The sequence below is a fragment of the Dinoponera quadriceps genome, unplaced genomic scaffold (assembly GCF_001313825.1).
Source record: "Dinoponera quadriceps isolate SergipeBrazil2010 unplaced genomic scaffold, ASM131382v1 scaffold717, whole genome shotgun sequence".
Lineage (NCBI taxonomy): Eukaryota > Metazoa > Arthropoda > Insecta > Hymenoptera > Formicidae > Dinoponera > Dinoponera quadriceps.
The window spans coordinates 2,618,708-2,690,251 of record NW_014555639.1 but is presented as its reverse complement, the minus strand read 5'-3'; the positions used below and the strand labels follow the sequence as shown (position 1 = coordinate 2,690,251).

The 71,544-nt window shown below is 46.2% G+C and overlaps 5 protein-coding genes across 7 annotated transcripts in view; 3 read left to right on the top strand and 2 right to left on the bottom strand.

The window, feature by feature from the left end:
• Positions 1 to 220, bottom strand: part of LOC106745063 (tyrosine-protein phosphatase non-receptor type 14) — a 2,101-nt gene extending 1,881 nt beyond the window's left edge. Inside the window, exon 1 of one of the 2 annotated variants that reach the window (XM_014620324.1) lies at positions 129 to 220. Coding sequence is in view for 1 of the 2 variants with exons in the window: in XM_014620322.1 (XP_014475808.1) it covers positions 59 to 85 (27 nt within the window). In the remaining variant the exon portion in view is untranslated. Of the gene's footprint in view, positions 1 to 58 lie in introns of both variants that reach the window. The other variant, XM_014620322.1, reaches the window with a different exon arrangement.
• A 345-nt stretch (positions 221 to 565) lies between these two features.
• Positions 566 to 3,914, top strand: LOC106745064 (TBC1 domain family member 13). 2 transcript variants are annotated; one of them, XM_014620325.1, is made up of 11 exons: positions 566 to 650; positions 723 to 796; positions 925 to 1,050; positions 1,142 to 1,298; positions 1,363 to 1,519; positions 1,622 to 1,624; positions 1,818 to 2,016; positions 2,089 to 2,290; positions 2,744 to 2,866; positions 2,941 to 2,998; positions 3,126 to 3,914. In XM_014620325.1, exons 1-11 carry the CDS (start codon positions 631 to 633, stop codon positions 3,192 to 3,194), a joined length of 1,188 nt encoding a protein of 395 aa, XP_014475811.1. In that variant the 5' UTR covers positions 566 to 630; the 3' UTR covers positions 3,195 to 3,914. The 2 variants fall into 2 exon arrangements, with proteins under 2 accessions (XP_014475811.1, XP_014475812.1); XM_014620326.1 differs by lacking the exon at positions 1,622 to 1,624.
• A 20,421-nt stretch (positions 3,915 to 24,335) lies between these two features.
• On the top strand, positions 24,336 to 37,908 carry LOC106744972 (LIM/homeobox protein Awh-like). Its single transcript, XM_014620162.1, has 4 exons — positions 24,336 to 24,422; positions 30,702 to 31,027; positions 36,078 to 36,532; positions 37,079 to 37,908. The coding sequence occupies exons 1-4, from the start codon at positions 24,417 to 24,419 to the stop codon at positions 37,282 to 37,284; spliced, it is 993 nt and encodes a 330-aa protein (XP_014475648.1). The 5' UTR covers positions 24,336 to 24,416; the 3' UTR covers positions 37,285 to 37,908.
• Positions 37,909 to 38,160: 252 nt separating this feature from the next.
• On the bottom strand, positions 38,161 to 49,856 carry LOC106744970 (LIM/homeobox protein Awh). Its single transcript, XM_014620160.1, has 6 exons — positions 49,594 to 49,856; positions 43,173 to 43,450; positions 39,841 to 40,058; positions 39,477 to 39,725; positions 39,074 to 39,238; positions 38,161 to 38,916 (listed from the first exon to the last, which is right to left on the bottom strand). Exons 1-6 carry the CDS (start codon positions 49,597 to 49,599, stop codon positions 38,849 to 38,851), a joined length of 984 nt encoding a protein of 327 aa, XP_014475646.1. The 5' UTR covers positions 49,600 to 49,856; the 3' UTR covers positions 38,161 to 38,848.
• Positions 49,857 to 66,245: 16,389 nt separating this feature from the next.
• On the top strand, positions 66,246 to 69,259 carry LOC106744960 (F-box/LRR-repeat protein 7-like). Its single transcript, XM_014620142.1, has 8 exons — positions 66,246 to 66,294; positions 66,704 to 66,913; positions 66,994 to 67,064; positions 67,350 to 67,477; positions 67,540 to 67,790; positions 67,875 to 68,383; positions 68,481 to 68,757; positions 68,841 to 69,259. The coding sequence occupies exons 1-8, from the start codon at positions 66,246 to 66,248 to the stop codon at positions 69,239 to 69,241; spliced, it is 1,896 nt and encodes a 631-aa protein (XP_014475628.1). The 3' UTR covers positions 69,242 to 69,259.
• The last annotated feature ends 2,285 nt before the right edge of the window (positions 69,260 to 71,544 follow it).

Genomic DNA, 71,544 nt, shown 5'->3' with positions numbered 1-71,544 from the left:
GAAATATCATTCTGTGTAATATATATATATATATATATACAAATTAAAATAACAATACCCCTCGTATTTCTCGCCACTCGTACATGCAAATTCAACGCAATGTCTGAAAATATCGAGCAACCACTCACCAGTTTCTCGTGTGCGCATCACTCGATTACAGACAGGCGTACCGAGCGAATGCATGTATTTTCACAGCTATTGTTTGACAGATAGTCAACACCTGTATCAGTCAATAATATCGCGAGTATTCGAGCCTGTCCGACTGACTTGTTCCCCGCGACGTACGCCGCCGTGAAGAAGCGTCTCTTGCATCGCTCGACGGAGTATCGATGCCGAAATATCGAGAGGCACCGAAAGGAAAGTATCGAGAATTCTTAGTGTCGGGTGGACAACCCTGTGCTACAGCTGGTTTACGGCAAACGGTTCGAACGCGATGACGGCCGCTACGCCTGCCGATCTGACAGGTCACTGTCAATAATGAAAAAAGGAATATCGTTTGACGTTCGTACGTACGCCCGCGCCTGCCCGCTCACGCCTACCGAATGCTGATAAGGGGCTACAGTAAATCCGAATAGATCCCCGGCCGTGCTGGATCCCCGCTCTGTGTCACATGTTCCACGCGCGAAGAAAATGAGCATTCTGCGAAAGAGGTAAGACGACCGAATTCGCGACAAGCCGAGACCGTCTTATTCACGTCTTTTCATAATACGGAATATTTGCAGATTGAACGAGTTCGATGATGTTCTCAATACGGATGAGATAGACATGGTCAGCCTTGGTAAAATATGTTTTCATGGTGTGTGTATCCGCCATATGATTCACTCCTCACTTTGTCTCCTTATCAGCCGATTACGACAATTCTAATGATTTTCACTCGTGATTTCGTCTCGGCTCCTTTTGACAATCGATATCCTTCTCTCCCAGGCATACCGGATGAAGGTGGTCTCAGGCCTTTGTGCTGGAAGTTGTTGCTCAATTACTTACCGCCGACCAGATCCAGTTGGTCGGAGACTCTGAACCGCAAGAGAGAGTTGTACAATACATTTATCGGTGAGAGAATGGAATTACATGTGGTCTTTGTGATGACACAAGGATCATTCGGGCGCTAGTAATGTATATATTGCGTGCCTGTCCATTGCAGAAGATCTCATTGTCATGCCTGGGGAATCCAATGCGGATGACAAAGAAAGAGTTGACGTGACATTGCATGATCATCCTCTCAATTTAAATCCAGATAGTAAGTGGCAAACATACTTTAAGGATAACGAAGTTCTGCTACAAATTGATAAAGATGTCAGGTGAGTATCTAATTGTGTCGACTGTTATTCTGTAAAGAACAAGAAATAAACTTGATGTATACAGGCGACTGTGTCCAGACATATCATTTTTCCAACAAGGCACTGACTATCCTTGTCAGAAGATAGTGAGCGCTAATGGTCAGCAACGTTTGCATCACAGAGTTCAACATACAGTGCTGAAAAGCGCGAATGTTGAGAGGAAGGGATTAGGAGTGACCAAGGTAATATGGACTATAAGCAATCAGAGACCTCTCATCAATTTCCTGTTAAATCTATTAACTAGACTTTGTTTACCTCTGTCCTTGTGTTGACGCGGAAAGCAGCAGGTATTATAAACGATGCAAGTGGAGTAATATGTTCTACTAAGCTAGTGTGTTCTCTCTGTGAATAGTCGTTTCCATTCTATTTCTATATCTTGCACGTTGTAAACAGAGTGTGTGTACATGAAAGGTAGTTTCATGTCATCTTGCGGATACGTTCTGTTACGTCGTCGTGTTACGTCTGCTCTTCATCTTTTAGATAGCGGTCTCCGTCAGAAAGGCCACGGAGGATTACGCGCCATTAGCCGAAGGTGGCGAGGCGCATTGGGAGGTCTTAGAGAGAATACTCTTTTTATACGCCAAGTTAAATCCCGGCCAAGGTTACGTACAGGGTATGAACGAAATAGTAGGACCTATATATCACGCGTTCGCCTGCGATCCGGATCAGGCATGGAGAGGTACGTGTTACGATGATGTGGAAATAACAATGTTTCGATGGTGTGACCTGTCGTATTCTCTTGACTTTTCAGAACACGCCGAGGCTGACACTTTCTTCTGTTTTACCAATCTAATGGGCGAGATACGCGATTTCTTCATAAAAACGTTGGACGAGGCTGAATTTGGCATCAATTCGATGATGAGTAAATTAACCAATCAAGTCAAGACCAATGATCCCGAGGTTTGGATGCGGCTGCATCAGCAGGAGCTGTGTCCACAATATTATAGCTTCAGGTATCGCATGTCGATGATTAATCGTCGTTGAGGACTGCACTGAGAGAAATTATAGTTACTTTCGGTCTCTACACTTTTTTTATGGTGGCTTTATATGTGGTTTCAATTATAAAAATAGTAATTAATCAAATAATGACAAAAAATCGCGTAGTAGGAATATGCATGTAAGGTTATTGTCGCTGACAATATAGTAGTAGAAAAACGGTCCTCCTAACTATAATTTCTTCGCTATGGTGATTATAGTTACAAGTACCAAATATTTTTCTCTCAGTGTGCGTTCGTGCTTTGGACGCTTTCGCGTTGAAAGCATCACTCTATCTCCTTTCGGACGTGTGACGAGCGAAATAAAGACCGGAGGAGATTATCACTATGAAAATGTTCAAAGCGAACGCAGCTCGCTCATTGATTTCTTGTTATCACCACCATCGTTATGATTTTTTCGCTTGTAACAAGATGGCTGACGCTCCTTCTCTCACAAGAATTCCCGTTGCCGGATGTCATGAGAATATGGGATTCTCTGTTCGCTGACGAGGATAGATTCAGCTTCCTCATACATATCTGCTGTGCCATGATCTTGTGAGTAGAGACATCTCCCATCGATCAGTGATGTCTTTTTTGTCATTCTCTCAGCACATGTGCTCCATTTTCAGGCTACTGAGGGACCAGTTGCTGGCCGGCGATTTTGCTACGAACGTCAAACTTTTGCAGGTGAGGCAATACGTATAATTACGTATAATTTGCAAATGCAACAACGTGTGTGCGCGCACGTACGTCGAGCTGATTTTTCCTTTCTTAAGCGAAAACGACTAAGAGGTGTCGCAATGGTGCATTCCAGAATTTCCCATCGATGGATATCCAAATCGTGCTCTCTAAGGCTGCTGCTCTGGCGGGCAAGATTTTATAGTCTTCTTGTAACAGTCGCCAGTGATTCTCCGAGGTGTCGAAATTGTGACTTCTCGAGCTATCGAGATCACGATTTTCTTCCTACACTGGCACGCGATATATCACGAAGTCATCGTATGAAAATAAGTATCTCGATGAGATATGTATTGTAACATAATGTCAATCGTATAGATACCGGCGGCTCAATAGAAGATAAACAATTTGCGTTGTATCAAGCATCCAACAGTTGTATATGCGGTACGCACCAAGCTACACACATACAATCAGCTCAGACTCGTTGACTCGTCACGTAGCTTCGTGGCAGGACGAGCGTGAACATTGGGTATACAGCATTTTTTTGCCATGTGTCAAACTTTTTGATACATTTAAAACGTGGTATTTGTATATACATAACTTTTAAATCGGAAAGTACACACACACGCACGGGGCTGAAGATTTTGGAAACGTGAATTTACAAGAGGCGCATGAGCGAATTCACCTGCGGTTTCTCCAATGGTAGATAATAACGATAGGGCTAGAACATTCGGGCCGAAAGCAGGAAAAACGATTTATTAAACTTTCCCGATCGTCCCGCCATGACGACACGGAATTACGCAATAATCGCATCGCAATAAGATCTAATATCATTTGTATACGCGCTACAATTAACAACGCATATAGAAATACAAATCTATTACATTTTGTAATCTTATTTTTATAATAAAAACGCGCCCGTTCGTGATCCACATTTATAAAATAAAGGGAGGAATGTTATCAGTTCCGTCACATGCATACATACACACATACGGTACGCTGTTTTGTTCTTTTTTTTTTTTTTTTATTGTGTCGCCTACCTACCTTGCCTCATCGTTTGTGCGATTAGATTAACGCGCGAACGATCGGCAGCGACGGAGACCACGACGACGACGGGCTCGACGAGTAGAAGAACGTGAAATCAACCAGGCGCTCTTCATTCTGCTCGCGAAGAACGCTCTGGCGCGACGATCATTATTGGATTAATAAAGCTGCCGCGTTCCCGAGCAGAATAAACCGAATTTCTGGATTTTATTTCATCCCGTCTCTCACTCAGCAGAGAGTAGAATGATTGACCCGAACGACGGCGGGAATATTAATCAGGATACCGTTTCAGTTATTCGCGACGAATGTCTCTGTCGGTATACGTGATGCGACGAATGCGCACTGGAAATGATTATCAAAGACCGACGGGCCGAAAAAAGAAAATTACGCGCGTCCATCGGAATTGGGAAATATCACGTTACCCACTTGTTTCGCCGTTACCATTGTAACTTATTTTTCTCAACGAGGATATCATTGTTTTCCGTTCTTAACGCGCGGCATATCGACACTGAGAGGAAAAAACATCTAAGAGATGAAAAATGTTTAAATAAAAGAATTGAGATTTAGTAAGTGTGATGTCAGTAGTATAAATATTTTTGGATATTTTTTCTCTCTCAGCGGATGCAAAGGTATCGCATTTTTTGTGTGAATAACGATGACGAATATAATTGTTACCTTTATTTTTACTTTTTCGTATGTGAAAGATCTGTGCACTGAGAGAAATCCCACTGAAATTAAAGCCATCATCGACCATATCTTCTTCTGGTTTTAATTTGAAAATTAAAATAGCAATATGCATGTAAAATTATTGGCACCGACACTAAGATAATACTTGTTAAAAAAATAATTTTCCTGTAATTTTTTTCACTCGTGTCATTGTAGTCACAAATGTCGAAAATCTCTTTCACAGTGTACGTTGCGTGCGTTGTCAAGCCGTGAAAAAAAAAAAAGAAATTCGTACAACAATGTTCTCGTGTCGAAAAGACCACGCGTACTCTCCGTTTCGCGGCGCGAGACTAGGGAGGGAGAGAGAGAGAGCTGCGATAAAAATAATAATGCATCCCTGCGAATAAATGGAGCAGAAATAGAATATTATGTGGGTCCGCAACGACGGGCTCGCCACGACCTCGGCGATCTCCTTTATCACCGACGGCCACCGACGTGTTTTGTCGGGAGTGAGGGGCCCTGCCGCCGTGTCCCCGGGCCCCGGTGTGGCGAATCGCTATCGTATCTCGAGATTTTGAGGATAGGCGCGCGCACCGCCCCGAATACCGGGTATAAAAATCGTGCAAGGTTCCGCAGAAAGAAAAAGAGAGAGAGAGACATGCGTGGGTGGACTTTTATGGCGGTTGATTACCTGATTTATAATCTCAGTTCGCGGGCTCGTCCTCGGCGACGGCAGCCAGACCTGATCGCGAGGACCGCGGAAGATCGTCGCGTTCGTTGTGAAAACGAAGCGGTGAATGCGAATCCGACATTTTTCACTCGATCCGGAGGCTCGCTGTACTGCAAGCCTATTCGGTTAAAATCGTGAGGCGAAACGTAATCGATTACGAAGAGCGGAGTACTGCCTCTTCGATATTATCGGATACTTTATTACGCCGAGCACGAAGGGGTCCCTGTACACTGCAAGAAATCCCACTAAAATTATAGTGTTTTTCGGCCTCAACTATATTTTTTCTAATTTTAACCACAACACAATTTATCAAAAAAAGGTCCTCCTGATTATAATTCTTTCACTCAAGCGGTTATGGTTACAAAATCTTTTTTCCAACGTGCTTATTTTATTTGGCGCGTTATTTTCCTCTCCATTTCATATACTTTTACTTTCTTATTTTAATTCTCTCTATGGTTATATTTTCGTTTCGTTTTTTTTTTCTATATCATGAAATGTACCTATTCGTATATGTCGTCTTCTTTTTTCTCGCACGGTTTTCCTAACATTTTTATTTCACTTTTCTGTATATTTCTTTATATTCATCTCGATGCCATATGCTTCTTTATTTAAGTAATAGTAGCGCAATACATGGAACAAGGTTACCATCGCCAACATTACAGCGGCGCTTGCTGCAAAATGATTTATCCGTCTATAATTATTTCGCTATGCAATGTTATAGTCACAAGTATCCTTTTCTCAGGATGTTTATCGGATATGTACCTGCTTATCTACCTGCGCGATACAAGTGCGGATGACAAGTAGCACGACCGTAAAATAACGATCTGGCGGCAATCAGAGTTTAATGAGGGGGCAAGGGTATCGCGCCGGCGGGCTCTAAAACTGTACAAAAACTAGGCGACAGTAGTTACCTACCGTAAACACGCCCCCGTCATTAGGGACGAGGGATTCGAGATTTACTTCCTCGTATCATCCCTCTCGTCACTGGTGCGCCGCGGCATCGCTTTTTCGGCTAATCAGAGATCGCGGATTTTATGATCGGTGCGATGCGATCGTTAAGGGATCATCACCGGTACGCACGCTCGGAAAGAGCGGCTGCCGTCTACTTCTGGTAGTTGAGACTCCAGACGCCGGACTCATCAGGCCGACCGCCCGGGGACACAGCTCGATCCTTTTATTGAACCCTCGTGGGATCGGCTTTCTTCTCGAAAACATCGGTGGGTATAATTAATTGTTAGCGAGCCGCACAAAACTCGGGTCAACATGTTTAGAACCATGTCATATTTGGATGACGTGTTAGTTTCCGCAAAAAAACTTGTCACTCATTTGTGGATGACGATGTTTCGCTTGCCTGCATTGAGAAGATGTTTGATATTTGTATTTATAATCGCATGGTGGAAAAATTATAGTCAAGAGAAGAGCATTTTTGTAGCACTCATTACGTTACCACAGTATTAATGATAATAATCTTATACATGTATTGCTACTACTGTGAAACAATATACACCGCCGTTTTAACCTAAGATCCGCCACATTCTCCGCACACATTGTTTCATAAAAAACGATATCGACAAAAAAATACAATCGTTTCATTTTACCTGAAAAATCCGAAATTATTTTATTACTACTATTGCATATCCCATAACCATAACATTTCGCAATATTGGTTTTAACAAAAATAATGATAGGAATATGCATGTAAGATTATTATCAGTCACACTGTAGTAATGCTTACTAGAAAAATGATTCTCCTAACTATAATTCTTTTATTATGATATATAGCTATAGTATTATAATTATAACATATTTTTCTCTCAGTGTAGTAAGCATTTATGTTCCGAAACATCGCATCCGCGAAGGGTTAACACAACACCCTGAGAATTCGGGCCTAGTGAGAGACTCATACGTGAATCACTCAACTTCGTTGGCGGTCAACGCGTTAAAGACCCGCGAGAATATTTCACTTAACGCCACCGTCGTTATAAGATTTGCAGGCCCTCGAGAGGATCGAATTCACAGGTCGCCAAACTTCCCACGTCAGTCCCAGCGAGGAAGTGACACACTCGCAGCTACGAAGTTGACGAATGTGCCAGGATCCGCCGAGGATGACTGGCGGATCGTACACTAGCATTCCCAGCGGTGGTCCCGGTGCGCCCGAGCACGGCTTGGATTGATGGATCCTGACCTCTCAAAGGAGGCTGCTTCGGCACGCCTTTCGGAATATGATAGATTTGTGCGTGACCTAATACGGACTTGGGAATCGCGAGAGAATACCGATCGCTCCATCGTGGCACGTTTGTGCTGGCGAAACGCCTGGGATGTTTAAAAAATCTTCGATATTCTCCTCCGTTCCCGTTAAACGTCGAGTTCACAACCGTAATAAACACGGTAAACGGTAACGTCATCTATGTTATAATTTCCCGCTCGATAATGTTCGTAAGTGCAATACAACATATGTTATATATAAGGATCGCTTTCTAATTTCTTGGAGCGGAACCTCATTCGAAAAGGTAGAGTGGTCACTTTGAATCACGCAAATTTGAGTAATTTTTCACTTATATATAAAGCAAAAAATCATGATGGATAATCGCGAATTTGCTCATTAATTTCGAGTAAAAATATTTATTCGAAGATTCAGAGTGCGTGGATTTATTTTATATAAGTGAATTACTTTGTACCAAGCGAATCCGATATACTTCAATGTCATAGGAACATATGCACTCTAGGATCTGTTGAAATATTCGCTCATATGAAGTCAAAATCCACTCTAAGCTTGAGTGAAGTATATACTCTTGCGATTTCAAGCGGCGCTATTTTCACTTCGGCTGAAAATATTGCCACTTTTCACTCATTCTGAATGAAATTCCATCCCGAGAAGTTTAACCCCGCTGGAGTGGTCGCGTAGCTGACAAGAGTCTTCCATTTTAAATTGACATTTTCAATAAAAAGATCAGTTTAGAAAGTAATAATATTGATTTATATAGAAATATGTCATAAACGATTTTATTAAGAACAAAGGAGAGTAGTCCCCAATTGAAAGAAGATGGTTGTTCATATTTTCCGGAAAATGCACTTTAGACATAAGTAACATCGGTCACCCATGCGACCACCGTTGGGTTAAAGCGCTCTTTAGCATCGTTAAATGAGAAATTGCATTGATAAAATGTCACTGTCAGTTGATGCCTCGCTGTCGACGTTTATCCGCGCATCCTCGCGAGATAATACCGCGAGATAAATCTGCATTCGCCAATGAGGCTTCTACGATTTTCCTTTGTCTCCGTCGTTTCTCCGTCCCTTTTCACTTTTTTAAATCTACCGACGCCTTCGCGACATAATAAAGACTCTGTCGTGGGCGCGACATCGCGCTAGTGTTTACAGTTAATTTATCGTATGCCGCGCGGTGGTGTACCATATCTCTCTCCTATTCGTTGGTGGTCCGACGCATCAAAGATCTCAATCATTTATTTGTGTCGGTGGATACACTCAGCGTTCGCGTCTACCTGTCGTTTCGTGTATTGTACGTGATTTTACCTCTCTCATGCCGGAGACGCGTCACGACGTTACAAGTCGATTTTATATTGCCATACGTCGTCCCATTACATAATAACTCGATGCCGTCCGCCGAGCCGATCCCGTAGATTATCGGCATTCGATCGATAGACGTCTACACCGACAACCGTCGCCGCGATCGCCGCGCGATCGATCTCCGGGGAGGATCCCCTTTGGTCTCGCCGCCATTCATCCCTCCTCTCGTGGATGCGGGCCTCGTTTCCGCTCGCGACGTCCGGTTATGCGACGCGAAATACAGGCGAAGCTGAAGCAAAAGAAGAGAGAGCCTAGGAGGAAGGAAGAAGAAACACACACGCGCGTGCGCACGAATGGCTCATCCATCGGAATCGGAACTGCCCCCTTCTAACGATCGCAAAACGGACGCTCCTCCCGATTCTGTACATACTTACGTATACACCCCCCCCCGCACACATAGGCGAGTAGCACGGAATTCAAAGGGAACTCGCCGGTGAAAATTTCGCGCGAGTCCGTCCTTCCTCGCCTCCTCGTTCGGACGAAACGCATATCGCGTGATAACGAAATCCTCACATCGTGCCGGTCCCGTGGCGCGTTACGGTGGGCACCCTAGTGGAGTTTAGCGATCTCTAATGAACTGCTAGCCCGTTAGTTAGTTTGGTTCTCTCCCTCTCTCTCTGTATGCCCCACCCCGTCGCATCAGTCAATGTACGCGGTCGTATACAGCGGGATGTATATATAGTACCTAGTGTGTACGTACGTATACACCGTCGATCCACCCCTCCCGACAGGCTTTGAAATGCGAAACGCGGTACGTACACGTAGATACAAATAAATCCTGTTAGCTAGTGCCGGCACGAGTGCTGCAAAGCCGAATTTTCGTTGCTCGGCTCACATCTGCGAATATTTGCCTGTGGGTAGCACATTACACCAACCCGCTGCAACCCGCGTACCGACTACACCCTCCTTTCGCTCGCTTCATTCTTTCTCTCTCTCTCTCCTTCTCGCCCGCTCTCAACCCCTCTCAGCCCGCGATGCGGTGCAGCGAGACCGGCTAAATCCGACCGCACACACACGCACGCGCGATTCGAATTCACACATACGTCGTCGCTCCTTGTTGCTCGCGCGCGCCAGAGACGCTGCTGCAAATTTACATCTTTACGGGATTACAACCGGCGAGGGGGGCATGACCGAGCGATCGGAAGCGGATTAAGTTCGATGCTTACAACTGTAATAATAGACTGCCGGCTGGGTCGGCGACGGAGCCGCGTGATGACCACTTCGTTTAGAAATCTTTCTCTCTTCCTCCGTCCTTTCTTTTCCTCATTTTTCCCATCGTATCACGCGACGATGATTTTCCTACGAACGGTCGAATCAACGGCGCAACCCTGCGCGACGAGCACTTCGCTTAGGAAATTTGTCCTCGTCTCTCGTTTTTTTCCATTCTTCCTCCATCGTATAATGCAGCGAACGTATTTCTACGCGACAAGTATACGCGACAAGTACAGGAGATCGCCTGTCGAGGACGATTAGCTAACCGTCGATGCTCGCGCGCGAATCCTTTGATGCGGACAATCGATCATTCATCAGACTGCCGCTTCACTCGACTTTATTTTTTCCGCGTCGCTCGCGTTTCTTAATCAGGCATCAGGACTTCAAAGCTGTCGCGCGCGCTCGTGCGTCCGCGCGGCTGACCTTTTGCTCCTACGCGCAATTAACACGTACTTTGATCGTCGGCGATAACAGAGGATGAAGATGGACGTTGCAAGGGTTCCGCGTGTATAACGTCGTGTTTTGTACAGATTAGACGGAGCGGTGGATCGCAGACTCACGACGAAATCGGCGCTCGATGTGTCGCGTTGAGACAATGCGCCGAACGTCATCCTGAGAATTGAAGCGACGGCTCTCGATCGGCTGACGAAAAATTCTCGCAGATTTCAACCGACGCTGCAATTACGAGACAATGCTGACGGGATGGGATCAAACGGCGGGATGGGAAATCGGCGGATGGTGAAATTTCGCGAGGAAGAAGCGACTCTCCTCTCCTCCGGAGATGCTAAAAACAAGGGAGAACGAACGAAGGGAGGCGAAGGGGTAACTGAGAGGCGGGGATCCTCTTTTAATTTTCTTTTAGCCGAGCGGCTAATTTGCGGCTGCGAGCTCGGTTTGACAGGAAGGAAGGAAGGAAGGAAGGAAGGAGGGAGGGAGGGAGCAGAGAGAGAAAGAGAGAGACAGAGGGGGAAAGAAGCGACTGAGAAGCGGAGGGATCACGCGGGAATATAAAGGAAGAGATAAATTCCTTTCCTTGTGATTTGCATGCAATGAATTTCCAATTCGATCGGACGCTCTTTGATGCGCCTCGCACCGATCGTGGCTTGATTAACGCACGCGCGCGTATCTCCTCCTCGAGTATCTCTTTCCTTCGTGTCGCGTGATGGTCGACGCTACCGCGAACTTGGATCCATCGCGATCGATTTCCTTTTTCCGCGATTAACAAGATGTTCGCCCCGAGGAAAGACGACGGGTTTGAAACAACTGATTTTACTTTCAGCCTCCGAATCGGTCTTCGATCCTCCGTCGTCGTCCTCGTCGACCTCGCCGCTTCATGAATACACATCCCGTTCGCAAAGGCGAGCTGTTTTTTGACGCGCGAGGGAGCAGGGACACTCGCGTGGGTGCGCGGGTGCGTAGGTGCGTGGAGGCCGGTAACAGGATTACGAGGGGTGGCCGCGCGGAGAAGCTCGCATAGGGGCCACGAGGGGTGCCGACAAGTGGACCGAATAATATTGCATGGTGAGAGGGAATCGCGCAAAAGGAGAATCGTGGTGGAGTCCCGAGGTCATCGCCGATATCCGCCTAACTCGATCATCGATAGTTCATTTAACATCGCGCGGATACTCCGCTGGATCGGGGAATTTTCGGGGCAATGCAGGATCGCGCGGGACGACGATTCGGAGGACGATGATGGTACGCTGATCGGAGAGGCCGGGTGGGAGGTGCAGTTCTCTAAATTTCTCGGAGTGATGTTACGACTTCTCACTCAAAACGAATTCACTGGAACGCTGAGAGAAATCCCTACGAAATTACAGTAATTTTCGACCTCACCTTTCTTTGTTGAGTGAGATCCCGCGTCAAGAAATTTCAAGAGTGAAAATATTATCACGTGGATATTGCGAGATTGAACGTTTCGCTAAAAGTTCGCAGTGGATTCTTAATTCGTACGAACGAATATTTCGATCGATTCGAATGAATTTCTGTTTTCTTCGTGCGTCCCTGACGTTCGAGCAGATTCGCTCTTCAATTTCAACGTTACCCTCGACGATAAAACACACCCCCGTCGCGGCCCTTAAAGCCGAGAAATATTCCGCTCGCGTATCGCGACGAGTCGAGGTAGAGAATGTTTGGGTCTCGGGATTTGGAATTCTCGATTCCGCGAAAGAGGACGAGAGCGGCTGCGAGGGAGCTCCCGCGCGAGTCCTCGGCCCCCGCGGATTTGCTATATACGTGCGTCGCCTACGTGTATTCGCGACAGAGAGCATCGCGAACTGTCGTAACACGACGGAAAGGCTCACGGAGGGAGAAAGGCAGAAGAATGAAATGATCGAGTTATGCCTGATTGCCGCTTGTTGTTCCAGCTCGATAAACCGGACCGAATTCACCCCTGCTCTTCCCAATTTCGCGTATCCAGCCTACTACTACTGCCCTTTCGCAGTAATCGTCCTCGAGGCGGAGGTGCCTCGTCCTCGAAGACGACGAATGCGCGATCACGCTGCTCGATTGCCGGAGAACGATTTCGTCACTAACTCGCCACGATCGCTTCCCTCGATCGGCGATCGGCTGGTCTTTCACTCGCATAAGAATAATTCTTTATTATCAGCCAAATCGCAGTGAAAGAAGAAAATGCTGCATTCTAGTGGATATTTGCTAAGGAGTATTGGAATAATTATTTTATTTGAATCAAATAAGTATGACTTGAAAAGAAGCACTACATTCAAATAATACTTACTTAATCCAAGTAAAATAATTACTCTAATACTTCTTAGCAAATATTTACTTGAATGTAGCACTTTTTTTCTCAGTATATATTCACTGCGATACAAAATTTATAAGCTGAATTAAAAGCGCGCGCGCACATTACAAGCAGCTAAGAAAGTGGCAGCTATTTCTAAGTATCTTGTATCCGTGTACTGAAATGTCACTTGTTTCTGGCAGCGACTACTTCTCGCTCAAAGCGATAGCGCATAAATTCAAATGGAATAATAAATTGAACTTCGATGACGACGATATATTACCTGTTCCAATTTCAAATGGAACATCTTAATCGTCTCAGCGACATCTTACTCTCTATTGATGGTTGTTACTTGAAACTCGTCATCACGAATAGACATGCGTGATCCTGAAAAATAAAAATCCCGAAATTTGAAAAGTAGGACATCCTAAAAAATCACAATCCCGAAAACTGAATATAAGGATTGTGACTTTTCGAGATGTTATTTTACTTTTTGAATTTCGATACTTTTTTGTAGGAATATGCATGCCCACCGTTTCACGTGACATATTCAGATTTGAATTTTTAATTAGATCTGAACTTTAGTTGAATTTTATAATGTATTGATATTATATTCGTAATCGTGATTGTCTTCACCGAAAAGCTCGCGTCTAACTCTAAATGCGGATCTGAATATCTCACGTGAGACAAATTGAGTGAAATCTCATTCAAAACGAACTGAAACTCCATTCGAAACGACAGTGAAAATATCGCCGACCGAAATTGCAAGAGCGAATGTTTAAACCAGACTTGTCCGTACGAGCGAATATGAATTAGAGCAAATTTGGTCTTGTAACAAAGTAGAATACACCAGATTTAGTCCTCAATTTCGATTGAAAATATTCACTCGACGATTCAGAGAGACGAATTCATTCTATATGAATGAAAAGTCCCCCGAATTCGATTGATTCGACTGTCACTTCATTTTCATATTCCACTCGAAGAAATTCAAAGAGCAGTTGATTCCGCTAATCCTTTTTCCGTGTGCGCTAACGGAGTTCGGATTAGTCGCAATCGGATGCGATTGAACTCGTGGATCCGAAATTGTTTGGATTTTGATGAACTTGGTCTCCACTGATTCTCGCGACATATATCACGCTCGATGACGCTCGATTCGCACACGACGCTTCAGATTTCGATGAACTTTTGACGCGACGAGCATCGACAAGGTACGCCACTTGTTGGCACACGTTGTCGTCAAAGCCCGGCGAGGATATTTTTGAGCCATCGGCCGGCAAGCTCACGGTTGTCAACGACAGTTAATTCAGCGTGTAACCGTACGCGGGATCGAGTTAACGTTAAGATCAAATTGGATTTGGCGCCAGCGCTGGCCCGGCTAAAACTTAGTCATCCGGCAGGACCCTCTTAATCCGTTTACGCTCCTTCGTTCTGGATCCTGCCGTCTGCGTCTCCGCGACTACGTTGACAGAGAAATAAAGAGAACGGGGGCAGCGGAGAGCAGAGGTGAGCGGAAGAAAAAAGAGAAAGAGAGAGAGAGAGAGAGAAAGAAAAAAAGGATCGCTTCATTGAGACGGGGATAACGTCTACGAATATCGGTTCGATGAAGGCCGAATTAAATGCGGGCGAAGGAGGAATAATATCCGTTTTCCGGAAACTGCCGACGCCGTGGAATCCATCGCGCGGAAGGACGACTGTGAGCGCAAAGGGATGACAGACTTCTCGTCATCGTTTCTCGGCAGCGAAATATGTCAGTCACACCGAGGGAAAAGTGTTTGCTGTTTGTCTCGATCGGTGCCATTCGCGTGTTCTCGCAGTTTACGAACTTCGTTCTCGCGACGATACGAACGTGCAAATTAATTGCGACGGGACGCGATGAGACGCGTCGAAACGTCAGTGCGTAATATCGCTTCGAGAATCGTTCAAAGGGTGTCTCTTAAGCCGCCGTGCGAGGAAGCGCAGCTTTTTGTTGGCAACACAGGATCTGACTCTCTTTTAGCCGCGGCCACTTATCCGGAAAATTTCCGGGGAGAGAAATTTCCCGTGACGATTCGCCGGGCGTTGCGGAGGCGGCTTGGAACGACGGACACGCCCAGCGTCGCGACGCTTTTATCGATCAACAAGAGCACGGCCGATGTACGCCAACGGCCATTTTACTTTTCCGTCGCAGCTGATACGCGGGTGAGGATGCGAGAGGACGGAATTGCACGCGCGATTCCGCACGATTTTTCACTGGGATCTCTTCGCGAAATATATATTAATTACTAGAACAACACGGGCGTAAGGCGCGCCATTTGATCGATCGCTGTGAAACAAAATCTCGTGCAACTGAACAGACACGAAAATAAATTCGGCGACGGGAAATGATATCTCTGTCGATTCTCTTGACGTACAAACTGTCGAAACGTGTAAACCCTGCGATAACAGGGTGATTGCGAGTCGAAGTAAGCAACAACTCGTATCGAGATCGGGATAGCCGATTAGTATCTGAAGGAAAGAGACAAGAATGGAATTTGCATGCCTTTTTTAGAAATAGACCAACACAGACGCACGCGCTATTTAGTAATTTACTCTGTTACACGGAAAAATTTGCAATTCTTATAATAGGTATTAGACTTAAAAAACCCTTATTCTTCTCTTCTTCATTAATGATTTTAATTTTTATCTACCTTGACACACAAATTGATAAACTGTCAGCATTCGCGTAACGATTAGACAGTCGCAAACGACAACGGCGAAACAAGCCGACCAACATCGCGGAAAAGAGGCAATGGATTTCGATAATTTCGAATATCGATTTAATGCTTTTTTTAAAAGGGGAGAGGGAGAAGGAAAAAACGCGAACAAGAAATATCTCGGAACGAAGTTATTTCGCGGGACACCTGATAATCGACGAAACATAATCCTTGCAGCTTGCGTTTCGTTGAACTTTTTGCCGCTCGAGTTTGCCCGCAAATCGATTTAATGAGTCTTTAACGCGCTCGAACCATCGCGTTCCTTTCATGAGTGAGGAGTGGCGCATCTCCTCTCCTCTCCTCTCACGGTATCGTTACCGTACACCGTCTTCGGGCACAATCGTATTAGACCCTTAAGTAAGACTACTAAGAATTATAGATCCGCGCGGTATCTCGCCGTATGCGGCGTTATCATATTTATGGGAGGCGTCGTGAGCGCGCGACACGAAAACTGCATCTATCGGCGCGCATATTTTTAAATACTAATTCGGTGCACGCTTCTTTCTACCGACGGTGGCCGAGCGTCGTGTGAGCCTCGTTCAGATACGCGCGAACCGGCTACTCCGCCACCTTATCCCGCAAAAGACACGGGGACAACGTCAGGGCGGGTGCGCGCCCGGATCAAAGCAATCTCGCCGCGATCCTCGATCCATGCAAATGGCTCAATAAGGAGCTTCGTCCCCAGCACACTCCATCAAATTTTCATTTCCTCTCTCCCTCTCTCTCTCTCTCTCGTGTAAGGATTTCCACTCACAAATTGCTGTGAACGTAGTCGTAAAACTTCAACTGAAAAACCAATCAGGATATTGCTTCCGGTTTGTGCACAGAAGAAGGTAGAATTACAGTAAGCAATATCCTGATTGATTATTCGGCCTAAGTTTACGTTTCACGATTAGGTTTCTCTGTGCGCCACGGTACGTCTTATAGTGCCAACAACGACCGATGTCGACGCGACGAAGGAAGTGCCACGCGCCCGCCGATTCGAAAGGAATAATCGGATTAAGGCTCAGTACCGCCGTGTTGCGGGGTGCATTGTGACTGTTGACTCGAGAGGGATGAAACCCACGCAGCGCTATGTGTAGTATCTCGAGCCCTTCTTTTCGGCACGCGCGCGCGCGCGCGCCGCAGCCGACAATCGAGAGATTCGCGAGGGCGCGCGCTGTGGGGTGTTCTAAATGAATTTCATTCCGGGGCTCCGAACGCGCCGACACGTGGCGACTCCGCGCGCTATTACATAATATAATATCGGGCCTGCACGCTCCCATGTATCCTCGGGTATTCTCTCCGCGACCTCCGTCGCGTTTCAGCCACCGCCCGAAGCTGATTTCGTTTCGCGGCCCGGCCGGTCCCACGCGAGCATGTCGACCGTAATCTTATCGATGATCGTTCGCGGTCGAAAAGGGAACGATCATCCGCGATGCGCGTGTGTTTTAAAATCGAGCCGTGAGCCGAGATCGAATCGGCGAATTAATCGTTTCCGTAAATTTCACCCTTTCATAATGGCTGAGCTTAATATAGACATCCATCGTCATACAATGTGAGCTTCGATAAAGCCTTAATATTTACTGAGCACACCGGTTTCTTTAATTATTCATCTCGGATATTTCTGTACGTTACGACTGTTAAAATAATTCGGTCAATCTGTCATTTCAACTTGACGTATCATATTATACCATATCATATTATAATATAGACATGATGAGAACGATTGGAAGGACGTTTTGACCCGGTAAATGTGAATTTTTCCTTCATTGAAGCTTAGCGTACATAGCTATGTCACTGAAGACGCGTAATGGACAATAGCGACGTGTGTCATTTGACATTATGATTCATTGCATCTGCGTTAATAGAAGGTAATAACTGATAAATTGATAAAATTTATATTAATTGTATAGAAAAAAGCAATGAGATACGATACGTAAAAAATATTCATCTGTTCGCATTACAGATTATATAAGAGACACTACAGTAATGTTTCATTTTCTCGTTTAGCGGGAAACCAATATATCGACGGGCAACAACGAAAAGATTAATAACGACGTTTGCCGATCCGTGATTGTGAAAAAAAAACTTGTTTTACGTGCATCTCCTCTCTTTTTCTCTTCCTCTCTCAATCTGTTGTCGCACGTTGAGATGATTTTCGTGCGTTCGCAGAGCGTGACTCGATTTCCAGAACTGGCGGTCGCGCGCACGCCATGGAAACTGACAATCGACAATCGACGAAAGACGATTTTATCGGCGTCGCATCTCGCGTCGCTAATTATCGCGAATATTATCGGCGTGCGCGAGCCGATGCGCCATGCCGCGCCGACGCGCATCACGCTGAATCATCGCGGAGCGGCTTTATTAAACTCCGATGCACCTGCGATCGAGGCGGAAGCGATGTATTCCCATGAAATCCTGCCACCCGCAGGAAACGATGTCCTCATGCGTGTAAGGACGTATCACAGTTTATATACAAGAAAAAAAACCGACAAGAAGAAACGCTAAGACGGAGGAGATGCGTGTACTTTTTGAATTTCTTTGAGTAAAGTCCCATTCAAGAAATGAAGCCGAGTCACTCGAATTCGAGTGTGACTTTTTACTCATATAGATTGCATTCTTTCACCCTGAACCGTCGAGCGAATATTTTCATTCGAAATTGAAGAATAAATCTGATGTGCTCCACCATCACTGGAACAAATTCACTCTACTGATTGAAACACTTATTTGTATGGATTAAGAAAATCTACTTCAAGTTCGAATTAAACGTTTACTCTTGTGATTTCGAGTGGAGCTTTTTCATAATCGCTTCGGGTGAATTTTCATTCGTTCTTAATAATATTTTATTCCAAAAAAATTACGGAACATGTATGTGTAATCAATCATAAAAAGGTCGCAACACTTTTTTTCGATGAATTTCGCAACACATCTCATATCCAATAAGAAAATGTATTTCCTGAGAATTACTAAAAAACAAATTCTCTTACAAGATACGAGATACGTTGCGAAACTCACTGAAAAGAAAATGTTGCGACCTTTTCGTAATTGACTCTGCATATATTTCATAATGAAGCGCATCGATCTTCATCTACGTTTATCGTTACTATTTTCTGTGGATGTCGTAAAAGTGGATTAACAAAGTGTCCGACGTAATCATATGGAATTTGGGTCAATCGTCTTTTGGGGAAGAGGGATAAAAGAACTAGTGTACAAAGTATAAAAGCGCGCTGCTCAAGTCGAACCCACCGGCATTCTCGTTCGATGACGAGACGACCTGTGCTATTACAGGTGAGCGGGCATCGTCGGCATGCGCTACCAAAACTCCACGTTATTGTACCGTAACCTTTGTTATCGGCTATCCTCGTATATCTATAATCGTAGTGACCCGCGTAACTCGTGTTTGATCTCGACATTCTGTTTCAGAATCACGTGAAACGCACGGAAAAATTTCACGTCGCATAAACTCACGCACATATAAGCGTACCTAACGCGATATTCTGAATTTGTCACCAAGAAACGTCGCGTGTCCGAGCAAATACTAATACACCGCGGTATTTCCGATACAGAGTTACGTTTATTTTGCCGATATGACGCTTAAAGGAGAGATAATTTCATGGGTACATCGAGTTTGGGTAGATCGATCTTCTCGCACCTGTGCAATCATCGGCTGTGTTTTCCCTAATATTTGATCGTCCCCGTTGACAGAAATGTGTTTCGATCCGCACCCCACACACGCTTTTTACGTCCATATGTGAATATATACACTGTTTATTAGTTATCGCAATTTTTAACTCGGTCGAACACGTAAAATGCACCAGGGTGCTTTGAAATCGAGCGTCACTCATCCGCGACGAAATACTTAAGAAATATTTCGCCACGTGGATTCAGTTTATTTTTATTACTCTATGATAAATATTGATATATTAGACTTTAACAAGAATATTAAAATTCTGTTGAAGTATTTTATTACATGTTACATGGTATAGTATATATATATCTATTTTATTTTTTATATCATACTGTATTATATTTTTCATTTGCATTGCGTTAAAACTTAGATGAAAATAAAAATGATTGAGTTTTAGCCCAGTCTTTTAGCTTCCTTTATTTATGCTATTTTTTCTGACATTCTCCTGATACCGAAATATGAAAATCGGAAAACAAGAAAAAGTTCTTTAATTTCGTAAATTCGTTCAGAAGAATATAATGAACGAGGAAGTAGTATGAATTTCCGGCGGAAAACTTAGATGCCTTTGCGAATTTTATTTTCGGAAAGTTAGCACAAATAAAAAGAAATTAGGCTAGAATTCAAGTATTTTTCTTTTTATTATAGCATCGTATAAAGTATACTATAATATATAATATACACACAAAGTGTTCGAACATTTTTGACATTGTGTCGCTTGTATACAGGCGACGATGTATATTGCGAGAGTCGAAGAGAGACAAGTTGAGAGAGGGAGGGAAAGAGAGAGATAGGAGAGTACGCGGAGTATGCGAGGAAGTTCGTAGGGCGAGGGCTGGTTTCGGTAAGGTCGAGTACAGTTTTGACGATAACGAGCGGATTTGCAATCACGGCTATATTGTGCAGGATCCTGCTGTTAGCTAACTTCAAGAGGGATGAAACACAGGAGCCCTGAGATCACAGAGCAGAAAGCTGAATATAGGATGCGGACGGAGGATGAGAGAGTGTCGGCTCTTCGTTGCCGTCGCAATCGCGCTCGCGTCTGTCCTCGGAGTGTGCAAACCTGAAATATCAAACTTGCGCAAAATTTACACGTAAACATTCGTTTCTTTTGTCACGTGTTTTCACATCTCTCAGGCTTGACGCGTTCGTTACCAACGTCACGCATACGTGATGCTTCGATCTCTCACCAGAGATTGGTGTTACAGGTATATTATATGTCATTTAATACATTTCACGTGCGCGTAAATGCAAACGTGTATATTGAGTACAAGTGCTACAAATATATAGCGTGGGTTATGGCGAGCGACTTTCTATTTAAGCGCGATGGTAAACGTGTTAATTAGCAAAGAATACCCGATTTCGGATTGTCCACAGTTCGAAAATTGTTCGCGACCAGACGATTTCACCGAAGAAAAAGTCGACTCCGACGAAGATTGATCAAAGGGTGTGAAGATGAAAGGAGAGAGAGAGACGCGATGAGTCCGGGATCTTGTGCATATCGCGGCGTAAAGTCCTTCCTCAAGTCTCCCCGGCTGCTTTTTCCGGGAAGCAATGTTCTGGGAAAAAGCGTGAAAAAGGCCGTGCGCTCGCCGTCGGAGGGTTAAAGACCCAGCTAGAGATCCGCGTACACAGAGAAGAGTGCGGCAATATATCGAGAAACGACAATTCAAGGCGACCAAGGTTGCCGTTACATCTCTTATCGCAGCCGACCGACCGGTGCGACTGTTTCGCGTGGTCCATGTAAACGGGAGGCGAGAAGGACAGCGCGTGGTTAAACACGCGCCTCCGGGCGAGAGGCAGCGAACCGGATTTTTTACAATGTTCCTGTTGTTTGCACAGCAGGTGGTTAGGTGCGAGGTGACACGCTAGGCTGCTTTCTCGAATTTGTATTCTTTTACGGGAGCCCGGGCCCCGGGCGACAATGGGACCTACGGTTCTCCTCGGTTTCACGTGGCGCATCCCTCGACAACGAACTCGAACAGGTCCCTAGGTAGACGATCATTCTAATGATAATAATGTGTCGATATATATATATATATAGTCTTGTGGGAGGAGAAATGTTTTACCGAAAATTTTCAGAAAATCGTCAACGCAAAGCCCAGCGAAAAGCAGCCTCATAATTCCGTGTGAAAATGCAGAGAAACGGAGAGAAGGCGGAGAAAATGATCGAAGGTGACCAAAGTGTGACAGCTTTATGTCAATGCTGTCAATCGCATAGGTACTACACGGACACCTGAATTTTCAGGTAATATTCAGGTAGCAATGAACTGTTTTTCAGTGATTCCGCTGAGTCCCGATACAACTGAATGATCGGACGAGTGTTTCCGGTCGCGACAACAGAGGGTATCGTTTCTCGTCGGCGAATTTTCATTTCAGTTCTGTTCAGTTATACGAACGAAAATGTCGTTCATATACCTGGATACCCGACTGACACGTTTCGTGTTACCACATGCTGGACTTTGCGTTCAGGCCAATTTGTTATTTTATTTCCGAAACGAAATATAATCACTGACTATAATTCTTTCACTATAGTTACAACATTATAGTTACAAATACTATATATTTTCCTCTCAATGTGGGATTTGTTTAATGGACGTTTTGCTTGAAATAATTGTGTTCGTTTAAGCAAAACTTTTTCGTCAATTTTATCATCTTTTTTTCTCAATGTACGATCCAGCGCCTGAGTGTCTGGATGTTTTCTTCCACCTTTGCCGCTAAAGCGACGAGCTTGCACGAGGATACCGCGGCTCCGCGACCGTCGATACCGTCAAGCGGTTCGCGAGCAACGCGGTACCCTCCTAAGACGCGTGATTAATTATGCAATTTTTTGCCGTACCGTTAAGAGATATATACGCGCGGGACCGTACAGCGCTACGGTATATTTCTCGGCGACCGTCGACGGGACTCTCGATCGTATCGATTAATGGGCTCGCACGGACGGCCCTTCGTGAATGCCGCGCGGGAAGAGCGCGCGTTGTCGCTTTCGATTTGTTCGGCACCAGGGTGGAACCCCGCGGTCTGCCACGGGAGGATCCACCGAGCTCCTCGCGACCAAGGACCTTTGTTCACAGTTGGCCCCGCCACCGGAATAATTCGACCGCCATTTTTCTCGCTTTATGCCGGGTAAGCGTTACTAATGGCTCGTTCACGAAGCAGCACGACGAACCGTTCGCCCGCGAGAGCCCGTACGGAGGTAAATTTACGTGGTGTTACGCGCTCACTTACCCAGTTAATAAATAAAGGGCGCCTCTCTTCCTTCCTCTCTCGAGGAAAATGCGCACGTACGTACGTGCGTCGAAAACACGAGTCTCTGAACGGACGGTGCGAGATCGCGTTCGCTTTTCTTCGGGCGTCCGAAATAACATGAAATTACGCGACGACCAACACGAAGCAACGATCGGTGTATAATGGCTCGTGAATCGGCCGCCACCGCCTTCCCGGTGAGGTGTCTTCGGGAAGCGAAGCGACGCATTTCACGGATCGCGCACACGGGTCTCGCCCGGCAATAAAACACGACAGGAGAGTCGAGAACTCGTTTGACAGTTTTCCACGACGCGAGAAATTCATATTCATTTTGGGCGTGGGTGCCATGCGCCCGCCGGGTCGAACAGGATTGTGAATGCACACGTACCTCGTGGCTCTGTCGGTGGGTGTGTGCGGCTGCCTAACACGTATATGTCGAAAGATAGAAATAGTCCAGGCGCGAAGAGAGAGGAGAGAAGGACGGCAGTGATAAAAGCCGCCGGTCCACTCGAGGGGATGATTTACGGCTCGGCGCGGGCATCGATGAAAATGCAAACAGGTGTTCGGACTTCCTCGAATACCTAAATTCATCGGGGGAGAAAAAAAAAGGTAGAGTTTGTTTCTCATTCCGGCTATATACATGTATATATATACGCGTATGAAATTAGCATGACATTATATTTACACGTCGGTCTTGCGCGCGAGTTCCTTCGGGACGTCGAAGCGCTGGGGATCGATTGCAAATTCTACGGTGTAATAAGGTAACGTCATCCGAACGGTGCGGCGAACTACGTTCGTGCAGCGGGTACACGATATACGGGTACAAGAAGCGACGGTAGTTCGATAAGCGCGTTTTTTTCTCGGAGGACGCCGATATCGGATGTGCCCGGACTTGCAAACGAAGTTTGCGCGAAGACTCGGGAGTTTGCGAATCACCGCTGAAATTCCATTCGGCAGTTTGGCCGCCGACAATAAGGCAGTTCCCCACTCCACCGTCTCTATCTCTCCGCACGAGTGTGCATCTATACACACACGTCGCGACGTGTACTACCCGAGGGAGCCGTGGGCGGGCACCATGGGCGGAGCTTCTTCCTTGCTCACCTCAAACCCTAGTCCTGACGATCCTCTCCGTGCTACCTATTATCACCTACCTACCCCCCTCCGACACGTAGCGCATGTGTGTTCATGCACTAGTGCGATGGCTTCGACGCGAGATATCCCCCGCGGTAATCCGTTGCGATCGGGTCTAGACTCGTCGCGGGTGTGGATGTTAATTGACGATCTTGGTGAGTATATCAGTGAGGAAGTTTGGATGCTACTCACCCTGGAGCGCACTCCGCGGTTGCCGCTGACGTTAGACGCCGGTCGCGAGAGTGTACACGAGTACCCATCCCCACGCATCCTGGGCGTGTGAGAGTGTGCGAACGGCCCAACCCTGCCACCATCCGAGGGCCGTGGTAGGGGCAAAGCCGAGGATGCCAGTCTTCTCCGAGCACGGAACCGAGTAGGATGTCGTTCGATTCTTTGCGAGCCGTGCTGGAACGCCGCCGTGTAACTGCGCAAACGAATGACAACTGACAACCGGGAACGTTCGGCTAGATCGGGTCGCAAAAGTCGAGTGAGTTCGCGGGAGAAAAATTGGTGGAGAACGCTCACGGCGGGCTCGGTGGTACATGGAAGGGGGCGGGTGGGGTTTGGAAGAGGGAAGCAGGAAGGACAGTGATCCGAAATCGCCCTGATGATCGAGATGAGGAAGAGAAGAAGCACGTGATCTCGCGTGCATTTCTGGGATTAATCGCGACGGTGCAAACATGAAGGTTAGTTCCTCTCATTCGATCGACGGTTTAAATAGGTCTAAGGGCGAGTTCCATCAGACTTTGATCAAGCTGATCGGCGATTAAAATTGTTGTCAGTCACGCCTCACCTGCTCTGTCTCGCTAACGTAAAGAGAAACGATCAACTTTTTGATTATTGTCGAACGATAATTCAACAAGTTAATGACAAAATAAGAATTGTCAGCAATTCTTATTATTTATTCATCGATTAATCAGATCTTAATCAGAGTTTAATGAAAGTTACCCTAATAGTTTCTTATAGTTGTACGTTAAGTTGCACTCGAAATGAAGTAAATATAATTTGACACGTGATGGAGGATAACAGAAAATACGGGACGGCATAAAAATCGGTTATCATTTCGACTGTTCTTGTGTTACAAAATTATCTAAGAAAAGAATTCTGTGTTTGTGTGAGCAATAATTCAAGATTTAATTGTAGGATCTTAATTTTTCGCTTGGATCAACCCCTAAGTACGAAACTAGCGTTAAATTTTCTTTTCTCATACCTATATATATCGGTCATCATTACATAAAGGTAAATACAGATAAGTGTGCAGCAATAAGAATTGATAGGCGGGACAGTAACATTAGGATTCCAGTATAATTTGCAAAAAGAATTTTAAACGTATCTTGTAAAGGAAGTTAAAAATTTTCAAGTCAATAATCGGCTTTTGGACAACTCGTAAAAAATGACAAAAGGCAAGATGAGATTATCCAACAGTTACATTGACCGCAGTTTCTTTTGTATATTCTTTTATGCGTTGTGAGAGAAACAGTCGAAGAAGAATCGCGAAATTGTTTCTTTTAGAACGCAGGTACTTTCCCCATGAGACACACGGTTCCGAAACATGGCAACGCATAGCTTGGAGCTAATGTGACCGTTGCAGCAACAAGATCCGATCTTTCCTAAAAGATACACCGAGAAAAGAAACGATTAACCTCAGAAAAAATTTTGTCGTTTTTGGCATTGACTCCTTTGTCGTCCTGACAAAAAAAGTAATAGTAAGAATATGAGATGGATATATAACTCAGAATGACTTTCGCCAAAGATCAGATTGAATTAATCGATAAATAATAACTGCCAACACCAGTTCTGTAGCATGTTCAACAATGATCAAAGAGTTCATAATTTCTATGTGTGTTAATATGATAGAGCATGCAATATTTGTGACAACAATTTGAAATCGGCGATTAGATTAATCAGAATTTAGTGAAAGCCACCTTTAGCGTTGAAGAAAAGAGGAACAAAGTTCCGATGCAACGCTAGTTAAAGTTACAATTAAAATTAACAGACCTGAGAAAAGACCTAATATTTAGACGACGTGTTTACATAGAATTTAGTCCGAATGTTCAACATGTATAGTAAGTCTTTAGCCTTTAGCTGTAAGCACTAAACTGAAACGTAATTTCAAGCAAAAAGCATTCCCAACGCTACCGGATGTCGCAAGATTTAAGCGTTGTTGCAACTTTTGGCAGCGAGGGAAATACCTTTTGTCAGAAATTACCTTGTATTACCGTTTAACGGAAAAGGCTGAAGATTTACTATATTTATTGCAGATTCGGACTTACACGCGTTCCGGGCGATTCGGATTTCCCTTACCGTCATCGCATCAAATTTGTTAAGAGACCCCGTTTCCGCGTCCAACTCTTGCTGAAGCGATGAGGACTCGCAGGAAGGAGGTCCGGTAGCTTACATCCGGTAGTCTCGCGCAGCAGCGGGTCGGTCTCCGCTTCACCTCCGCATTTCTCACTTTGTCAGCTCATCTACATCGGCTCGGGCCCGGCTCGTTGACGAATAAAAAATGGCGCCTATTATTCTTTCTTACCGCTCGCTGATTGCAGAAAGCGGGACTACTCCAAAACGAGCAACGGGCGCGAAAATGGAACTCGTCAGTTCGAATTTGTGTGGGAGAATTTTGTCAGATCTTAATCTTTCTTCGCGCCAAGAGACAAGGGGGACGTGTGCATACACGTGGTGAATCGTTACGCCTATTGATGAGTCGTATCGGTAACGAGCACTTGGGGGAATCCGTTCATTCCCAAATTTATTATACCGAGATGAAAGTGTTTGGTATTTGTGCCGACCCATTGTATCATTTCGATCGAGACAAACGAGCCAGTCCGGGTCGCCCTTTGTTGCACCGGAATCATCTATGGTCGGCCGTTTTTCGGAAATATCCTGACTACCATGTGAGATTCTTCGGACTGTTGTAAGTTACCCTTGGACCGTTTGCAGCGTAGAAAGCGGTCGGTGTCGAGGTAGCGCGACCGTAAAACTGTTCAGCGAACGCAATTGGTCTCTTCTTTCCAGCTGAACTGACTGGCACTATCTCAAGAAATTCGCGCATACTGAAGCGTTAGAATCTTGTACGTACTTGTGCGCTTCGGTGTGTACGTACACTTTTTGCAGCCAGCTAAAGAGAACAGACGAAATGGAAACGCCACTCGACAGGTTCGGCGAGAGGAGACTCTGCATTGTGCGCGCACGAAATTCCTGCGTAACGTTACGTCGTTATTCGCTCATTAGCACCTCGGGGATGAAAAAAAACCCATAAAAACAGACGAATAAGAGAAGTTCGCGCCGTATAACACGCGGCTATTATCGAGTCGCTATTCGCCTACTTCCTTGTTAACTTGCGCCGCATATGCACGCGCGAGCGTTGTTAATTGCGTTAATCAGTGCTCACACGCGAGCGAGCGCCTGGGAATTCGCGTAGATCCATCTTGATCAAACGTTAAAACGCACGAACGTTCGAACGCCGGACACCGCGGCGACTCCGCGCGCGCGAGCTCCTTCGCCTTCCGTTATTCCGTGTAACTCCTTTCATCGATTTTTTCCGTCGCTCCACCTGCGACCGTACGTACGCGGCGTACGTCCTTTCGAGAGCTCCCGTAGCTCTCGAGAGCTTTTCGCCCGACACTTAAAACTCATCACGTCGCGCGACGGTATTAATAAATCGAGGTATCGCGCGGCACGGCGGTATGCGAAGGTACGAGCGAACGAACGAACCGACGGTGGTTTCCACACACGCGAGAGAAGACAGAGGAAAGCCAGAAGGCATAAATCACACAAGTGGGAAGTTCAGCTTCGCCTTCGGCGAGTCATAAATCAATAGCTGTCCAGTCGTACGTGAAATGATTACACCGCACCGGCCGCGCGCGCGGAGGACGAAGCCGTAACGGAGGACGAAGACGGAAGAAGCGGAAGGATTCTCGAAATTGGCCGTCGTCGCGTCCTCATCGCCTTCGTCTTTGCCTACTTCGTCGGCTTTCCAGATGTCGGGTGGCTGATGAGACGTTTACACGTTTTTCCACACGCGTATGTCGCGTGCTGGCAAAAGGAACGCGCAGGTCTCTTCCTATCCTTGTTCTTCGACAAAGTGTTGAAGAATATTGTCGAAATTCTCGATGAGAAAGAAACAGATTGTCCCATAATACCGTGATTTGTTCTCTAAATTTCTCGGAAACTGAAATTTCACTCGAAAAGTTCAAAGTCGTGTGACTTTTCACTCATATAGAGCGAATATTTTCACTCGAAATTAAAGAATATATCTGATACAGTCAATCGTCAGTGGAATAGATTTGCTCTAATTGACCGAAACATTTATTCATATGGATTAAAAATCCCCCCTCCTCGAATCCGAGTTAAACATTCGCTCTTGCGATTCCGAGTGGCAGTATTTGTGATTCGAGCGAATTTTCGCTCATTTGACTCGTCATTTTCGCCTCGAGAAAATCTTCCCTCATTTTGAATAAGATTTCACTTCGGGATATTGGGAGAGATTGTGTTTTCGAGATGAATGGAAAATGGAAGAGAAGAAAGCATCGGCTCGCGCACCACAATCCGGTCAATGAGTCGAGGAGCCGGGTTCGAGGGAGACGCGCAGTGTGCCGGTCGCGAAGGTAATTAACTCATCGATTACCCCCCGGGGCGAACAATAACCTCCGTGCATTACTCGCGTGTCAATTAATATTATCGAGCCGGTGCGCGTAGGTACACGACGATCCGCGCGTGTTGTATTCGCGAGCGTGCGCCGCCGGTGCGACACTGGCACGACGAGGAAATGCATGTGTGCGATCTGATAAAGCGCATATCTGCACGTTTATCTAGTATGTTAGCGACGTACAATGCCGTGGCCGTCGGCTCGGCATCGATAGGCGGAAAAATGGTCTATCACCGACGAGTCACAACGACACCGCCATCCGTCCGTCCGATCGATCGTCCGTTAGGCCAGCGTTATTAATCGCGCCGGGATGATGCGACGCTGTGTATGCGTGTTTTAATAGACTACGCACATCCGCGAATCCGCTGGATGATGTGCGCGCGACTAGACGCGCCGATCGTCCCGACGAGATCGAGTACTGATAATAAATACGTCTCGGTAAATTCCACACACATCACGCATATGTGAATCAAAAAGAACTGTTTGATATTTATGACTTATAATATTGTACAGTGCAATACGAGTTAATGATTATCTGCAATATGTTTCTAAAAATTTATCACAAAGTGGTAGAGAATTTATAAACACTTCATTTTCCAATACAGTCCCCTTTGTAATGCACTTGGTCCAGTGTTCTGAAAATCTGTTTGCAAACAATTGTTGCGAGGAGATTGTACATATAAAATTAAAAGGTAATGACGTCATTAATCCCGTCTATAAAAACGTCTCGAAGTTTGTGAAGCGTCTGGTGGATTGCACCGTGGTTGATGGAGATTAAGGATCGCGGATTAGAGATTCGAATTCGACGGGTCAATTGATTCCGATCTTGGCTCGCTTTGACCCGATTGGTTAGCTACTAATCCTCAATACTAATAATTTTATATGTACAACCTACCTCAATCTCGCAGAGCAAAAAAAATTGGATGATGTTCGTGACACACGCTATAATTATATGATGAAATGATTGCAGTCATGCGGTGAAAAAAATGGTTTAACATCTGTAATTATAATTACGTAATGAGCAAAATCCTAACTATAATCTGAAAAATTATTTTTGCAGTAAGATTTTACAGAAGCTATTATAGTGACAGCGATAATAAGCTCACATGCACTTATTGTTATTATTATTTTTGTTACGGAATAAAAGAATATAATTGGCATCGAAAATGATTACAATTTTAATGAGATTAATCGCCTTTTTTTCCCAATGTAGACGAATTAAAGTCCGTACCTCAGACTAGAGGTAGATCCATTAGACATCTCGTACCAGCCACGTAATGACGTCATTAATCCCGTCTATAAAAACGTCTCGAAGCGTCTGCTGGATTGCACCTTGGTTGATGGAGATTGAGGATCGCGGATTAGAGATTAGAATTCGACGGGTCAATTGATTCCGATCTTGACTCGCTTTGACCCGATTGGTTAGCTACTAATCTTCAATCCGCGATTCTCGATCTCCCGTATCTAGTCTGATACGGGCTTAACGCGCTTAGACTCGTCGCGTAGACGACGTTACGTAGGATGCCGTGGCAGCGCGCACAGGCAATTATACAAGCGGTATGCGTCGTCGAGGCACGAGGGATCGTTTATCACCCGGACCGCGGACGCCGGCAGCCTCCGAGGCGGCGTCTATTATTTCACTTTGCCGAGCATTGATCGAAAAAGATTCGGAGCCCTCCCCGAACGGTCCTTCCACCATCGGTGGCTGATATTTCGACTCACCCTCACTTTTGCTTTTTATCGTATGACTTTTCCGGAAGCAGGCCTCCCCCTTTGCGAATTTATCCGCGGATTCAACAGCATGCCGCTCTCCAAGTTTCCTACAGTGAAATCTCACTGAAAACAAGCGAAAATTCATTCGAAGCGAAGTAATAAAAATACTGCCATTCTGAGACGCATTAGTGAGAATGTTCAACTAAAATCCTCGGAGCAGATTTTTAATCTGTACAAACGAACGTTACAGTCGACAAGAGCGAATCTGTTCTTGTAACAGTACACGGGATATTGGAGTGATTATTTCACTTGGATTAAGTAAATATTACTTGAATGTAGAGCGTTTTTTTTTTCTTTCCGCGTGCTACATTCAAATAATATTTACTTGATCCAAGTAAAATGATTACTCCAATACTCTTTAGCAAATATTTACTCGAATCTCTTTTTTTAGTGCATAATTAAGTTATTACGCTAAATTCGAGCGACCTAACTGTCACCCTACTTCTAGGCTGAGATTTCGCCCGAAGAAATTTGGAAAACAGAGTCTTCATCTGTTCACACACGCGAATATTATATGATATTCTCTGTTGTTGCTGCTTTGCAGACCGAGATGGAGACGGAGCCCGAGTGTGCAGATGGTAGCCTGTGCTCGAGCAACAACAACAATAATAACAACAACAGTACCGGCAACAACAATAACAATGGCGTCGCCGCGGTCGTGAAGAAGGGTGGCAACGACAACTACGACGGGATGGAAATGGACTGCGGCGGCTGCGGGGAAAGCGTACGCGAGCGCACTGTCCTGTGCGTAGGGGGCCGTACTTGGCACTCCAGGTGCCTAAAGTGTTGCGCCTGTGCGAGGCCCCTGCAAGATCAGCACTCGTGTTTCCTACGCGGGATGCGGTTGTACTGCAGACACGATTATGCCTTGTAAGTGCGCGTATGGAATACACGAGTACGCACCGGTGATGTCAATTATGGGTATCTCAGGTGTCTTGAGTGATACATGGGTACCTCCAGTCTTTCTGATATTACCCGGGTATTTGAATACTCGAGTATCCAATTATATATATATAATTGGAATAATGAATAAGAGAGGACATAATAATAAAAATTAATATATATATGTATATATATGTATATATATATACATATATATATATACATATATATACATATAATAAAAATTAATATATATATGTGTATATATATATATTAATTTTTATTATATATTCGGGTACTCAAATACCCGGGTAATTTGCGGAATATTCAGGTGCCCGGGTAATATCAGAAAGACTGGAGGTATCACTCAAGACACCTGAGATACCCATCATTTATATATATATATATACACACATATATATATTAATTTTTATTATTATTTCCTCTCTTATTCATTCTTCACGTCATTCCACGCATAAAAGTATCCAGCTGAAGTCCACAAAAACATAGATACCTTACGAAATATTAAGTTTTCACGTCGAAATACGTGAAAATAATACGTGTGAAATATTCGACAAAGCGCTTATTTGTCGTCGATCTTACCTTACTTATTTTTACACGCAGATTGATCAAGAGAATATAATTATGTGAAGAAAAATATCGGAGGTTTAATTAAAAAAAGCTTTTTCTTGGTTCCGGGTACCCGGGTATTACTTAGTTCATATCGCATCACGGGCCGGGTAATAACGCGCGCGATTTTGTCGGGAAGAAGCGCGGACAGAATCTACCGGCCGCGTTCGTGTCAAGTTTCGGGATTCATCGAGGATCGGTTCGGGATCGGTCCATCCAGTCGATCTAGGATCGATTCAAGGTCTGAGGGATGACTGCTCGCGAGGAATTCCGGGCAGCGCTCGGTCGCAGCTGCGTCGACGGAGTGGTACACGATCAACGGGGGGCTACCTGTCCTCCGCGCGGGCGATCCGAATGACAGGACGATCCGCATTCCGCGTGTGTCGCTATCGCGGGATTATGCCGGCCGTTATCGACGAGCCCAATATAATATCTCGCTTCGTCGAGGGCAACTTACGAGTCGCCCCCCGCTGACGCGATTCGAGATCAGGGTTGGACTAAAGTCCGGCTTAAGAGGACGTATCTCGGCTACCGCGGCAGCGTAGGTCACCTCTTACAGAGAGCGAGAGACAGACAGAAGAAATCGTCTTCGACTTACGAGCGAAGAAGCGCGCGACCGGACGTCGTCGGGGTCCTGCGTTTGGAGTCCTCCGCTGACCGAGCGAGGGCGCACACAGTGACTGGTCGGAATGATTTGACTCGCCGCCGTTAGCCCGACGCGCGGCGATCTTTTGTTCTTCGCGCGAACCGGCGCGGATTGAATCGCCGATCGCGAACTGCGATCTCCTTCTCCTTCCTCCTCCTCTACCTTCCCCGCAATCCCACGTGACTCCGTCGTCGCGTGGGTATTACGAATAGGTATTTCTACAGATAGACATCCGTAAGAGAGCGCGTATGGGATGTCCGAGGTGAGGCGCGCGAAAGAGTCGCCATTGGGTGATTAATGTCTTCCAATGTAGTCTGCCTCCTCTTCGTCTTCCTCCTCTTCTTCTTCTTCTCCCCCTCCTCTTCCTCCTCCGCGGACCTCACGTATAGTCGGCTATTCACGTCACCGCACATTCGTGTATCACGCATGCTCACGCACGAGCTGCGGAGTCACGTTGACGTCTCGACGTCTCACTGTCTCGCGCGGCGAACGCGGAAAAAAATAAATATCGCCTGATACTTTTTCGCGAGGTCCTCTCTCTCGAGGCTTTTGTCGATTCTTGTCCGCGCCACTCCTTACACCTCGTAGACACGTGTAACCGATCTGATCGTTGGAAGCGTCGAGAGCTTTCATCGCGCGCGGAATTTCTTCGAGTTTCCTTCGGCCCTCTCTCTCTCTCTTTCTCTCCGATCGCGAATCAGAGGAGACGAAGGAAGGATTCGTCGAAGGGTTCGTCGACGGAACGAGCGCGATAACACCGGCGATATACCTCCGTACACCGTCACTCGGGCCGAAGAGGAGGACTATCATTAATTTATCAATGTCCCGAAAGCGGGTTACTTCGCGCTTCGTGATCCCGTATACCAAATATACGCGTACGTGTATGTGGGTGCCGAGTCACGAGATGGGACTGCCTAGTGTCAGTGTTCCGGAGGACTGAGGAATTCGCCTCGTAAGGCACCGAAGCCAGCTGCGATCCTCGAACCGTTCCTTCTTCCCTCCTTCAGCCGAGTGCGAGCCGCGCGGTGTTTCTTTTCAGGCCGAGGCGAGGAGGGAGCGAGAGAGGGAGCGGTCTTTGAAATTAATAAATATTCACCCGACCCCGACCGGGGCCACTTTTACGCTCCTTCGACGCCGGGCCCCTTCCCCACCCTCTCCCTTCATCCAATCCTTTCCCCGCTTTCGTCGCTTTCGTACGATTCGACCGAAAAAAGAAAGAGAAAAAGGGGAGGAAAAAGAAAGAACGGAAGAAGAAGAGATCGGGCGTCGAAGTGATTCGTGGTCGCGCGGCAAAAATCGCTCTATTAGCGGTTTCCTCCTCCCCTCCTGCGCGACACCGGGATTCCGGTTCTTCCGATTCAGTGTGGTCAATGTTAGCGGGACCCGGTCGCTAGAGACGCGGGGACCACCTGCCGCCGATAATCGCCGCGGCGTTATCGTCTCCGGCCCGCCGGCACTTAAGACCCGCATACCTCGTGATTCCCGGAGACAGTCGGTCGGCGAAACGAGTGATATGATCGCGGCCCTCGCTTAGGACCAACTGTTCACGGAGCGCGCTGTCAGCGCTTAAGAGTCGTCTATTTTGATCGCTCGTTAGATCTAAGACAAGATGCGCTATCCGAAGGCAGAAAATTAGAACGGAAAATCACGATGACGTCGAAGTGACGGGAGAGCGAGCGTGTAAACAACACTCGCTCTTCGATCACGCTTCGATCGTCCTACTTTCGACGTCATTCCGACCGTCATTTTGTTCCACCTGAGAGACACCGCGCGATCCGCCTTTTATTTATCGCCCGCGATTGTCACTCTCGCAACGGCGGCCGATAAGGAGAGCGCAGGAATCGCGGCGTGTAAGAATTACGACGCCGCCGCGTATAAAGCTTCTTCCCGATAAACTCGCGCGCTACCGAGACGCAATTAACCGCACTCGCTGATATGTACGGCGCGCTCGCCTCCGCGCCGTCGTGATCCTCTCGCGACGGATCGTGCTCTCCCCGTCGTACATATCGTGCACGGGGTGCGAGCGCGAACGAGCGCCTAACTTAATCCTCCGTTGACTTATAGGGCCCGCCTATGTGGAAGAACAAATGAATAAATTAGGGCGGGGCCGTTTGGTAGCCGACGTACGGCCCTGAAGATTTATAGATACCCAATACCAGTTCTCGCCGCCGGGATACACGGGATTCCCCTGTTGATCGTCGTCTTCTACCTTCCCTTCCCGTGCGTGTGTTATGTCCTCGTACCCAGCCACGGATGTGGAAGGACAGAGGGGGAGAGAGAGAGAGAAGGGATGGCGCCGTTATTTACTCCAAATGACACTCTCGCCGGTCGGCGACGCCTAAGCTCCCGCTCGCATCCCGAGCCCTTCGGGGATGTTCTCCCGAGAACTTCGAGAACGCGACTCCCGGGATCGCGTACTTCGCGCGACTCCGACGAGCACGAGAGGTCCTTTGCTCTCCGAGAGAGAGAGAGAGAGAGAAAGAAGATACCTTCCGTCGAAAAAATATACAAGGACCGAGATCGTAAGGACGGATCGTCGCTCGAGATCGACGGTGCACGAGATTCCTAGCTCCTAGGCGTGCCCTTTGCGCGATCACCATAACCAATAATATCCCGAAAACATCGCGTCATGCGACGATGACTATGCAGACGCGAAGACTAATCCCTCCGTGAGCTTACCATATTTTTCCATACAATAACGTCGTGGTCGATCGGTCGTTGATGCATTCTTCGTCCACTCTTTCTTCTTCTTCGTCGTCGTCGTTTCTATCTTTTTCCTCTTGCGTCTTTCCCACCTTCCTCTGATCTATCCTCTCTCTCTCTCTCTCCCTCTTCTCCCCTTCCTCCTTTCCTTACATCTTCCTATACTTCTTATTTATCTTTTCCTCTTTTCTCTTCTTCGTCTTCCCTCCTTTTCCTTCCTTCGCTCTCTCTTCCTCTCTCTTCTCTTTCTTGTCTTCTCTTTCTCTTCCACTCGGCGGACTCTCGCGCGAGTTGCGCTGAATCCTCCGCTGAATTTCACCTTCTATCCCTCCGCGTTGATTCCTACCGTTGTCCCGGATGGAGATTACTCTCACGCGCGACTCTCTCCTCGATCTATCTTTCTCTCCATCCCCCGGCCTCCCTGGCGGATATCTACTTCTACTTGTGTTCCTCGTCGGCACAAATTCAAAGAGATCCGAGTCATTTGTACGGGGTCGGAAGCCGCGCGACTGAGACGTCGAGATAATCTCGACGTAATCTACCTCACGAATCGTGATACCGATCCCTAAACCGAGGCTTCGTCGCAGGGACATCGAGCGGCCGAGTAGTATGTTAATGAGGACTGGAAAGGGTCCTCGCGGTCGGGGATCTTGAATGAATCTCCTCCGTCTCGTCGGCGGGATAAAAATAGTTGTTTCGTTCCGCGACCGCGGCTAACCCGCGATACACCGCGAGATCGCGTCTATTAGCGTCCGTGCGTGTCCGCGGGTTCCGTCCGAAAGGAAAAGAAACCTCTGTGTCATCTCTCTTTCTCTCTCTCTCTCTCTCTAAGTTTCTCGCGGTGAAATCTCAGTCAAGACGCACGAGGAAAAAAATTAAAAAGCGAAAATGCCGCCGCTTGGAGTCACAAGAGTGAACGATTAACTTAAACCGTAGAGAATGGGATTGTTAATCTTTCGATCTTTCTTTTTTATTTGAATCTTTCAAGTGAATGTTTTAATCAATTAAAGAGTGACCCTAACCCTAGTGAGTCGTTCGCTCGGCCCTTGCTGCTTGCAGAACGTTCGGCGCGAAATGCGCGAAATGCGGACGCAGCGTGGGCGCCGGCGACTGGGTGAGAAGAGCCAGGGAGCGGATCTACCACTTGGCCTGTTTCGCCTGCGACGCCTGTTCCCGTCAATTGTCCACGGGGGAGCAGTTCGCGCTTCTGGACGCACGATTGCTCTGCAAGGCCCACTATCTGGACGTGGTCGAGGGTAACAACACGTCTTCGTCGGAGGACTGCGACTCCGAGCACGGCGGCAAGGGCAGCAAGACGAAGCGCGTGAGGACAACCTTCACCGAGGAGCAGCTCTCGGTGTTGCAGGCCAACTTCCAGCTGGACAGCAATCCCGACGGTCAGGATCTCGAGAGAATCGCTCAAGTGACCGGCCTGAGCAAGCGAGTCACGCAAGTCTGGTTTCAGAATTCCCGCGCGAGGCAGAAGAAGCACAGCGGCAAGATTAAGACGCAGAGTAAGTTGCCCGCGCAGGGAAGACCAGGTTCGACGGGCGTTTCGTTTGTTTATTTACTGCGAGAGAAACGATGAAAAGGAGTCGCAAAATGTTCCTTTTTCAACGCAAATACTTTTTTATTCGACTACCGGCCGAGGCAATATTTTTCGCGATGTTACCTGGAAATTCCGAACCATCGAGGTTCGAGACATATGCAGAGGAATATTTCCTATGTTTCTTAACAAAGTTCGCTCTGTTTTTTTAACAAGATAAATTCCACTGACAGACTATTCTTACACATTAGAAAACATAGTAAAATTTTACAAAATTTCCACAAGAGAAAACTACATTTTATTTTCCGTATGTACAAGTGAAAAATCATTCGAATTTGAAGGCTATCGCTCTGCTCTTTTCGAGTGAAATTTAACTTCGAGTAACTCGGAGAATGAAAGAAACATTTTTTACGATTATTGTTCCACTGACCTAAGTATCCGGGATGCATCCCGCGATGTCGATCACTTGATTACGAACGTTTTCAGTAAAATTCGTCTTTTCGTGTGCTCGCAGTGCACCACTCGCCGCCGATGCAGCATCACCCGGTCGATCTGTATCCTGGCGGAGTGAACGTGGTCGGCGCTTATCTGGGCGGTTATCAAGCCAGCAGCGCCGGTAGCGAAAGTCCAGGTAGTCCATTAACGCCTCTCACGCCGCTCACGCCTCTCACACCGACTACGCCGAACCACTTGCAGGCGCAATTCTGCCATCCGGGGTAAATCGACGTAAGGGCTCGTTTTTTACCACGAAATCGTCGACACTGACGGTCGAGTATTCACGTGCGCCGTCCGTGCGTGAATCTTCCCTGAACGATTCGTATTCCGGATCGTCTTCTAATTTGTACATATCGAGATAGAGAGAAAAAAAGAGAGAGAGAGAGGAGGGTGGTGAGAATGTGTAAAATAAACGCGTCTAATAATAGAAAATAACATAATGCACGCGGAAGGTACGGAAATCGCGTACCGAAAGCGTCTACGCTTATTTATTCCAAACTCGATGCAACGGTTTTTATGTGTATTCGCGGTCAAGAACTAGATTTCCTCGACAATGCGGGGAGATGGGAAACAATGCAAGGAAGTGAAGTTCACTCGAGTTACGAGCACTCGGGCAATAGCATTATCACATCCTCTGTTCGCAAATTCTCAACATAGGTAGGTCTTTATAAGTATAAATAAGTTGTGTATATATATATAGGTGAGTTTTAGCTTTTGTACATATATAAGCTCATTGTATCATCAGACGTATATCGAAAGAGATTCGCGTGAGAATTTGATATCGTTCCCACCATTGTCGCTGCAATATTGTAAACCATGCTGTTATCAATAAAACGCATCTTGCTGTTACTCGTCGGAGTGATTTTCCTTCCACCTTCTCTTATTTTCCTCCTATCCGCCTCTTTCATATTATTCCCTACCAATGTATGTCAGAGATACACACATGTTGTAATATCGGGAAGAACGTCGTGCGAAAAAAAGAAAAGATTAAAAGGGGAGATCGGGAGGCAACAGCAGGAATCGTCTCTTTTTTTTGTTCAACGTGTGCAATTGTTATATATATTTATATATATATATATGTATATGTTTAGTTTACAATATTTACATCACAGTACATTCATATTAAATGACGGTTCTTTCACGTTTACACGACTATCGAGACGCTACGGAAGATACTTTCATTTGAAGCATTGCTAGAGGACACGCGAAATTCCACCGACTCCGCGAATTACGTCTCCGATGACGTTAGAGAGATACGTCTCTCCGTTAAGTTTGCCGAAGGGAGAGGGAGGATGGAAGGATAATGAGAGTGGTGGAGTACAAAATTATCAAACACAACCGAGGAGGAGGAGGTAGACAAAGAGATCGATTCAATATACAGGACGAAGTTACACACGCGCTACCAGACACTCACATATACACACGCGCGCGCGCACGCACGCACGCACACACACATATACACACTCACTCACGTCGCTCTCCTTCATTTAAATCCTCCGACTTTTGTCTTCGTCATGAATATACATATTGTTCGCGTCAGAAACACGCGGAACAATACGTGTATTCGCTGCTCGCTTTTAACAAGCTTCCGCACCGAGAAAGGTGCAGGTTTTACCGCTGCCGGGGACATGAAAGCGCGTCATCGAAGAGTAATAACGCGAGCTTCTTCCCGCCTTGAGGATAAATTAAAAACGATACCTGTGCTTCGAGGCATGTATCTACCTTGACACTTTTTTTTTCCGTTAAAGCAATGCGTGTATTTACAATATGCTGAACCGAGCCGCGGTCATTAAACCTCGTTCGGCATGGACAATAGCATCGAGTCCTGCGAGAGCTCGTCCATCGACTGTTCCGAACCTGAGAACAGAGTTAACGAAATCGCGATTACGTAACCGATCCCGCTGGGATCCCCGATTAACGATCATTTCCTGGTACGGGCTGCTTAATCTTGGCGATAGTCTCTTACGCGATACTTGGTCCGACACTATGGGACGCGTTCCGTACGATCTCTTACCGTGATTATGATAAATGGAGCCCGTGGGACTCTTGCACGTGGCTGGGCTAAGTTGCGGCTGCTGTTGCTGCTGGTGCTGTTGCTGGAAGGAGTACGTCAGGTGCAAATTGATATGACGGCCGAAATCGTTGGGCGACGCGGTGGAATTCGGTGGTGATTGGTGCACTGTAAGAAAAACGGTCGATTCCCCGCTATTATAGCGATATCATATTGTACACGCGGCTATCGCGCGCTGTTCTCGTTATCAAGGAGATCTCTCGGGCTAGAAATTTGGGATTCTCGAAAGAATTCCCTTCGCACATTCTTGGAGCTTCAAGCTCCGCGGTACACTTTTGTCAAATGTATTTGGCGAAAATTCGGAAAAATGACAGAGTTCGAGCGCGCACGATATGAAGCATCTTACCGTGCTGCCCTTTCATCTTGCCCGTGTGCAGGTGCTTCTTCTGTCTCGCTCTCGAGTTCTGGAACCACACTTGCGTCACCCTCTTGCTCAGCCCGGTTACGTGCGCTATCCTCTCGAGGTCTTGACCGTCGGGATTACTGTCCAATTGGAAATTCGCTTGGAGAACCGAGAGCTGCTCCTCGGTGAAGGTGGTCCTGACCCTCTTCGCCTTGTTACCGCCCTTGTGCCCACTCTCGGAGTCACCGCCTTCTGCGAAAGTACCAATTAGCCGTGCCTCCACCTTTCCCCGCAATCTGTTCGCATCCATACGGATATACCCGCGTTATCGATAAGAAACTACAGTGGCAGCGCGAGACATTCTCACCATCGGACGAGGTGTTGTTGCCCTCGACGACATCGAGGTAATGCGCCTTGCAGAGCAGTCGCGCGTCCAGCAGCGCGAATTGCTCGCCGGTCGACAGCTGACGCGAGCAGGCGTCGCAAGCGAAGCAGGCCAAGTGATAAACCCTCTCCCGGGCCCTTCTCACCCAGTCGCCGGCGCCCACGCTGCGTCCGCATTTCGCGCATTTCGCGCCGAAAGTTCTGCAAGCGCCGAACGAACCACTTACTAAGGGTGGGATTCACTTGGAGCCACACAAACGCTTCGGGACGCCTAGAGAAAGACTATAGGCGGTGTCCGCTAGGGGCATTCTATCTACACAAGTGGCATCATCAATCTTCGTGTGTGTAAAAGAAAGCTTCGAAGCAACGTCAAGCTGTTCACACCTTATGATTGGTCTATACGACGGAGCATTCGCAGCGTCAAGTGGACCCCTGTCCTAGTGGCGAGTGTAAACGCAGCTATATCGATTGTACAGGCGGTAAGTATCGTGACGTTTCGGATTTACTTTGCGCCAAGTTATAGCCGCGCTCGATCAACGGCCACGGGGTGCAATGATAACCGTTCGAATATAATTCGCAGCCCGAGCGAGAGGCGGCCGAGAGAAGAGTGGTTCGAAAGAAGAGAAGGCAGAGAGAGAGAGATTCGTGTCGAGAAGCAAGTGGTCTTCAGTGGCGCGTGTTTCGCGGCCGTTTATTTCTTCGCTGCTCTCCCTCTCTTTCTCCTCCCTCTTTCTTTCTCCTTATCCCTGAACAGTCCTTCTCCCCGCTGCACGATTGCCTCGGGAAGGGCCCGCGAGGTATCGTCGTATACCTTCATGACTCAGTGTCTTCCACGTTTAATACCCCGTACGTGCTCGCCTGTAACTGCGGACTCTTGCGTTTTAATTAACCCCGAGATGCGAGGAGGATCATACAATACGCCCGTTGCATTAATTAGTTCGAATTATACGGCGGCCGAGGATCGGTGTATATCCACGGCGGAGAGAGAGAGAAAGAGTGGAGCGTCGCCTAATAAAGAGTATACGCTCGCGTGTAAATCCAGCGGGGATCGATTCTAATAATACCGCGCGCGCGTTTATGCAGTCGGCCGCGTCGTCGCTGTAAACGGTAGCCGTGTACCACGGCGAGCCTGCTGCACACGACACACGCACGCACTCACTCACGCACGCATCGGATGAATGGCCCGAAGAGGTTTGCACCTAGAACGCGGCGGCGACACGACGGAGCGGAGCAGCATCCTCGAGGAGGACGGTCGGTTGTTACCTCAGCTTGGCACAGCCGTGTCGCCGAATGTCGCGGCCGATAATTAAACAACGACTAGACGGCCATTAGCCCATTATCATATTCATGAACATGGAAAGTGCATCCGATCCGATACACCTCTCCCAGTTTCTCTCCGCGGCTGTGCTTGTGCGGATTGTGTTTGCCACCGGACATCGTGCGGATGTCTTATGGGTCGCCACGCGACTACCCCGGTGGTCAGCCACACCGAGTATCGCGCTCTCGGAATTTCTTTCAGCGGAATTTCCACTCGGAAAGTAGAGTAGACGGACAACTCGCTCGGGGTCGAGTGACTTTTCTCACTCTCAATGAATTCTCCCAACCCTCTGATCGTACAGTGGATATTTTCATTCGAAATTGACGTCTCGGTTCTGCACAGTGAACCCGTGCTTCGGGATAAAAATGCATATTAACAATTGCTATCGCAGCTAGATATCCTTTCGTGTCGACAAATTCAGGATCTGTACAATATCCGGGAAATTCTTCAGAGATTTCTATCTTAAGGAATTTCTCTCTATTCATCAAATAAATCTCCAATTCAAAATTTGTGTCCCGAGGCAGCGGAAACAAAAGCGAAAAAGTAAGCGGACGGATTGTCACAAGGACGACTTTGTGAAGATTGAGTTTCGATCCGACGATACACAACACCTTAATCCTATTGTGTTTTGAGAGAACGCTAATTCCGTTAAAGGTGAGGTTAAAGTCCTTGTCAGGCGCCCACGTCGGAAGCTAGAGAAGGATTTGAATCTCGAATGTCTCCCGTCCGCGGATTACGATGCATGTCGGTTCTCGGAGAAGATACCACAAAGAGTGTTACATGTCGAGAGAGAGGGACGCGGAAGCAATCTTACATGCGATACTCAGTCCCGGTAAATGTCGGTCTTATTTTTCGCCCTTTTTTTACGCTTCGTCCGTCCAGTTGCGCGAAGACTCACGCGGGACGGTTCTCTCTTTTTCTCGGAGCTCCATGTCGGCGATTGTCGACGAGTCCCCGCGGGTCGTGGATCCCGCCGACGACCGGGTCATCGTATGGCAGCATTACCAGGCAGAAAGCACGAATCAAAAAAATTACGCGGCGGATTCCTTCGGACCTCCCGCATACTGTTCCCGAGTACGCCCAAGTTAGCCGACTTTAAAAAGTAATTTCGCTCATGCAGCTCTTTAACGATAATCGATATTTTGCAATACTCAATTGAGCGAATTGCGTAAACGAGGTAAGACCGCGATTTGTGGTTTGCGCGAATACAAGATTGTAACGGTCGCGGGCTGATAACGGGTTTCCATCTGGAGAATGATAACGAGTCGATAACTTAATCGAATTCTTATGCTAATCCTCACTACCGCATTGAACCTTTCAAATTTATTAATCCAAACCGATTAGATTAATAACAACCGCGTCAATTTCTCGCCTTTCTTTAGAAATAAAGTTTGTTCAGTCCTCCACCGACAGTGACGTCCAAAGGAGAGAAAGAAGCATCTGTGAAAAACGTACGTATCTTCACGGAGAGTTTGCTTTTCCGCCAACAGCTCGCCGGAATACCTGCGTCGCAATTGCAATAATATGTAAGAGTCTAGAACATCAAACCTTCTGTGATGCCCGCTATCGCCAGACGCGTAGCGTCGTGTAACGATCGGATATCACGACGCCTGATTCAGGTTTGGTTGGCGTAAAACCCAGGTGACTGAGGTAACTGATTGACAGTTGGATAAACACATTGGGCAGACTTCGCCTGAAGCCTTCCGTACATTCGACGAGTCACCGCGGGTTCCATCGACTTTGATCTCCACGACCGTACGTCTTACATCGCTATCGATGCGCATCGCGCGCAACAAAAATATTCTACTTATTCATTCGATAATGCGAACAAAAAGAAAAGACTATATTTTCTTTCTGCTGCTCTCTCCTCTCCCCACCCCCTCCCTTTCTCTGCCGTTCTGTTGACGCGCACAACTCATCGATCTCGCTCGATCGTCGCGCGTGCAATTACAAAATAAGACGAGCGTTATTTTGTAGAAAAGTGCCAATCGACTTACAGGGCGTAGTCGTGCCTGCAGTAGAGCCGCATGCCTTTCAGGAAGCAGGAGTGCTGATCGTGCAACGGCCTGGCACAGGCGCAACACCTCAGGCACCTGGAGTGCCACGTACGTCCGCCCACGCACAGCACGATCCGTTCGCGTACGCGCTCTCCGCAACCACCGCACTCCATTACGCTGGGTGACGTTTCCGGGCCGACGACCAGGCCGCTGGTGCTTTCGGCGAGATTGGGACCGCCGTCGCACGCTCCGTCGCCGCTCGTGTCCTCCACTTCCGTCTGCGTAAACAAACAACAGATATTCAGATAGGTGGATGTATCGATAGACGGACAGATTGATAGATATGCAAGTTATCATTAGAGCGTCCGAAGTATCACGCACGCGTTACATCGTATTCTCGGAGTTTCTCGGGATTTTTCACCGAATACGAATTCATTCGAAGTGAAAATACTGCATTGAGAGAGATTCCACTTAAATCGTCAATTCCGACGGCCAACTTTTAAGAACTAAAAAGCAACTTGAAGGAAAACAATTACTAAGTTTCTACTGCCGTCTACGATCTTGCGAACTTTTGCAAGCACTTAATTCTATTAGCGGTGGAGTGAGATCAGATTCAATTTCGAACGGAAATATTTACTCGAAGATTCAAAACGGAAGGATTCGCTCTAAATAAGAAAAATTTTTGGAGCGACTCACTCTAACTTCCTGATGGAATCTCGTTCGAAAATATCTAGCGAATAATAAACGATCGACTTTATTTGCCCCGGCGGATTCTCTTGATCAATTCAAAGGAGCGCAAGTGTTAACGACAATGTCGCAAAATCCGAAGCGTCGCTTCGACGGCCGCTTTATCCGTCTCCCTTGTTCGCAGCTCATTTCATCAATGACGGCGGGGGGCTGCGATGCCGGCGTTAACATCCGAGAGGTTTACCGTAACGAGACCGGTAACATAATGACCGAGAGATTCGGCTGCGACTGGTTACTCGCACGGCCATTATACTTCCCATCGGCGAACCGTTCCCTCCCCTGTGGCACCCTGATTTGGGGGAATGCGTTGCTGCGGGATGTGTATGTGTGCGCGCGCTACGACGGATACGCGGGGTGATCGCGCGTACAAGCGGCGTGAGAGGTGCCGAGGCGAGAACACGCGTTTACACGCGGTGTGTGTACCGGCACCTTCTCGGCGACACGACGTAACACCGACAGGGACACATGTGTCACCATATTGAAAAGGAACGGCCGCGTATCGTTCGTCCGCATGGGAAGAGAGAGAGAGAGAGAAAGAACTCGCAGTGTCGCCGTTGGTTGTATCGTCGTGGTTACGTTCGTTCACGGTGGGGTGCCTTTGCGCTTGACCAGCTGCCTACCGGATCGCGACTCTGCAACTGGATACTGGCGCGTTCGGTAAATCGCGGAAGCGAGTCTGGAGCGTCCCGAGAGACAGAGAACGAGAGAGAGAGAGAGAGAGAGAGAAACCCGGCTGAGATATCAGAGTGAGATATGAGCGATGAGGAGTAAAGGCACGCTATCGACGTCTCGCGATACCACTCGAGAGACAGTTCTATATCGCGAGTCGCGATTTTCACGATGTAATCGCTCCAACTATTTGTTGCGGCAACATTGCAAATCCGATTAGTGCGCTCCCCGCAGCTCCCTCGCGAAGATACGTGTCGCGTAAGTGAAAGCGAGACGCAGTATCGATGATGCTCTCGTGTATTTGAGCGTTTTATATATACGAGTCCTGACGCGCGTAATTTATATTCATACACAAGCGCAGCTCTTCTCTCTCTCTCTCTTTCTTCCTCGCGCACCGCCGAACGCGCTCTCGCCGCGCGTTCGCATTTTGCAGGATAGCACGCGCGTATTAGCGTTTATCCGCGCTTACGTACGCGCAGCCGCGGCCGAGAGTCATAGGTGACAATAATAACTCGGAGTCGCGCGTAAAACGGCGTCGTAAAACGCGGGATTAGACTTCTTTCGGATGACCGTCGTCTAAATGTATATACCTTCGACTATGAAAGAGCTCGTCGCACGCGCGCAAAAACGGCTTTGCAGCGACGCGAACGAAAGTGAACCGCGGCGCCGAGATCACAGCCGAGAGTTCGGCTAGATTTGCATAATTAGAGGCTGTCAGCTTTGGGACTCATAATTTACAACACCATCCTTAGACCGATGTGTAACTATGTTTACGTACATGGATATCCAAAATCGCGCGATTATATCAGTAGTCATCGAATGTTTTTTTTATTTTTTCAATATTTTATCTCTCGATGCAAAATTGATCGGCTCGAATATTTCGCGCACGACAGTTGAGACACGACTTGATTGTACGACCATTGTGTATCTGCGAGTGGAAAATCAGCGGAAAATGTTAAGAACAATCGAACGCCCACTTTCTGCCGAAATAGCGGGCATAATTGGCGCGTTAACGTGCGACAGGGTTGCTACACGGCAGTTCATCCCTCGTAATCCGATTTGAAGATTGATCCGCTCTGGTATACTTTTACAACGTTATTGGCGTTCTCACTGGAGGGAGGATCTCGAGTACATTTTGGATGACAGTGGGCTCTATCCCATGTGTGAACTTGTATGTCGCGCTGTTCAATTGAATTCGTGCACGCCTCTGTTTAAAATGGCCGTGAGTCCCATTCGTGGCACTCGAGTGGTTTGGATTTCGATTTCGGTCCCTTTTCGGCCAACAGACACACTGCCACCAGGGGTATGACTTTCAAAGCTGAAAGCCTGTCGACGGGGGGGCCTTATAGGGGCTCCGCTGGAGGGTTTCCGACGCCTTCATCGGCCTTCACGAGTCTGTGTCACTTTCGGTTTAGAATACGGTGTGTCCATTGAAATCGATATTTCTTTCCACGGCGAAACCATTCTCGCGCAGTGGGTTCGTCATAATAATCATAAAACGATCTAGCGCCGTAAAACCGCGACTAACCGACGCTCTCGGTCGCCTTTCTTTCTGTTATCCAACGATATAAAGTTACCGGGCGGCAAAAAGGAATGGGCTTCTGCCACGATATCGCTCTCCTAACTGTATTCGACTCGCATTGTGCAGGTATAACAGTGATTATAATTACTTCCGAACTCATGAATATTAAATAACAGCGGAAACCAGCTCGAAATGGAAACGCAATACGGAAAAGATTCGCGATCGAACGTTGTAATCTTCGTTTCATGACGCGATACAACTTGATTGTATTCGGAATTACAGACCTCTCTCTCTCTCTCTCTCTCTTCTATCTTTATCTATCTCCCTTTCTCTCTCGCAAGCGCAATCTCGACGCACGGAACGCAAATTCGTTTTCAGTCGCTAATGAACACGACCGTTAATTAGAAACGAACACTTTGTAGTAGACTGCCTCTGGATGCGAGGACGGCGTTACTATCTAACAGAATTTGTCCGCACACACGGCTTCTCGTTAGAGGAATTTATTAGAGAGGCATAGCGCGTGTGCACGACGTGAGCACCGAGAATTATGGACGCCAAATATTCGCGTCGACGACCGTCGTACCTCCAATTTCTACGAGCGTATCGACCCGCTGCCAAAGTGACCGTGGTTCTTCTCGTTTCTCTTCATTTTTCTTCTTCCCTTATTTTTTCCTATTTTTTCTCGGTTTTTTGTCAAATACGCAATAATTGCTCGTTTGTCCCATCTTCGCCGTCGATTAAAACGATCGAAACGAACAAATAAAAATTTACACGCCAAGGATCGCCACACAAGATAGAAACAACATCGCAAGATGAAACGGATTTCGATTCATCGTTTCTTCTTCCAAAGGACAAGAACCTTCGGTTGTTTTCTCCTTCTCCCGTTAAGTCGAAACCCGAGAAAAATTTGACAAAATGGCCGGCACGACCAAACGGCCGAGAATAATCCCGGTTTTAGTGCGCAACCCCGACTACACGACTTTTCCGAAACAGCGGCGGCGAGACGAGCGAGAGAGGGATAGAGCGGGACAGAGAAAGAGGGAGAAAGGAAGAGAAAGAGGAGCACGAGCCTCTTCACGCCTTCATAAAAAAGGAGCTATCGCGTGGAAACGGATCGTTTCTTGTATGCCAAGCAGGTACAATGGACAGCGAACTATTCGAGGCGACACGGTCCCTACCCCAGACCACTCGAAACCCATTTAAATCGCCATCCGATTTCTGGTTTCGCACGCCACATTGTCGCCACCGTCCCGCTCGCCGTCGCCGGTCCCGCTTTCGGCATTGTGCGCCGTGCGGCATGCGGCCGGGAAAAGGGATTCGTCTCACGATCACTTGGAATCGTTTATTAACCGCGTGACCGGAGAGCCTCGTGATGACCGATGAGTAGCCGAGAAAGAAAGAGAGAGAGGAGAGCCATCGAATGAACCGTGACAATGGCGCTCACTCAATGCCCAGTGGCTCGCGTTCTGCCCACGCGCGCGCCTCTCTCTCGACATCTCGCGTGCGTGACGATCGCTCGTGCGTGCACCCTCCACCGCGGGGATAATGCGCTACTCGAAATTAGCTACATTTTCGAGCTGCGATTTTCGTACGTCACGCCTACCTTGCCCCTCGCCCACGTCGTCATCTTGTCGCCCGTTTCTGAATTTTCTAATCAAGTCATAAGCTGTGGAATTCCACTCTTGAAAAATCAAAGTGACAGGAGGGACACTCGAGCGATTTTTCAAGTCGATACTGAAGCGTCAAGTAAATCAGTAATGCGAAGAAAGAAACGTCAAGTTTCTTAAGATTACTTAAACGGAATTATCGAATTTCTTCGGTAAAATAAGAAAATTAAGGGACCATTTTTCTCTTTAGACCGGGCAAAATTATTTTAAATCCCCAAATAATCATATTTGTTACATTAGAAATTGATTTGTATGGATTGTCCCAATCGATAAAACTCTCTGTGTGAACATGTTATTAATAGCCGTCGAATAAATCTCTGTGTGAACATGTTATTAATAGCCATCAAAGAAAAATATCTTCTAGGTACTTTTTCTTTCAATGTAAATTAATGACTCTACCAGTTAAAAAAATCACGCGTCGACATCCACACACGCATCGGGTCTCCTTGGCCCTTCATTTTTATCGGCTGAATACCCAAGAGCTTCATAAATCTTTACTGTTGTTAGATCAATGAGTTCAAGAGAATCGGTTTGGCGATGGGGGTCCCCTCTTACATGATCCTACAAAGCATATTTTGCCTGCTCAATGTCGAATATTGTTATCCTCTCGATAATAAATATTGAATCGTGTGGTGTGATACAATAGAAGTTAAAATTACATGAAATTGTTAAACGCGAGTATACAAACAGAAGAACTGTTTTCAAACCGCCGCGACGACTAGCACGCGATCGAAACGCCACGTGTTTTCGCGTCACGCTTGGATTATCACGTTATCACGTTATCCACGGAGTCGCTGTCAAAAGTACAAACAATGTAAACGATTTATCGCCGCCGGATCAAGCCACATGTCGCGGCGCAGCACGTTCGGCGTATATTCGAAGAACGTAAAACAACGTTTAACCCTGGCAAAGTTCCGTAAACCGTACATCGCTTCTTATCACACGAGAAGCGAAATTCGCACACCGCACACACACGCGTGTGTATGCACTTTCCACGATAGAAAAATACAGCTTTGTACAAAGTTAAGCGACAGTTATTGTTCGCAGGGTATAACGGGAATGCTGAATTATATCGCATATAACTCGCGCACCGAACGATAAATTCACGCTAAGCGAGGCGTGTCTCGCGATTCGCGTCTCTCGCGCTTCCCTCGCTTCGTCTTTGCTCCGTTGTGTCTCGCTTCGTTTCTTACTCATTGCTCGCGTTGCTCCGCCGCTCGTCGACCGACACACGGAGCCTGAGGAAGAAGAAGAAGGGAAAGAGAAGTGAAGATAGAAAGTGAAAGAGTAGAAAGAGGGAGAGAGAGAGAGAGAGAGATACTCTCCCCACAAAAAAATGAAATCCATATAACTCCGGATAAGGCTGATGCGGCATTTTGCGCGCTTTACGCCGACAATTTACTGGACCACACGCGCGCGCGAACGAGCAAGCCGCGTGCGGACGTACGATTTCCTGAGAGGTCGCCTTTTCGCGCAACAATTCACGCACCCCTCGCGCCGTGTGGGACGACGACTGTCTCCGCGATGTGATCTTACGCGAATTTACAATTTCGCTCGTGCGTAGGCACGCTTCACGCGCGCCCACCTACGCGACCGGATGCGTAATTCATCCGCGTGCGTGTTCTCGTGTGCGAGGAACGGTCGGCCACGCGATTCGTTCGAGCCGGTTATCATGTTTCCGGCATTTTCGCGCGACATTCGTCGGCGAGTTTTCACGAGCGGACTGTTTGAAAAGAAAGAGGAAACTGTAAGTTCCTGCAAGCGCCCACTCGAGCTCGATCGATCTCTGGGCGCACGTGCGTGCGTACGTACGTACCTTCATGATAGCTCCGAGCGCCCGACGAGAAAAGGATGCCCCGACGTTCGCTCTCGCGTGCTCGACGAGCCCTTCACCGCTGGCTTTCCTGCGACATTGCGACGTGCGTTCCAGCTGCGTGCGAGTATCACCGGCGATTATCAAACGCCATACGCGACGGCGGCGACGCGCGAGAGGCGCATCATGGGCGCACTATGAGGAAGCGAGAATCCGCCCGGCCCCGTGTAATATAACGTAACTCCCGGTCTCTCTCTTCGCCGGGGTTGCGCTACCGACCGACCGCTCGACCGATACCCGACTCGGGGGCCGACAGCGGGGCGATCGTAAACCCCCGCTGCTCGTCCGCCGAATGGGCGGTATGGGCGTGATGAGCGGGCTGTGGCTGCCCCACGTAGACGACGGTCTGCGATTCGTCCAGCCTCGTCCGGCCCATCGCCGGGGAGTGGGTGCGAAGCGGGGAGACGAAGGTGGCGGTGCCACGCGGTCGCAATTCGCACGCGCACGTGTCCCCACTTGACGGACCCGAATCGTCCGCGCGGATGTGTAATAGGGCAACACGCGTCGCGTCGCGTCGCGCTGATTGGCCGCGATCTTGTCTTGATCCACGGAAGAGAGCTGTCCCTCTCGCGCGCGTCGTCTAGCTGGAAAGTTGCGGAGAGAGAGAAGGGAGGGAGGATGAGTGAGGAGAGCGACGTAAACCTACGCCATCGGGGAGAGCGCGAGGGAGGGACGACGAGGGACAGTTGCTCCATACCGATGTACGCGGTAGTTTGCAAAAAAAAATGATATATAACGCGCAACCTGATTCGATACGCCGTTATTAATTCGCGTATATGAGATATTTCTTCTCGTTTCCGCGATATTGATTCGTCCCTCTCTCTCCCCCTCCCTCCTTCCCTTTCTCTCACTAGTGATGTACAAGAGACAGGTCAAAGTATCGCGCGATATCGGCAGCCTCTTTCTCACACATTCTTATCGAAACGGCGGCGCGTCGTTATTGGTAGGCGAGAGCGACGTGTGTTCCAAAATCTACAAACCGGGGCGGGTGGAGGAGACGCGCTCCTCGGTGTGTGCGGAGAAGAACGCTGATATGAAAAATGGTCGGCACTCCCGCGCGCGCCGTTGTGTGTGCGCGCGTCCGTACGCCACGGACATAATAAATAACAATACGAGTCTGCCTACGGATACGGGATCTGCATATAGGTCCTGGCCTTATACCTGAACTGCCGCGGCGCGTCATTAAAATTATTTATGAGGAAATAAGAATCCGAAGCGGGGCCCCGAGTCCCGGCCCCGAGGTTCGCGCGGATATCCCTCGCACCCTACGCGCGCGCGAGCTTATCCCCGATCCTCTTTAGTCGGCTAACGTCCGGCTCGTCGTTGGTAGATTAGTAGATTAAACTCGGACGGTTCTCCCGTTCCCGCTCGTGTGCGAATCGCGCACGTGGAGCGGTGCACTATCGATCGCGAGCCTACTGTCTGGTAACTGTAACGTCATCGCCGGACTGTTTAATGTCTGCAGCATCGATTTTAACGTATTATCGATCGCTTTGCTATTTTCCCTTTTTATCTCTCCCTCTCTCGTTTGAAGGTGAAAAATGTCTCAGATTGAATTAGTTTGAAGGGAGATATTTCACCGATAATCAGTGAGTATTCACCGATTGTGAGTATAAACACTCGCACTTTTCCGTCTCGTATCTCGTCGATTTTGACCAGTGGGAATAAAATTTCACTGCAAAATTTGTAACGCACAAATTCGTTGTATCGAGTCCGACTTGATGCGTTTGCGGCGAGGGAATTAACGCCTTTTATGCGCCTTGCGGGTGTGCTGACATAGCATTTTATATCTGTGTTTTGCTAACTGTATCCAATAATGGAAACAGTCGTTGCTATTTACTGATCTTCTTCAGCAACATTTTACTAATTGCAGTGCCACATTTGTAATTGAATCACCAGCTTCAAATATAACATTTTGCAATGAAAATAGATTGATTTTACTTTAGGAAGCAGATCCATCCTTTCCACGATGGATCGATCGAACGATCAGCTTGGTTTCTCGATATTTGTGGACAGACATGATCAGCCCTTTCCTTTCCGATTTCATGAAAAAAATACTCCAAATTACACAGTTATACACATAGAAATTTAAATTAACGCATAGTTCGCAAAAGAAGGACACTCAAACCCCAACGAAGCGCAACTCGCGCGTGATTAACAATGTGTTAATATCGTCGTCCATAAAAAAGTGCAAAGAAATGTTAAATCTGTCGAGAAAATGGCGAAATTGTTCGCTTCAAGATGTCTAATAAGCTTCGAAAAATTCCCATTACTCTCATCTGATTGTTTCATCTAGTCACCCCCTACAAGCGCGCGCGCGCGCACACGAGAGAGAGAGTAACTCAATTAGCTACGCGCGTCTGTTTATTTACATAATCGGCCCGTGGGGCATTTAACGTATTGATCACGTAATTATCGGGACGAGCCCATATAGACCGGAGGCACGAAGCTCGTTTCGGCTTGCGCTCACGCGAGAGAGGATGAAGAGGTAACGCCGTAGGAGGTGAGAAATAAAAATAAGAAGCCCGGAGAATTCTCAGCTGGGGGTCATTCCTGACGGAAGATTTTCGTTCGTCGGGGTTTCGACGATCGACCACCTGGCCACATAGTTACACCTTGTAAACGGTCACTGTCTACCGGGCCGGCAATAAACGCGACCGACGCGACCGAGAGCCGACTCGTGCTCGGCGCACTCGCACTACACGGAAAGGTATTCAACTGAGATTAATCGCCGTAGATTTGTCACGGACATCGTTGCGGCCGCGCTTATCTTCTTTTCCCTTTCTTTTCTCCCCTCTCTCTCTCTCTCTTTTTTTCGCTCAAACTCTCGAAGCACGAAGTGGAATGGTGTTCCGAGTGATCGCGTCGACAGCCATCGGGTCGAAGACAATTTCCAGGTGATAATTAATCTTACTCCGTTGCAATTCCACTTATCGATCCCGTCACGGATCGCGGCGGTTTAACGAGCTCGTATTTGGATAGTCACCTCAATTGAGGCGATGTCTCCTAAGTCGTAGTAGTGGTGAGCGATTCAGGAACGAACCAATGGTACCGACGGCGATCCCGACCGGCCTTCCTCGCTGCGACAATTAGTCTCGAGTGCGCGATGATTTCGAGAAGACGCGGCGTTTACGCGCCTCTTATGAGTGTCGGGTCTTCATTTGTCCATGAACGCGGCGCAATTAGTATCCCGCTGATTCTCGAGGAGCGGACTTCCTCCCGCGAGCGGAATCTCGAGTGCGCGCTCTCGTCGCCTCCCTCTCTCATCTCCCTGGCCATTGTCCGTCGAATCGCGACCGTACTACTGCGTCCATCGATCGAGCCGCTGACACGAGGTGCCAAGTGACACGAGAGCAGCGATCTTCGCGCGCGAACCGTCGAGTGGACGTAAAACTGGCACCGACGTTATTAATGCCCCCTCGATACCATAGAGCTAACGATTATTTACTTCGAAATATTTATCCCGTATCTCTCCGTGCGCGGCCATTATCGTGGCCGGCATGATAAATGCGTCCCGTGAAAAATCGATTATATTGTCGATACATATATGTACATATACATATGTACATATGAACGCGAGGCGTTCTCGCGAGCATTCTCGTACACACACTCTTTCTCTCTCGCGCGCATCGATCGGCATACTCTCGCGGTTAGCTCGCGAGAGCGCCAACGTATGTAACGTTTCGACACAAGTCCATCGGCGGCGGGCGATGGACCATGGGTGATGGATACGCCTACTCTTGATATTTCGGTGATCAATAACGCGCCTCTCGGTGCCGTTCGCGCCGAAGGAGGATCCATTATTCACCCGTGCGCGGTCGCCGCTGAATAAATAATTTACCTCGTCATACCAGTGCCATCAGAAGACCGACTTCGCAGCGGCGCGGCGCGCCGCGCTCTCGACCGCTCTCCCCGGCCCTTTCCCGGCCCTTTGTGTTACCGATAATAAAGGTATGCGCGCGATTCGGTCTCTTCTGGGTACATCATCGAAAACGATACGCGTGTAGACGCGAGTAAGAACCCCACCCCTCCCCTCCCTCTCTCTTCATGTTCGATGGCTTGATGTGGAGGGCTGCCGCGACTTTGAATGGCACGGTCGATTTATCTCCTTTACGCGAGACCGGACCATCAACGCAATCGGAACTCTGCTCGTACGTGTGCGTAGACGGCGCGCGGTATCTTGCGGGCCCGTGTGCGTGAATGCGTCGTTTGGTACGCGCGCATGCCTACGGACGAAAGCTGGCCGCGGTCACTATTTGGAAGCATGATCGGTAGTTTCGATTCAGTCCGGGGCCCGATACATTATTATCTCCGACGACGATAATTAGCGCCTACTTAGCGGCTTGCATGCGAGCCGCTTTTGTATATCTCGAGTATCGTCCCAATCGGTACTTCTTTCTCCCTCTCTATCTCTCTGTCTCTCTCTCTCTCTCTCTTTCTCTCTCTACCTACAAGCATCGTCGTTCCGACGAAATTCCGAAGCGTCGTCAAACTCATAGAGTTTCTGCTAAAAGCATCTGAGAATACTCTCAATTTTTTATACATCGAGCGTTAGCTTGTTTTTTTTTTAAGAAAAGAAACCGAGCGAATTAAATTTCGCAAAATGACGGCGGTCATGATCGTTGTCTCGGCATTTACTTGGAATTAATCGGACAGCTCGGCGTCTCGATCGACGACAGAACCAACTCGAGCGTGCGCTATTATCCCGCAGGATCGGTGCGTACACACATCCGCGGAGATCTATAAAACTTAAACAGCCATAAAACAGTCTCCGAGGTGGCCTTGTCATGATCCTAGATTTACGCGTATTAAAAGGGAATTACAATATTAATAAGGCCTTTTTAATGGGCCAGCGGCCTTCATGTCGGAACCGTCCGCCCTCGGCTAGATCCTTTCCTTCCTTTGAAACTCGTTACGATTTCGGCCGGCTCCTACGCCGACCGGGAGAGGACGAGGCAGCCGTAAATATCGACGAAAATATCGTTTATCGTTATTCACACGCGTTATTACTTCGCCGGCGATATATCATTCCGCTCGTGTCCACACTTGGGAAAATCATTCCGATCAGTCCTTTTTTCTTCTTCTCTTTCTCCTTCTGTCCTCGTTTCTCATAATGTGAGCGGAAATCGCTGGACTAATACGTCATACTCTTCTTTTAATAATTCAAGCGTAATTAATGTCAATAATACCCTCCTTTTGAATAAAAAAATTTGATTCCAATTACTCTGATGCTGTGTCGATAACGTCATTTTTCATGTATTATGCAAGTATGTATTTATCAGATTCGTTCTTCAATTTCGAGTGAAAATATTCTCTCGACAACTCAAGAAATCACTTTATACGAATAAAGAATCATTCGAATTCGAATGACTCGGCGCTGTCGCTCTACTTTTTGACTGAAATTTCACTCGAAGAAGCTTAAATTCCCACGTGATTCTTCGTTAGGTTTACAATATACACATAACTTATAATACCATATAACAATGGAAAAATTCACACAACGCCATTCTTTCGTCTGTAACCTCACATGTCCGAGGCTAAGAACAAGAGAGAGAGAAAGAGAGAGAAATAGTTATTAACCGAACCGTTAACCGGGTGCAAACGCCGCCCATGACATTTTAAATTTTAATCTGGCAATTAAAATATGTTAAGCAGCTACTTAATATCGTGCGTGTGTGTATGCGTACGTGCATATAAAATATAACACTGGGCCGGGCTCGCAGTATTTCATATTTAACGCGAAACCGTAACTCGCCGCGGCTGCCGCTTCTTGCCGCTATCGTCCTTTTTCTCCCTTTTTGATTTATAGGTAATTTATTACGGCTCTCGTAGTCGCCGCGTTCCTTCTCTCAAAACAGGCGTGTGCGCGCCTAGCGCTACGTTCGTGTGTGCAAATCGGTACGTGTAGTTCAAACCACGGCGAGATGATAATGGAAATGAATTCCCGCGGTGAGGCTTTTCGCGAACAATCTTTTTTCGCAGATAACTCGCAGCGCGATCGTGAACGCAAACGTGTGATTCCGCTCTTTAATTTTTTCCTCCTTTTTTTGCCCAATCGACGAGAGAAAGAGAGAGAGAGAGAGAGAGATCGTTATTCTGCTCGCTTCGCTGTGAAAAGCTCCGACTCGAGCTCGTCGGGCGAGCGTAATCGAGCTAACTTCGCCGACTTTGCCGCATACCGCAATTATCATTAGCGGTCATAAGGCAACTAACGTGCTTCGATACCGTGTAATGACAACCAACAGCGCGCTTACGAGCCGCTCGTTTTCAACTCGGTCCCGAGTATAGCGCTTGAGAGAGCTTGTAATCATCGCCGTATAGCGCGCGCGCGCGCGAACACACGGGGCAGATGCGGTTTTACCTACGAGCAGTTTCTGGGCCGTTATTAAGTGCGTATTTCACGGGAAACGTTTACGAGCAAAAACCCGCCGACGCCATTATAGATACTTCCATTTTTACTGCGCTAAGGATCGTTTGCATAGTTGATTACGAAACCGAGCGTGCGAGCGAACGCATTCGCGTGTACCGGCTGACGTTCGCAGGCCCATGTGCCGAGTACGCATTCTCTTTATAATTTTAGCAGAGAGAGGGGGGGGGGGACGAGGAAGAGGCGCGAGAGACGATATTTCCAAGGAAGATCTGTGAAAATCTCGTTCTTCTCGCGTTCTTCGCTGCGACGGAAAGTTCTGCACGGCCGAAGTTCGCGCGGGGCGAGGGAAAAAAAGGAGAGAACGCAGGAATAATCGAGGTGCCTCTGATTCGCAACCTCCTCCACGGGGAGGGCACTTGGAAACGAAATGGCAAAGGAGTCACAAACGGCAATCACAGCGCTAAGTGCTAACCCAATCAAGCAAGCTCCTCTCCCTCTCTCTCTCTCTCTCTCTGTTTCTTTCTCTTTCTCACTGACTCATCGCTTCGGCCCCCTCTCTGCTTCTCCTTGATTTCCACGATGCCTACTCGAAGGAGCCCTATCCTTCGTCCTTTAAATTATGCCTTTCGTTTCCGCGTCTCAAGGCTGATCGTCGGAAGATACGATGACTTTTCGTCGAAACATCTCGCGAAATATTCATAGATAACGGCAGATAAATGAGGAAGGTAGAGAGAAAAAGAGAAAGAGAGAGAGAGAGAGAGAGACTGAAGGGCGAGTCGGGTTCGAGGGAAAATAATAACCGAGAGTTCGATAACGCGAATTTTCCCGCAACTTTGCGCATATACGAATATTAGACAAACATATTCTTCTCCCTCTTTTTCTTTGTCTTTCCCTCCCCGTCTCCAGCCCGGGCTTCTTTCTCTTATTGTCAAAAGAACATATATCGCGGACGAGTGAGCGCAGGGAAGAGACTCTCCGAGAGAGGTCCTCCGTCCTCGTCCCTCTCCTCTCCTATATCATTCTCTCCCTTTCCCCTCCGTCGCCCCTTCATAGTTCATATATCAAACGCTTAGGCAAGGCGGCGACACATAAATACCGGTACGCGGTATATAAAAGCCCGCACCTCGGCGGGATATATCCCCCGCGCGCGCGACGTGGCCCCGGCCAGTAGATAAAATATATTAACCCACCTCGACTGTGGTGCGCGCTGCCGCGTGGGTTTCACGATTTTCGGGGACACTTCGCTCTCTCGTTCCTCGCCCGGAATGACTTACGACGAGCGGCGTGCTTTAAGCTCTTCCATCCTCGCTTTCTACTCGCGTATGTCGCGCGGGATTATAGTTACCGCGGAACTATAATGATACGAGCGAAGAAAAAGGTGAAGAAGAGAGAGAGAGAGAGAGAGGAAGAGAGAGAATTACGCGGCGAGCGCGACGTGAAGAAAAATTTTATGTGAAGAATGTGATTTGAAGGCGCAAGTTAGAAAATGTCTCAAAATTCGATGTCTATGGACTCTGGATCTATGGCTCTCTCTTACTCTCTCTCTCCCTCTCTCTGATTCCGTTTCCCTCGGTCCCCTTATCACGTCGCAAAATTAGATCGTTTGTATCGTTTGCAATGGTAACGCGGCCAAATCCCGCCGCGTGCTACTCTAAGGACGACAATGAGGCTCGGTGAATCTTCGGTACGAGAAAGAGAGAGAGAGAGAGAGAAAGGAGAGGGATGGGGGAGAGGCCTACCGAGATGATCGGATTATAGCGGAAACTCTCCGGGAACGGAGGGAACAGCGTTCCGACGCCACGAACTCGCGTACGCGCGTGACACGAGTAGCGAAACGCCGACATAAGGCATTGTTAGCTTCTCCGGTAAATCGGGAGCAAGCCGGGGTCAAATGCTGTTAGTGTGAACTATCGAACTACCTCGATACACCGTCGTCGTCTACTCTGCGTTAAGCGCGTTATCGCACCCTATCTGGATTCCGAACGATCATTATCGCGCGACGAGCGACACGGCGCGATCGATGTCGAGGGAGGCAGTTTCGCGATCTACTTCGCGAAACAATTCCTTCGGATTCATTATTTTGTAATTCGGCTCCGAAAGCTCTACGGTAAATCGGTAGCGTATCTGTAATCAGGTTCGGCGTGATATCCGATCGAAAAACAGCGAAACAAATGAAACCATATCTGGAGCGTTCCAGGTATGATTTGCCGATTATTGTCCAATGTTCGATTCTCGGCTTGGCGATATTACGTTTTTTCTGAACATAAAGTCAAATTTTCTCTTTGTAGAGGAAGCTTTAGCACAGTCATGACTCGGTTGCCGAAAAAATGTCTACTCAAAACTCCGATGAAAGCTCGCGGACTTGCCTCCGTCAATAATCGCGGAAAACAAGCCGCGCTTATCGTCGAAAGCGAAGGACGCAGATAACGAGGCACCGAAGGACCCTGCGAGCCGAAGAGATGATCTCCCCGATCATCGACGCGACGCCCGGAGCGGCAATTAAAACCGTTTGTCGTTTCATCGCCGAAGATAAATTCATAAGGGAGTGCGCGAGAGCGGTGTGCGTGGCGTGCGCGCTGCTGTCCGGCTCGCGGGCGCACCGAGTGATTTACATAACCGTACTGTTGTGTGCCCAGGTATATATGTACACTCTTAAGAATCACTATAAATATGCCGAGGGTGGTTTAATATGCGGTAGCCCTTTAATTTATAACAACTTATTAAATAAAGGCCCGCGGGCATTTACGCGCGGCCGTGTAAGAGCCGGTGGCTCGACCGGCCGCGATAAATAAACAACGGCTACGGCGAATCTCTAGTTCTCGTTTATCGAGTCATTTATCGGCTCGCTGCTACTATCGCCTTCGTCGTCCTTGCCGTCGTCGTCGTCAAGTTGACCTTTCAATGCACATATCTATCCACCCTTCGTTCGATTACGGTTAGGATATAGCCACGATATAGCGGTGCTTTCGACGATCGCACGGCGAGCATCTGCGTCTAAACGTGAGAACGCACGGAATCCCGTTATCGTCCGTTCGTACGTGCGTACGTGCGCGACGACTCGATGCACAATTGCGCACTGCCTGCGGCTATAGAAAACTATTTAGTCTCCCCCGGGATCCTCTATTCGGGAGGGGGCGCGTGCCTGCCGCCGTCATTTAATAGGCGCATTCCGCTTCACGGCGGAACGTGCGACCCGAATTTCGTCGCGTGTATATCACCCCCCGCGCGTTCCCTGATCGCGGCTAATAAGATACTTCGGTGTCAAGCGGAATCGCTGGAGCGAAATTGCGATTGGTCGCTCCTTTCCGCACATTCCCTCGAAATTTCTCGGGGCGAAATCAAGACGAACGAACGTTCACTAGAAACGCGACGGCGTGAAAATGTTGAAAGGAAATGTCGCGTATAAAAATGACTACCTGGAAATATATGGATGTATCGCTGTCCACACACCGCGGCGCATAGCATCTTCCGTTCTGATTCGTTGCTTTATCGTGACATCCCACTTGTGCAGATGCAACGATTCGAAACGCACATTAACACGTCGGTGACGGAAAACGAGAAGTCTCCGTTTTCCCCACAAATACGCTACCGAAAATGAGATTTCTCGTAGTTTGAACACGTATGCGAAACTTTGGCGAAATTTTTGTCTGAAATTTCACCCATCACCAAATGTGTTAAATAACGCGACCGATACCGACGATAACACAATTATTTTTAATATTTTACAAGCCGACAGAATATTGTTGTGAATCAACGGGAATGATGACTAACGCGCCGAAATTTGCCTCACGGTACGTGTATTACTCGTCAGCTCAGAACGAAATATGACAAGCATGCCGTAAGTTTGGTCGCCTTGAAAATTCGCAATGTTTTGAAAATATCAATTCTTCTGATCACTCGTTAAGTGATGAGGTGACTGTTGGCGATTGACGGAAGATAAGTTTTTGCCCACATATTGTTTCGATACTGTCGCGTACGCGCGCGTATATTCACATACAGTCAGTAGATTAAAAATTACAATACTTTTTTTCACGAGTTTCGCAACGGACCCAGTATCTAAATAGAAGAATTTGACTTTTGGTAATTCTCAGAAGATATATTTTTCGAGCGGAATTTTATTCGATGGAATTTAAAAAGTAAGGAGCGATCGACTTCAGATCGAAATGAAGGAATCGGTCGAAGAAGCGGATAAAGAAAGCTGCCGAGCGTTTTGTATATACGACCGGGTATTCGGTGAGCTCGGGGGAGAATTAGCCGCCGCGCCGATTAATTTCGATACGTCGATGCCGTAGGCTCTCGGAATGGATACCCTTCGACGCTTAATTGGCTCGGCTACTCGCTTGCTTCTCGCTCCTGTCGTACGTGATCGAGGCGCCTCGTCAATGTAACAAACGTCTTACGAGACCAGCACGGTTAAAGCGGAAGCGTTGAAAGTTGCGGAAAATTATGCGCTTAAATTGCAAGTGCGATAAGGATTGATCGTGAGATTAGAACCGGTCCGTGGGACCGACAGTATTGAATTCCATCGATGGTACATGATACATTAATGTCGCTGATCTGTTAAAATGTTGAATACTGTGGCGATCACCGGTGATGACTGACACTGTGAGATCGCCGTGTTTCGTCAAGTTTCGTGTAAAATATAATTAATTGTATCGAAAAAATTGGTTGTACGACCGATACAGAGTCAAAGATTGTATGCATCTCGAATTATACGTTAGATTAATTCAAACATTTCTTCTCATATGTAGAGAGAATTTTACAGTCAAAATTATTATCGAATTTTGTAGCTGGGGAACATACATATATACAACACCTATAAGATGGAAAATTCCGTGAAAATCCCCACGGAACATATATTCCATTTGAAATACATATTCTATTCTATTGGAAAGTTTCTGAGTCAATCTCTAAAGGATCTTAATATCTTTAAGACCATTGTAACAATATAACGATAGTTTGTCATATACAATCAATGAAAATCAGTGCGGCAGTCAACATGTCAAACGTTCGGTATCGTTGCGTTCGTGTGTGTCATCAAAACGTACGCTTGACGATCTCGTGTATGCAACCCCGTCTACGAGATGTAATACGCTGAGATACGCTGTTATCACCCTCAACATCTACCGACGTAGGGTTCGGCGAGGCTAAAAAGCGGTGCAGAATCCGAGACGCGTCTCACGTCAACGCGTTCCCGAGCCGGCGCTGCTTTCAATTTCGCGGCCTCGTATCTATCCGGGATCTCGAGCACACGTGCAACGCACCTTACTCACCTTACTCACGATCCTCCCTCGCCTGCCTGCCTCCCTCGTCTGCTCGCCTGCACGCGTCGTCGTCTGTCGTCCTCGAAGCCGGGGGCGTGAACTCACGTTCACGAACGCCCACGCACGAAGGGAAGATAACTGTTGCGGGGTCACTCGACACGACGAGGTCGCACACAATCCGCCCCTTCTTCCCGGCACCGCTCCGCGATGTCAATGTGTAACAACCCTTACCGACACGGATGGCTCCCTCTGTTGGGGTTGCACAATCGCGCCCTGATTGATAATTTATACGGTGCGTGCAGGTTATTTGATTATCCGCCTCCAGCTGGGAGGCGGCTCGGCTGCGGCGCGACTCGCCTCCTTTTTGCGCTTCTCTTGTCGTCACCCTGTTTTTCGGCTCAGCGGCCTTCTCCGCCGTTGTTATCTCTTCTTATCTCTCTCTCTCTCTCTCTCTCTCTCTCTTGACGAAGATCGAAACACGGTGGAATATGACTAAAGTGAAAGATCGTCGACGAGAAAGTAAACCGTTGTAGGCTCGACGAGTGGCATTCTCCTTCACGCCGGTGTTATCGCTGCAAACAAATCGAAGGAATTTGTATCGATTGTTCCATGGAATACAGGACGTGGTGCGCTGTCACGCGAGATATAAAAATATCAGACTCACCCGTCGGGATTAAATCGAAGTCGCCGTACCACAGTCGGTGTCGGGGCTTCGTGTTGTTGTTTGAGTACCGGGCCGGGTGCAAGGGTAAATATGGACAATTACATATTTTCCCTCTGATCCTGAGATCGCGCCAGACCCCAGCGAGAACCGCGACGTATTATACACGAGCCGCTCTCTATAGGGTGGTTACGCAAGCGGGGGTTGACATGCGGGCGAAGTGACTGTGCTGTGACAGAACCGTACGGGGGGAGACGGCATGGTGCGTTGATGGCATAATTGGTATCATTCGGGGGGTCTTCTTTTGAGGTGACCCATCGTACAGCCCCATTACGCCGCGGCAGGATTATGCGTGCCTCGTATGCGCCTATTACGCGTCCTCGAATACCATACTCGGGGCTTTCCGTCCGAAAAAAGTTTTCCACTCGTGGACCACACGTAGAAACGATATTGGTCGCAAAGAGTGACCGTTTACTCGCCAAGTCACAAGCGTTTACGTCGCTGTGCTTTATTTGATTTTTTGCCCTTTACAACACTCTGCCCCGTCCGCTCGTCGTCGATGATTTTCGTGCTCTCGTGAGAAGCAAATCGCAAAATAATTACAATAGTACATGTGTGTATGTATATCGCTGAAAAATTACTTTATCCCATACTCGTTAGATGTTATTCGAAAAATAACCGTTGTTATTCGTTCTCTAATTCATTCTCTTCTTCCGCTGCTCGGGTGTCCCCTTCGTCGCGTTTAAGCTTTTGGTCCCCTTTAAACTGTTCAGATCGATGGGGGCTGACCCCGGTTTATCGGCGACGAACAACTTCCCTCTTCTGTAACGATCGTTCGGCTTTAGATCGTCGCGATGTCTGCTCGCACGATCTCTCGCGATTTTCTCGCGGTCTTCTTCATCCTCCATGCTCCTCGGCTTGCTCAGCTGCGCAGCTTCGAAAGCGACGTCCGCGTCTTGATGCTTTTCACCAGCAGCCTCACGCGTTATCTCATTCTCGAGATGCGACGCGACGGGTCCCCTCGTTCGCATGCGTTTCCACGTTCTCACGGGTAACCTGGAGACTTTTCTCTTCTTCTCTGTTTCTGTACCCGGCGAAGTGGGTAGTAATCCCGAGAAAGTTGCTTCTTCGTTCTCCTCCGTTACCTCCTCGGACGCCGATCGCGACAGAATTGTTCGATCGAATTCGCCATTCTTATTGACACTTTCGACGGGAGAACCGGCGTTATTTTTCCTATTCGCCGCGTATGTGGGTTCGGTGCTCCTCGAATCCGCGACATGTTTAGATGTATTTTTAGCTGATTGGCCGGTATCATTGAGAGGTTTATAAGGGAGCTTAACTCGAGTATTGCCGAAGTTGTCGCGACGTCGGTGGTTATCGGTTCGCGTTTGGGCGGAGTTCAAATTTGCGATTTCGGCTCTTCTCTCGGTTGGTGTTGCGTAGTTCGCGTCGTTTTTTCTCTCTTCAACCGGCGAATGCAACTTCGTATTGGTCGTGGCTGTAAAAATGTGTACAACTTGCACGAGAGGAAGATAAACGAGCGAATCGTTTGTTATTGTCTCGTGTATGTAAGGACACTGTGGATATTTCTTAACTATTTAATATATACGTTTCTATACTGGACTTACATTTTAATCGTAAAAATGGCGCTAACACGACGCTAATAACTCTAACGACGCGGCTGCGTACGAAGAATCGCCTACACGTTCGACTTCGAATATAGCCACAGTAGAGACATCTGCCGATGCTTTTAAAAACTACTCACTGACAACGCGGTCTATATAATACATTACTACGTAGCCGATAGCCCGAAACATCCGAGCTCGTTCTTTTTTCTTTTTTTTTTTACATATTTAAGTAAAATAGTTAACGTGGATATAAAAATGATAATGCGAGCATAAACATTTTTTTTTCATCGTCACATATATGTATTTTAAACATATTTAGGAGCTTGTGCTGTCTAGGCCTTACCTTTTTTCATGGAGCGCATTTTTGACGGCCGGTGATCCGTGGTTATTCCTGTCGATTGAACACGAGGAGTATTTGTATCGTGCAAATTTGATTGAGTCTTGGACTTTTCCGTCGCCATGTCGTTTTTCGCGGTTTGATATCTCGTGCCTTTAATCGGGTTCTTTGAGGACGATAAATCCGTAGAGCTATTTTTCTCCCGTGTTTCCGTAAATTCGCTGTTTTCCGAGTCCGTAGCGTCCACGTGAGTCGAATCGAGATTCTGGGACATCGTTTTCCATAAACGTCTGCAATTATTCACTGTTGCCGAATTTGAGGATGTTGATTCCTCGTAATTTGGTTTGTTCTCTGATGAAATAAAATTCCAGGCGTCATTTTTCGAAAACCCGACGGAATCAACGTAGTTGAAAGAAGCGTTCTCACGTTCTCGCCGTTCCCGTCCGACGCGGTCTTTTTCGCATTCTGGAACAGAATTGAAAAGAATCAAAATATAAAAATATATTCATCCATCTGAGATATTCTTAAGTTTTCTGAGATTCAAGATTGTTAATTCGTTCGTTTTTAAAGATTTTAAACTGACCAATCGCAGTTAATTATTCTTCGACGGCAAAGGGAATAGTAAACTGTAATTGGTCAATTTACTTACGGATTTACGATTACGATTAAATACTGGTTACGTCTAAAGGCCTAAAAGAACGTACCGGTGAAGTGGTTGAAGTCGTCCGTTCTTGGGAAAATTCTCATTCGTTTCCTATGCTCGCTGAATGGTAATCGTCTCGATCGAACGTCGGTATTACGAGTTTCATAAACGTTTCTCTCGTCACCGTCGATGAACCGCGAGGTACAAGTGTTCTTCCTTTGATAATGAGCACGCTCATCGCGCTCTCGAGACGCGCGATTACACCGCGAGAATGGAACCTCGATATTTTTCGAATATCGCACATTTTGAGACGGACACTCCTTCCGGGAACGTCCAGTTTGATTTCGGGAGCTAACGAACTCGGCATAATAATCATTATCATATCCGATGGGAGAACTGTTTCTCAAAAACTCCCAGTCATTGTAGGAATTCTCAGCGTAGGAATTGTAATCCAGATCGGCAATGTATACATCATTGTAACCATCATTTCGATCAGTTCGCCATGATTTATCTTTCATGTATTTTTCCTTGTTGTCCTGTCGATAGAATAAAAGAATAGTTACATGATTATTAGAACGTTACGTGATTATTAGAACACGGAAAAAAAGCTGTTGTATGAACGCAATATTATTGAAACTAATACTCGCAAATTATTAAAAAAATATGATGTATTAATTTCAATAATATTGCTATTGCATCAAAAGGAATGTAACCAAGATTTTGTGGAGTTTTTCGAATGTTATCATGATATACAAACTTATTTGATAAATTGATAAATAATAATTAAGGACGTGTTTATTGATTGCCGATTACTTAGCTTACTTCAAAGTCATCTAAAATTGTACGCACGGAGAAATTTGTCGGTCTTTTATTGTGTCCTTTAGTGCTTCTACGAGCAGATCCAAAGCTCTCGGCTCCTCTGTGCCGCCGATTGAATTTACCACGTAAAAAATGTATGGGAAGTGTTGTTTCTGTATCGCAACCAACATCTGTTAATTCTATAATCTTTCTTCCCGAGTCGTTATATTCGGAAGATTGAAAAATTGGAAGAATCGGTTCTGCGTCATCGACAAAAAAGAACAACGGATTCTCGAGGAATGCAGCCATATTTTGTCGCGTATGCTCTTACGATATATCACGTGCTGGACGTTCGCCTGTGAAACGCGCGAATCGAAAAGAATGTATCTTCGTGAAAATGAATATGCTCCATATTTTGTAAAATATCGAGTGAAAACGTTTACGAGACACATGGAATTGATATTTTAAACTGTTAAAGATTCCGATTTACTGAATAATCTCTTCAAAATGCAACAATTCCGATTTAAGAAATTCAAATATCTACAGAATATAAATATATGTCGGAATCTTCATTTGCTCCTTCCAAGAAATTAGATATCGTTTTACTACTTCGAAGTAAGCGTCGAATATTCATCATACCTTTCGGCAGCAATGATACGTCTTTCGTCGCGCGTATCGGACATTATTTTTGTATTATGAAGTACAACATGAACCGTTATTTTCCCATTATTACATAGTGCACGAATCTCAGCACATCACACGAAAGATTTTGATTCAGCCATTTTTCATTCTCGCTCACTATCCACAGTCGATAAATCGATCGAATAAGATAGCTCAAAGTATCGAAGAAGCGCCTTCTGACGGCGCCAGCAGGAAAGACTATAAAGACATCTCATGGAGACCCGCGAACTATGCAAGCACATTTGTGCAACTCTCATCACTGGTGTGTGTGTGCGTGTGTATGTATATTCCGATATTGAAAATCTAGAGTCAGAATATAATATAGCTGTTTTCCAAAATTCACTGCCAACGCTGAAAATCTGTAGTTCGTATTACGTGTAATACTCTGGATTTTCAGCACTGAATATTGGAACGCAGCCTACCCACACACACACACACATTCATATGATATAAATGTAGATTTGGTCGCGATTAGCAGAAAGTTTATCTTACAGCCGTTAGAAATATATGCTGTGCTAAGATGGAATTATTCTTTTAGATTAAAAAAAATAATTCAATTTCAGCTCAGAAAACTTCCATCAGTTGTCAAATAAATGTTCTGCTGAACGTGTCAGCACATTTCGGAACATAGCTCTGACGCGCAAATCTACACCTTTCTACACTCAAAAAAGACTCCATTAATCACCGTACTATATCATGTGCGGTTACTCGTGCTTCATGTGCAAGGTGTAAAATTATTGAAAATATTAGAGAGCTGTTTGAAAGACGAGTACATCGAGAGTACAGACGAGTTGAAATTTACAAAGCAGAATCGACTATGGACACTTTAGAAAACCGTTTCACACAATTATATCGTAATATAACTGAATATATAAGTGAAGGTAAATCGCTAAGCAAATTTGTTACCTAAGCGATATCAGAATCTCTTACCTGTTAAACTAAGTCTGCATTTTGTGCGCAGATGATTTATTTCCAGCATCAATAGACGGTGTACCGATACGAAAATTGTTCATCGGCAATTTAGCTGAAAGGGTTTGTCTCGTATTTCTCCATTATATTAACCTCTTCGGTACGACCCTCGGCTAAACTCGACACAATTAATTTTGCAATACGACTTGTTACATGTGCAAGCAAAAATGCCTTGATGAAAAATATTCATGATTGTCATGCAAAAAGAAGTACTTTTCAAATCTTATTAATCTTAGTCAATGAAATGACACTATGTGACAAACAAATTATAGCCGTACCGAAAAGCTTAAAATTGTATTTTGCCTTACAATAGCGCATATCTATCTGACTGACCGAACTATATTACAGACTACTTTCAAAGATGTAAAAAACCTCTTTTCTGTATATGGTAAGGTTGAAGGTTGTTACTTATGTAGAAACGAGGGAAGAAGAAACTATGCCTTTATCACATTTAGTGATGTTCCAAGTGCGATGAGGTAAACTTCAACAAAGAGAATATTAACACTGATCACTATTTGTAACATCTGATCATTTGCAGAGCTTTAAAGGATGGATGTAGTAAACAAATAAGATTGTATAACAGAGACTTGAGAGTAATGGCTGCAGATTCTTGGAATCAACCTGATAGTGTGGAACAAAAACTTTCTGAGAAAAAACCAGACATAGAATATACCCAGGAATATACACAAGATTATTTTAGAAATGCGCCTATCCACATGCTGAATGATGATTGCTTGATACACATTTTTCAATTTTTACGAATTGCCGACAGAGTCCGTATAGAAAGAGGTAAGAACTTCAACAAGTTGCTTTTATAGCTTTTCTCCTTTTCCCAAAAAACTTGTACATGTTACTTTATTACTACTTTTGTAGTATGCAAACGTTGGAGAATCTTAAGTCAAGAATCTTGGCGTACAATGAAGAAATTGGATATCTCACACTTTACATGGGGTCACCCAATAATGTACCATATCAGTACAGCTGTGCTACGGAAAGTATTACTAAAATGTGGTAGATTCTTAACACAAATAGATATATCCGAAGTACCCAATTATTTGGGCATAGGTACATTGACTATGATTGCGAAATTCTGCCCCAATCTCACAAATATTGATGTTTCTGCATTGCCAATTTGTACGACGGGCCTATATACATTAACGAAAAGATGTACAAAGATAACTAGGCTTAGCCTAGGAGCATCCACACACGTATTGGATAACGACTTGAAGAATGTTTTCAAAGAATATCAAGATCTAAACCATTTTGCGATACGTTCCAATAGTGACATCTCGGGTAAATGCCTATCATATTTGCCAACCCAGACAATGCGTATACTTATAGTAGAGCAGTGCCATAATATTGCAGATGTTGAATTTTCCACAGTAAGTCTCTTGAAGCTTTTCTTTCTAATTTTTCTTTTGTATCAACTAGTTGATATATGTGAAACGTTAATAATGTTTCAATAATATTTTAATGCAGGCATTGGCAAGGCTCGAAAATTTGGAATATCTTGAAATATGTACTTGCTCTAGTATTGGTGAAAAAACAGTAGAAGTTATCAGCAATCATTGTAAAAAATTGAGAGAGTTACGAATCCACGGATATTTTTCTTTCCTACAAAATGTGGACATGCTACAATTTACCAACATTGTCAATTTGCAAGTGTTACAAATTACACACTTTACCGCATTGTCAGACGAGCAGCTCGTCAGTGTGGCGCTGAATTGTCCGCAGATTACTTATGTAAACATCTCAGGTAAATTATAATGCTATATATGCTTTCTGCGCTTCTAGGTATATTCCAAATATTTCAAATGTATGATCTCTCTTGTCCATTAGGTTGCTACAACGTGAGCGATGCCGGATTGACTGCTATTACAACATTACCAAAACTGAGATATTTATATATCAATCTTTTGACTAATATTACCGATCATGGTTTGGAAAACATAGTGAACCTAAAAGAATTTGAATGCCACTCATGTCCATCAATAACGGACGATGGGATATGCAAAGTTCTTGCATCCTCGCCTCAATTACAATTACTAAATCTTTCTAAATGCTGCAGCATTACGAATGCCACTTACGAAGCTGCTAAACAAATCTGCGATAGTCGACCTAGTAATATGATATTAAAAATGTTCATTTGGGAAACACAAATTGTTTTAACAGATGAACATAAAATATCTCCGTTTTTGCAAACTGTTAATGTCAATATGGCACATAGTGGGTGTCGTTGAATTGATGTTACAACATTTGAGCACAGATGGAGGAATCTATTACACTTTTTGTTAAATCCTATACATCTATGACAGGGAACGCTTTTTCCGCGCTACGCACCAGAAAAGTTTCCTCGATTGTTCCTGCATACAAGTTACGCTTCAATTTTTTAAATGAAACATGCATATATAAATCGATTGCTTACTTCACAGATGTATAAACAAAAAATGTCTTCATCTTCGATTCCTCTATATACTCCCCGATGCAAACAGGTAACATCATTTCAATTCATTGTCTTTTTGGCCTTGTATGATGTCTCTGGCTCGTCATATTTCTTATGCCAAAAAGTATACAATGACGTGCTAGAAGCGTCGTGAGTGATTTAACATACTAGTCATTTTATAGAAATATAAGATTATGTCACTTTCTTTTTGATGGCTGTGTATATAGAGATTCAACGCGAAATTAATTAAAATTGTATTCGTATGGAAAGTTTCTCTTGAATTAATCGCGCAAGAAATTAACACCCTGCAGGTTCTTTACCACTGAGGAGATTATAAGTTTATAGAGATTTACATGATTATAGATGTGTAGAGATTCAACGTCGTTGAATCTTTAGTCATGTTTCTATAATTAACCTTCACAATCCGACTCCACGTTTGTAAAACAATTAAACGTTTAAGCCGATGAAATTCAGTCCGACGAATGTTTGTAAATACCTAATGACATCCTGAGAATCAATGGTAGTTTTTCAGATATAGTTTGTAGATGATTTTCTAGATTAGATTTCTATTTATTCGTTAGTCGAGTGTTTCTAATACGAAGAGCGCTCATTAATTCTTTAAGTGATGTGTTTGCAAATAAATAATGGATATTTTCTCAAATGTTTTTGTTTTCAACTATATATATTACGAATAAGTCGTCTTCGAGAGACAAAGTAGCAGATGTACCTGACTGGCCACTGCCGTTTCGTTACGTCCGATGCCGCGGCATCGAGAGTATTAAAACAAACATAAGTTGTATTACGATCAAATACAAGTAATATTATAGAAGTCACTGTTACTTTACATTGTATGGTAATAATAAAAAAAAATATCCAATGGAAAAAAAAACTAATTTCTAGCACATCCAATATCCGTCGTAATGTAAACATATTGCGCATGTTACATGCATAGCTACACGCTCGGGTGGTTGAGATACAAAATGTGAAATTACACTCTTGCAATATTGATAATTTTATTGTACTTATAATTATGACGCTTAGACACAGTGAATCCATACAACTGCAATTGTTATGCACATATTTGCAACAAGGAATGTGCACGTATTTTAATAAGTGGTAGGAATTATGAGCCTTTACGCGAGATTATGATTTATCGCTTGATAAAAGTCACTAAATTATATTGACATATCTCATACACTTTACGACGTGATCTTTCTTTGCAGCTAAACGTGTATATTGTCGTCCTATAGTAGATTATAGAGATCACTTTACAACAAATGGCATTATATGCGTTTGTTTCTCTTATATATATATAAGAGAATATATATATATATATATAATATATATATTTCATTATTATTATTATTGTTACTGTTAATCGCGAGATGAATGTAATATGAAATTTTTTGAGCGTCTTACGCTTCTACACATGCTGGGGAAGGGGGAATATCTCGCCCGGCTTACAAATATCACGATATATATATATATATATATATATATATATATATATACTCGTAACATAATCCAATGATTTTGAAGCCAACTCAGAGAGGGCTACTATTATACGCAATGTGAGACTAACTTGTAGATCGTGTCTACAAAATACATGATGCTCGGAATTAAAAAGTTATCGACGAATTCATCGATTGATCATAATATCATAATTTGAAAATATGTACAATATCTAATCGTGTGTATCCGCGATAATCCTATTGCACTGTCGTTGACGCGTTAACTCGCGCATAACTCCGACGAATATATTAAATCTTTCAACTCTCTCACCACAATGATGCTGTGATCATTAAGTACTAAAAAAGAAAATTCACCGTCTGCTTAAATATGAGTGGATAATTGCGATGACATATATTCGACGACATATAATATGAGAGACAACGGTGAAATGAAACCCTCCGTTATAACATGTTCTCCTCGTGAATCTCAAGTTAAGCAACAAGTAGCCACAAAGTGGCTCGACGCTTTTGAAATGCACTTTATAAAAACTGCACACGACACACACACACAGATTCGACGTGCGTTTATACACACGCGCACATACACACACATACACAGAGGGTCAATCCTTTCGCTGCGCTTCAGACG

Coding starts and splice junctions, on each gene's coding strand:
- LOC106745064 (XM_014620325.1), top strand. CDS start 631: ATGAGCATTCTGCGAAAGAG. Junction 797..924: donor TGGTAAAATATGTTTTCATG/GTGTGTGTATCC, acceptor CTTCTCTCCCAG/GCATACCGGATGAAGGTGGT. Junction 2,867..2,940: donor ATCTGCTGTGCCATGATCTT/GTGAGTAGAGAC, acceptor CTCCATTTTCAG/GCTACTGAGGGACCAGTTGC.
- LOC106744972 (XM_014620162.1), top strand. Junction 31,028..36,077: donor TGCAGACACGATTATGCCTT/GTAAGTGCGCGT, acceptor TGCTGCTTGCAG/AACGTTCGGCGCGAAATGCG. Junction 36,533..37,078: donor CGGCAAGATTAAGACGCAGA/GTAAGTTGCCCG, acceptor GTGTGCTCGCAG/TGCACCACTCGCCGCCGATG.
- LOC106744970 (XM_014620160.1), bottom strand. Junction 39,726..39,840: donor CAACAACACCTCGTCCGATG/GTGAGAATGTCT, acceptor GTACTTTCGCAG/AAGGCGGTGACTCCGAGAGT. Junction 39,239..39,476: donor CAAGATGAAAGGGCAGCACG/GTAAGATGCTTC, acceptor TTTTTCTTACAG/TGCACCAATCACCACCGAAT.
- LOC106744960 (XM_014620142.1), top strand. CDS start 66,246: ATGGAGACCCGCGAACTATGCAAGCACATTTGTGCAACTCTCATCACT. Junction 66,914..66,993: donor AACTGAATATATAAGTGAAG/GTAAATCGCTAA, acceptor TTTTGTGCGCAG/ATGATTTATTTCCAGCATCA. Junction 68,384..68,480: donor CAGATGTTGAATTTTCCACA/GTAAGTCTCTTG, acceptor ATTTTAATGCAG/GCATTGGCAAGGCTCGAAAA.